This window comes from Uloborus diversus, chromosome 3 (genome assembly GCF_026930045.1).
Source record: "Uloborus diversus isolate 005 chromosome 3, Udiv.v.3.1, whole genome shotgun sequence".
In the NCBI taxonomy this organism is placed as follows: domain Eukaryota; kingdom Metazoa; phylum Arthropoda; class Arachnida; order Araneae; family Uloboridae; genus Uloborus; species Uloborus diversus.
The window spans coordinates 52,408,879-52,480,967 of NC_072733.1; the positions used below are offsets into that span (position 1 = coordinate 52,408,879).

Genomic DNA, 72,089 nt, shown 5'->3' on the forward strand with positions numbered 1-72,089 from the left:
CATCATAGAAGGTAGCAAAAAATGGCTTCTAGGCGTGTTCCCAAAAGTTATATGAACACTGGCAGAAGTACATAGTCTTTCAAGGTGACCTTTTGAAGGTGGATGTGCTTCGGTAATGTAAACTATTCTGGGTAAGGTTTTATACAGCTTGTCCCCGAACTTTTAAATCGTACTACGTACAATCTGCATAGAGTGTAGTTATGCTTCTCCTTTTTTTGACTGCTGTATGATGAAAGAGAAAGAACAACAGCCAAAAAAGAAGAAAAAAGAAAGAAAGAAAGAAAGAAAGGAAGAAAAACAAAGAGACTGTTTAATAACCAATTGATTTTTTTTTTTTTTAATTGAACATTCAACTAAGATTTCAGTAATATTGTAATAATGTATGGATTTAGGTACATTAAACACAGTTAAAAAACGTTAAATTATGTTGTTTAATCATTAAAAAAATAATAAGAAGAATAAAACTATGAAACCGTCAACAAATTATGCAATTAAAGTGGAAAGATTGCACCTAGACAATTTTTAGTCATCAAATTAAACAAAAAAAAAAAAAAAAAATGTTACAGATAAATTACAATATTAAATCAAAATAGGAATATTTTTATACTTATTTAAAATTTATGAATAGAAAAGTTTGCATTTTTCATGAAAGCTATAACAGTGACATAAATTTTGCTGAAAAAAGAAATAGCCATGAAAAGAGCGAGGTTCTTTAAACGCCGCTACAATAAACAAACTCAATAATTACACCAAGTTAATAACTGAATACATATACTACTTGATCTGATGTTTGCACGCGTAATATTGAACAATTTGATTGTTTAATCTTTTATGAAGCTTTTCAAACAAGTTCAAATTAAATTTTTCAATTTAACAATATTCTGAAATTTAAAAAATTGCATAATAGAAAATCCTTGAAACTTTTCTATAAAAAACGAAAATATCTTATTCATTGATTTTATATAAATACATAAAAATAGCTACTTACAACAGAAAAAAATCGATCGCTATTTTAAGGATGCAAAAAAGATGGCGCATTACGAAATATAGGTGAAACAAGTATGAGAAATACGCAAAATGACATTTCTTGACTAAAATAAATAATCGCTAAATATTTAAGAAATGCTTGAAACGACGAGGGAGGGTTAGGGGGGTGTCACCCACTGATTTTGGAGTAACTCACACTTCGGCCTCATTTTTACTTCCTTTTACAAAAAAAAGGAAATATTGTATTCGCGAAAAAAATTTCACTAAAAAATCAGCCTTAATTTCCATTTTGCTCACCCCTAAATGAATGTTGAGTTTTTTTTTTTTTTTTTTTGAACCCGACCACACGCGGATAAGTGCCTAAGAACGTATAGAACCCGAAACATCCATTTTGACAATCCTCGAGTTAATTACAACGAATTTTCTCGTGACGTCCGTATGTATGTATGTATGTATGTATGTGCGTATGTATGTCGCATAACTCAAGAACGGTATGTCCTAGAAAGTTGAAATGTGGTACGTAGACTCCTGGTGGGGTCTAGTTGTGCACCTCCCCTTTTGGTTGCAATCGGGTGTTTTTAGAGGGGGCTTTTGCCCCTTTTTTGGGGGGGGGGGAATCATTGTTAATTTTGATGCAAACTCAAGTGGTGTTATAATTTGGCGGACACTTGACGATAATTTGCCAGTCTTTTGGTCGCCAAGTTTTGTTACCAACTTGGCGACAAATTTGGCGATTTAAAAAATATATTTATTATTTTTTTTAATCTGGTTTCAATTTGGCCACTGTTAGTGATATTTAGAGAGTTAACTATTGAATCACATTAAAATTGCCAATAATGGGGAAATAACATTAAGTTGGGGTGAAAAGAAGTCATGTGATGCACACTTTAGCTCGTTTTAGTACAGAACCGCTACCACCATCGCTTCGGAAGAGTTTCTGAATCTACTTCAGCACTTCCGAAGAAAAAATTCAAGTCCCTTTGATTTCCGAATTATGTCACTATTCAAAACGTCTTTAATCAATTTCTTACATTAATGCTCTAATGTCTTCCTAAACAATAGATAAAGTTTGAAAAAAAAAAATCTCTAACTTTATGAATGGTATTAGTTTTAAAAAACTCAGAAATACAACTAGAGTTTAATTTCAGAAATTGAGGGAGTGGGAGGAGGGGCACGCAAGTGTTCTCGGAAATTAAAAAAATAGTCATAAAAAATAGAGTTCAAAATAATCATAAACATTGAGCAAAAAAACCCTTTCAAAACTTGCATCCGAGTTTGTTTTGACGTGCAGTGGCGGATATAAAATATAGCAAATGTTGCAATTATGCGAAAGGCCTCATAACCGCAGGGACACCGTAGGAGTTACAAAAATGCTTCTGATAAATGTTTTACAACTTCTATGATAGAGAAATCGGGCCCCGAAATGTATTTCAACGGGTCTCAAACTTGTAACTCCGCCGAAGCGATACAGAAAAGACTGCATTACTGTGATTCATATTACAAATATCGAAAAATTAAAAATTACCGTCGGTTCAACGGGAATCTAATAAAATGACACAAAAACCGGTTTCGCCATCTCATATTTGTTTCCATGGTCTCTAAATCGGTAATATATCACCAAATGATCGTCAGTCTGAGACGCTATATTAGTTTTGCATTGAAATAAGTAATTAATAGCCACAAAAAATGAGTAAACAGGCATTTCAGAACACGCGATCGAAAACAAAAAGGGAAGTGCACAACTGGAACGTACGCACACCCCACATGCGAAAATTTATCCTTCTACAGCTTACCATTTTTGAGTTATAACTTATGAGAGATACATACGTACATCCAGCTGTAAGAAACAAAACAATAATTAACTTGTTTGGTACCTAAGAATGCAGTATTAAAAACTCTTTCAGGGGTGACTGATAGGGGTGTCATACAGAAATTTAAGTAAACAATTTTGTATGAAAACTATAACTTCCTTTACTTTGTATTAAAAAGTAAAACAGCAAAGGTCCTTTTTTTTTTTTGAAAAACATCGGGCAATTCCATCGGCTTTTCGATGTTTTTTAAGGCCGATGGGCCGATGTTTCCTGCAAGTTAGCATCGGCCGCCGATGCCGATGCCGATGGCTAAATTGTTGAACCATCGGCACCGATGCATCGGCCATGCCGATGCATCGGTCGAGTCCTACTTGGGAGTATACCCCCCTCCCCAAATATTAGAAAAATCACGAAAAACGATCTTTTTATTCTGCTTTTTTAAAAAAGATGTTTGTAAAAAACATTTCGGTGTAGAATGAGAGTATAAGACTCCCTTCTATGACTCCTATGTCCAAAAAAATTTTCGCGATGCAAAAAAAAATTTAAAAAAAAATGTCTTATGAATGTCGCACGTTGCACACGAGTTGAATCGCAGGTCTTCATTCAAATAGATATTATTCTGGATGATTCTTATATAAAATGACTCCTTGTTTTCAAATACGATTACCTTTCCCCCCATCACGCCCCCTTTTTAGAACCCCCCCCCCCCCTCCCCTGATTCAGAGCCATTTATTGTTTTAAATTTGGAGGGGAAAATGAGCATTACAATAATCGTAAACATTATTCTAAATGACTAGAGATGTGCAAAGTTCTAAATCTTGTGCATATATAGCAAAAAAAAAAAAAAAAAAAAAACTTGCCCCCCCCAAATAAAAAGGGGGATCTACAAAAATCGGTACATGTAGGAGGAAAACGGAGATCATATTTGGATTCAGGGGGTAAATTTGCAGAAGAATCAGGCGGAATAGCCTCAGAAGCATTTGAGAGTAATTTTTGCTGCACAGTGTGTTTGGAGAGGTGCCCCCTGTTTTCCATTTTGCTACATATGCATAAGATTTTGAGCTTTGCACATCTCTAATCATTCAGAATTATGTTTACGGTTATTGTAATGCTCTTTTACCCCTCCAAATAAAAAAATGGCAGGGGAGAGGAGGAGGGGTAGGTTCTAAAAAGGTGGCCTTATAGGGAGAAAGATGGTCGCATTTGGAAACAAGGGGTCATAGGAGTCATTTTACATAGAAATCAGCCAGAGGAATGCCTTTTTGAGTGAAGACCTGCGATTCAACTCGTATGCAACGGGCGACATTCACATGATTTTTTTTTTTTTTTTTTTCAGGTCGCGAAATTTTTTTTGGACATAGGAGTCATAGAAGCGAGCCTTATACTCTCATTCTGCTCCGAATTTTTTTTTTACAAACATCTTTTTTAAAAAATCAGAATAAAAAGATCATTTTTTGTAAATTTTCTTTTATTTTGAGAGGTTATACTCCCCCCCCCCCAAGTCCCCCTTTTTGCGATCGGTGTCCATGATCTTGAACTTTGAACCTCTCTTGCCCACCAAAACAATGTTAGCAGTTAATATAAAGCTCCTTTCACCTCCAAAAAAATAATAATAATTGCTCTAAAACTAAAGAAAATTGAAAAAAACTTGGGGGTCCTTAAAAAAAATTGGTACGTTAGAGGGAAAACGGAAATCATATTCGGATTCAGGGGGAGTCATTCTACATAAGAATCAGCCGACGAAATGTCAGAATCATTTTGAAGGTTTTTTTTTCTTTTTTTTTTTTTTTTTTTTGCCGTGCAGTGTTATTTACAAAATCACTTACGGATTCATTTATTAATTGATTTGCATTGCTTCATTCATTAATTCACTTATTTATTCATGCCTTCACCCATTTTCTTATTCATTCACCATTTTATACGGTCATTTATTTTTCTTCTTGTATTAAGTATTTTATTTATTTAAGTATTCGTTCATTGTTTCATAATCTTTTTATTATGCATTCTACCCTTCTTTTACTTATTCATTTGAACAAATACATTTTTTATGAGTGAATAGAACATTTTTCATTTAGAAAAATATTTTATTTTTCACTCTTTCTATGAAAAAAATAAAGGGAAAAAATTTTCATTTTTTTTTTCTTTTTACAACTTTCTTTCTTTGTAAAGTGTAATTTTCAAAAGAAATTTCCAATTTGTTCATTTAAAAAAAAAACTTAGCCAGCTTAGCAATTTCACATTACCCCACATTCCCCTACTATTTTTTCTACAATAATAATTTTTCCGAAAAAAGCCCCTATACACCTGTCTTCCTCCTTTTCTCTTTACATCATCAAAGATAGCTAAAATGTTTTAGACGCATCAGTTTTCATAATTTTCCGGAGACCAACCCTCCCCTCCCCCCTTCAACCAGAGACAGTTCCTCTAACATCACCAAAGATAACTTTGAACTATATTAAAAAAAAAAAAAATTCAAAATATTGTGGTTAATAATACCCTTATTCCTCAAGTTACCTTACAAAAATGTTTTTAAAACTTTAGCTTCAAAATATTTTCAGCTGAAATGAACCTCGGATCATAAAACCCAAAGTTCCTTAAAAATGCCCTAAAGGTACAGTTTTAAAACTGCATTCTTACATTTTTTCCTAGAGGTATCCTTCCCTCTCTCCATACTTTTCCCCATCTTTACATAATCAAAGATAGCTTAAACATATTTTAGACTAGAGAAATCTCCGAAGGAGATCTCCCTACGCCCTTTCCAGAACTGTAAAAATGGCTTAAACTTGCGTTACTAATATTGAATATGGCATTTTTCTCAGAAAAAGGCCTGATATTTCCTGTTTCCTCAGTCTGTGGTCACCCTTAATCTATCTCTCAATGTGACAGAACATATAACAACTAAATTACAATTGAAATATTTTTTACACTGCAACAGACATCACGTTTAGTTATCCAACAATTTTTACTAAGTCTTTCATGGAACTTTTCATGGTTCAAAAAAAAAAATGTTTTTGTGTTTACGTTAACAGGTTGTACCTGTTTTACAAAGAAGTAAAGGTTTTTTTTTTTTTTTTTTTTTTTTTTTTTCAAAGAAATAAAGGGTGAAATTTTTTAGTCACGCGTTTTTTATCACACGGCAAATTAAAAAGTGGGATTAAAGAAAAAACTATTAAGCATTTTTTTCTGAACTAGCGGTTTTAACTATTTTTGTGTCATGACCCCATTTTTAAAAACACGAGACCCGATACATGTATTGTACGTACTCAAAACACACATTTATATAAGGCACCCTGTTTGCTCTAATTGCTTTAATGATTTCAAAATTTTGACTAAGATACTTAATAAGATTTTTAGCTAATGTTTTGAACTCAGATTATTCATTCGAACAATACTTTGCTTGGCATTTCTGCAAAACATCGATCATGAAACTCAAATTTCATGATTTTTTTAACTGCAAAAGATAATAAAATTAATTATCCAATAAATAAGATGCTAAATGGTACGCAATATTTTGTCCTCAAAATTCAAGATAAAATTAATTGATATAAAACAAAAGACAATATATTTTGTCAAACATCATTACTTAGAAGAATCTTGATCTCTGAACCTAGGTTCGAATCTCATTCATACTATTGTGGTAAATTTTGATCATATTCAAGTTTTACCTAATCTAAGCCGCAGAACCTTCAGCGATTCATTCTTTTTCGGTTTGTTAAACCAAAAAGTTGTGCTCAAGATGATCGATCTTATGGGATGTTTACAAGCAAAAATACTAACGTATCAAAAAATTGCTAACCAGAAAAATAAAATCACCTGAACTATTTGTAAAAACAAAAAGTAGATGACAGAACTCATAAAAAGCATTTAGATGAAAGAGATGCTTTTTTTAAAAACTGGAAATTGAATAGCGTAAGAAATGCCCTTCGAACTTCATTAGAAATGTTTTTGGGTCATAACCTGTAGTTCAGGAGCCCTTGTTTAAACCTCTGATTCCGATGTTCTTAAAAAATTCTAAATCGAAAGATAAGGACAGGAGCCCTAAATCAATCGTCAAGTTTCAAAATTAAAATCGTAACACGTTAGTCTTAACGTATCCACACAGTTTTAAAACACGGGATTTCATTTTATTTCAAAACTTAAGCGGTATGGTAAATTATTAGCTTATTTAAAACAAAAGTATGAAGCTGAGTAAATGTACAAATACAAAAATTATCTGTAAAGAACATAAAAAAGGAAAGTGGTGTACCTTTTGAGCATTCAAAAATATCACGAAAATGATTACGGCCGATCCAGATTGTTTACAAACATGGCGTAGCAAAGAAAGCAGTGATTTCACAAGCACTCTCAAATCTGCGCGCGATGTGTTCTCAAGTGTATTGTCAAGTGTAAGCCCAAACTTCGGCTGATTAGAGATTCCCAGCAAAACACATTCGGTGCACTTTTGGAACGCTTTCTTTACAGCGGAACGGATTAGTAAAACATTTCAGCTTAATTTCTTTGTACATAACACATTCGAAATACATTTTAGCACATACTCAAGCAACTGGAACACTTAAAGGGTTTCAAATGTGTACCGATTATTTGCAGTGTATGTGGTATATTTTATTATGTATCCCTGGGTTTGACCCAAAAGTATTCAAAATAATTGTGTAAATAGCCGGGGCAACTCTATAAATGAGCAGTAATGTAAATGACTGCATTTGTATCTCTCATTGATTAATTTCTATGAATCCTTTATGTAACTATCACAACGCAACTAGCTGACTGCGTGAAGTAATTCTAACATTCACCTTCATATGAATTGAACGCACGTCACGTCGTCACCAAGGAAATAGTCTTGAAAAAAGTTTATTAAACATACTTCACCACACACTCACTGCCCAAGCCAAAGTTCTGCCCTCCACTCCTCCAGTAAATCCATAGCTTAGTTTTATCTCAAAGCATAGTACTCTATTTATTGCAAGAAAGTTTTGGTTTTGTTATTAATCATCCATTACACTTGGGAGTTGTCAAGTTTCAGTGAAAATTAGGGCTTATGCACCGGTAATTGCCTGGATTCCTGGAAACAGGGTGATATGGTCTCTCCCTTCTTTCAAAAGGCTAGATATCTTGGGGACGCAGTTCTAGTGAATCACCAAGAACTGGCTCTGAGATGTATGATTTTCTTGTCAACTCTTGACGGATGGGGACGCATTAAACTTTTTCGGCATGTTACAACTATGTGCATATCGTAGTGCAAGAAAAGATGTTTAATATGTACCCTTTATTGTTCATCATAGCTGTCTAAGAAGTAATAAGGCGTCTCTCTGCTCAAAACCAAAGTGTTTTAATGCTTATGGTCTAATAAATATTCGGCGATTTTGCTAAATTCCAAGGTAACAGACGTATCAATTGCTGCACAAAACTCTTCAACTTCCAAGCAGAAACTTTCAATAGGTTAGATAGTTGTTTCATTGAAAGAACTTTATGAAGAACATGGACACTACTTCTGTTTAATGCAACTAAATTTTGACAATTTTCGGAAACAATAGTTAAATTATATTTTTGGCTTAGTAACGTATATTAAAAGATGCGTCCGCTACTGAACCAAGAAAAAAAGAAATTACATAACTATCGTTTCTGGAAACTTTCAAAATTAATTGTATTATTAATAGTAGAATGCCTGTTTTTCACAGAGTTCATACAATGAAAAAAGGCAGTGGTTCCCAACCTGGGGTGGCACGCCTCCCTAGAGGGGGGTGTGGAGGGTTTTCTTGGGAGGCGAGAATGTTTTTAAAAAACAAAGTAAAATATTGTAGCAAATTACAATTTTCTCAATTTCGTGGCTACACTTGACTAATTTCGATATTATCGACTATTTTAGATCAGTTTTCATCCACATATCTCTGATTTGGATTTTCAACATTAGTATGCAACATTTCATAAGATCCAGCTGGCATTGAAAGTAAATAGAGGTGGCTTTGTCACAAGTACAAGCTAACATTTGAAAACTTGGCTTTAAGATTGTTTCTGAGGTAACGGTGTTATCAACTTGGTTTAGGTAGATTTGTTTTCAATGAATTTTATTTTGGAAAATAGTGGTAGACCCCCTATTATATTGAGAAAGTAATAGGTATTACAAACCAACTTTACGCAGATCCTAAATTACCTCAAATCAATTTGTATTTAGCTCTTTTATCTCTTGATTTCATGTAGTCTAATAGTGTGCTCAAAATAAAGTTATACGTTGTCATACTAAATGTTGCTTACCTTATCTATATTTTATTTAATAACAAGCTTCAGCCATCCCAGCCAGTTTCAGTTTCGAATTCCCACTTTCCAAATGTACTATTGTATTATTTGTGTTGAACTGATATGCTAATGGGGGGGGGGGAGGGGTTGACCTCACATCGAGTTTCAAGGGGGGGGAGAGAATGAAAGATTAAGAACCCCTGGTCTAACATATTGGAGCTTTTATAAGGTATTACTATCAAAACGTCGATTTAAAATGAATTGCCCTAAAGTAAACTTCCTTTTCAAATCCCTACTATGTTCAAATATATTTATTGTACGAAAATTGTCTGTCGTAGTGACTTTCAGAAAACTAAGTTTAAAATTATAGCTTGTTTTTAGAAAGTCCAGTAGCTATGCTTTGGGCATGGACGGGAAACCCTATCTGGGGGGGAAAAAAAGCGGATATATATATATATATATATATATATATATATATATATATAAACTATTAATTACCTACAACACTGTCCTTTGAAAAACGTGGGACCAAACTGAAAAGCTCTGGAAATGATTTCTTTGAATTCCGAAGTAGAAAAGTAGAAAAACCCATCGAATGGGAGGGTAAGCAACATGAAATCTCTTAATGTTACTGTACTTGTAATGCTAGCACAGATTTGGGGTTTGTGTAACATGATACTTTTAAAAGCATATTGATATGTAGGAGCATATGTATGAAGTTAGGGGTTGCAGTGAATGCTTGATCCATAGTAAATAATTACCTTTGCTTTAGTTAGACTTGCTGAAAGAAATCCTAATTAACACAAATAAGAATTCATTTGCAGCGTTTGTTTGATTCAGGATAGCCAACTACAATTCAGAAACGCATTTTATGTTGAACATGCCCTGAATACAAAATATACATCCCCTCTTCCTGCAATATTATCTACCATTTAAGTTGAAAAAAATCCTTTTTCATTGATTATTGTTATTTTTTGTTTATGTTTAATGATTTTTTTCTTATCTGTGAGAAGCTTTCTAATTTTTTAATATCCGATTTGTTATGCGTATCACGTGGTCGAACTTGTCTTTGAAGATTTTTTCTGACTTCTTTTTGTGATAACGTTTTATCTGCATTTTACTTTATATTATGACAATATAAGGTTTAGGATGCGTCGCTTTAAGATTGGTTCCGTTATCAACTTTGTTTAGGTAGTTTTGGTTTCAATGGATTATATTTTGATTTTTTGATTTCTTAGAGAAATTTCAGAATTAATTTGCAGGTAGTATTTGAGTGAATTTTCTTTCTTAAAGATAACGTCTAATCTTAATTTCTCATATTAAATTTGTGTTTTCGTTTTGTGGTATTTGTTGAAATCGTTTTTAAAATGTTAGGAAGACAAAAACTAATTGATAAATATTTCTAGTTTCATATATTTTTTTTAATTAAGTTGTGGTTTTTGTTTTAAAGACGTTATTTTTGAGTCCTATTGTTACTGAAATGTATTGCTTATAATTTTGAATTATTATCAAAAAAAAAAAAATGTTCTTACTTGAGACTATTTTGAACATAGTTTTCCTCTGAATTTCTATATTTTGGCTGTTTGACTTATTACCTGCCGAGAATTATGCTGCCGGTAACGCGCTCTGGGCAATAATATCAAATTTTAGAACTGCATAAATGTAATTGATATTTTCGTCTCCATGGTAGATAATACGAAATATCATCATATTTACAGCTCTTTCAATCTTTTAAATGAAATGTTTGTGGAACTGTTATTGTGCTCAGGGCCTCTCAAATGCTCCCATTATATTTTTGAAAAAAAGAAAGAAAGACGATTTGACTGTAAAATAAATCGTTATTTGTATGATTTTTACTCCAAAAACCCTTAGGAGAGAAAAAATATAATGAAACGAAGTTTGTAAAAAATACAGCGGTTACTTCTTTTTTCTTACTCGTTTTCGAAGTTAAAATGTCGAAGATTATGTGTATAAAATTTTAAAAAAAGAAATTTTATGATAAAATCAACCAGACGTTTAATAGTTGACTTTAAAACCAGTCTGTAGTGATAACTTATAAAACTTAACTAAAATGCTAAACAAAGTTATTCTAGGGGAATGCTGCCGTCAATGAACCGGTTCCATGACTGGACTTCGAAGATATATTCCCCACCAGAGTTTTCTTAGGCACGAAATCAATTTTAGTGTATTCTTTTGTCTCAAAACAGTCCAATGCAGAATCAGCAAGGAGCTTGAATCAATACATCATATTGTAAAACGTCCAAATAGGGTTTATACTGTTCACTTACTAATTATTGACAGTTACATTTTGCTTTTACATGCTTTGAATATTACTGAACAACTAAATGGGAATATTAACTTGAAAGAGTACATTTTCAAGTACAATTTCCATTATTTAAAGTTCCATCATGAATCGTCACAGCAGTGACAACAATGAGAACATTCAAAATGACGCAGTTGCTATCATTGAACCACTAGGTGTTTATATGATTGAATCAGCTAACGAAGTGGTTCATTCTTGGAATCTTATAAATATTATTGAAGACTCCGCTCAATTATCTTTAATAATTGATCATCTTTTGAAATAAATGTGAAAAGGATAATATTTTTGAAATAAGTTTTAGAAACTCCCCTCAGTTATCATGTTTTCAACTTAAAAACGTGCGTATTCGATTAAGTATCTGTTAAAGTAAATTTTAATACCGTTTCAAGTATGTTTGTTGTTCGAGAAAAATACCAAAATAAGTGAAATAAAGACAGTGAATAACTGAGGGCATGCAACGTGCTATAGCAAAATCCTTGTTGTCAAGTAAAATCTTTGTAGATCAAATTTTTTGAACTTGGATGAAACAAGACTCCCATTTGTTCAAAAAATGCCACGTGAAATTTTAGCTAAGAAGAGTAAGTCACATGTTAGAAAACATCAAGTTGTGAGAGAGGTGTGGTGAAAACAGCTGTGTTGTGTGAGTCATGAGGGGGTTTTATGTTTCTCCAGTGATAAAAAACAATTTTAAAAAACCAATTTTCTGTTTTTGAACAATTTACTATTATTTGTAGTGTTTGTTTATTTCCTGTAATAGGTTTTTATATTTTACGGTTAGATTTTCTCATTTGAGAATCTGGTTCCTCAAATGGAAACTCAATGGTCCGCCCATAGCAACTGGTTCCCATGAATGGACCACATGCTAAAATATGTCTTTGTAATTTTTATTCTTTATTGAATAGAGTTAGCATAAAAGCGAATGTTTTTATTAAAGGAGAAATATACTGAGTAGTTATTCCTATCGTCAATATAGATAAAGAATTGAGTCGGAAGTAGTTCTGACTCAAAAGTTTGAGTCAGAACTACTTCCTAAGAAAGATCAAAAGTGTTATGTGGTTTATTGACGGCAACCTTCCCCTATATGTACGGCTCATGACTGCCTAGCACGCTTATTATATAATATTCACTGGTATTCAAAATTAAGGTCACAAGCTCTTATTTCTCAATACACTGACATACCTTTCATTAACATAATAGTAAGAAAACAAGTGAAAAAAAAATAGCGGCTAATACCAATCTTGAAAATCTTTCACTTCCGTAAAGAAAAAAAAAAAAGAGAAACTATTTCAAAACCGTAAAATGTTTCCATTTTAATAGGAGAAGTTATTTAATTAAAAAGTGCAATCATTAATAGCTAGAAATATTCTTGTTTTATGGAATCTACTTATGTTTTTGTACAAGCAACAGTCACCTGCGGCATAATGTACAAACGCTAATCTTCAAAATCATTCAAACACGTAAAATATGAAGAAAAACTTTTCAAGTCGTGAAATATTTCGAATTCCATAGGAAACGTTACATTTAATTGAAAATTACAATCATCCTAGTTTAATTGAATTTATTTATGTTTTTATGTAAGCAACATTCAACCTGATGCATACATGCACAAACGCTTATCTTCAAAAACTCTTAACCACCAAAAAAAAAAATAAAAGAGAAACTGTTTTAAAATCGTAAAATGTTTCCATTTCCATAGGAAACGTTACATTTAATTAAAAAGTACAGTCATTATTAGCAAGAAATATTCATGTTTTATGGAATTTACTTATGTTTTTGCATAAGCAACTTTCAACCTGAGATATACATGCACAAACGCTTTACGCAATCTTTTTTTAAAAATTTGAGATGTTAATAAGAGCATACGGCAAGTGACAGAGATTAGGTAATTACTGAATGATATTTATTCAAGTGGAAACAAACAAACAAAAAAAAAATAGCTGACTGGAGCGACTGTTGCCCACCTGGAAAAACTTTCAAGTTTGACCTTTTTATCACTGGAGAGCTCTACATTTGTCAGAGGCGAGACATGACAGAAACATTTTTGGGGTCGCTTTTTGGGTCACATGGTATCAATTCATTTATTCGGAGGATGCATTCGAAACAGTTCAATTGCCCAACTTTGCTATCAGGTCTTCCAAGAAAAAGAAAAAGAGCACTTTTTTTTTGTACCGAAATCTAAATGTAGAAGTTATGCTCTTCAGTGGAGTGAATCGCAGTTTGACAGAAAAGTATGTTTGGAAATGATAAAATGAAAGTTGCTGCCGGATCAACATTTCGCGGAGTTCAGATGTGTTTGGATTTTTCTGTTATAAAATTCCGAAAAATTGCCAGATCGATATTTACATGGGTAAAATTGTGCAGTATATTCAACAATAAATACAAAGAAACTACGTGAAATTTGTCGCTGAAATTCTAGAAAATAAAGAGTGTTTTACAGTTAGACAAAAATATATTTCAACAAATATCCATTCATTACATTATGTTTCACTATTTATATATTTTTTTCAATTATTTTTAAACAGCAGATTGCTTTTTGCTATACAGGGGTGTGAAAATTATTAGAATGATTGTGATTTTTTCCAGTTTTTCTTGAATAATTTTGTACATACTCGCAATAATTCATAAAGGATAATTTGTTTTGTTAGTCTAATCATATTTTCACTCCTTTAGGGTAGTTTTGGGGACATTACTTTGTTAAATGTTGGCATTTATAAAGTAGAGAAACATTTGATCAAAAAAAAAAAAAAAGAAATTGTTCCCATTGCATAAAGCGTGTGTTTGATTAACAATCGAAATTAAAATAAATTTAAAAACTGTCAGCTTGCTTTGCTGGTATTTTATATTCTTCCCATGGGTTGGCATCAGTATTATTTTATTCTTAATGCAATTTTTTTCGCAGCTTTAATTAGTTTATAATCGGCAGTTTTTTTCGCTTTTTCTAAAGAATTATTGCTTGATCATGAGCAAAAAAAGTGATTTTTTTCTAGAAAACTAGCTGCAATAAAGTGTCTCATCCAAGAAAATCATTATATACTACAAGAAATCGCTAAAAACTGAAAATTTTGGAAGCGTCTGTGTGTAGAATAAAAAAATCTTTGAATTTCAAATGTAAATATATAAATTGAAGAGTAGGGAAACGCAGTAGAAAAGTAAATTTATTGCCAAAACAGAGATGAAATTAATTTATATTGCCAAAACTAACTAAAAAACAACTTATCATGAACTAAAAATATTTCTATAAGTGTATGGAGTAAATTTATGTGATTCTTCTGTTCGTAGAAAACTCGTCTCAGTTGAACTCGGTGCTCGTTATCCTCGCAAAGAGGGCTAAAATCAAATTTGCTATGACAAAGAGATTTGCTTGTGCAAAAATTGTGCATAAGCTATTTACTAGTAGTTGGACCAAGGTGAGAAATATTAATTTTCCTTCAATTGTTCAGTTAAATTCAAGTTCAGTCTTTTTCCTAAAATTAAATTTATTGCATACTGACTAAAAATTCAGAACTGTTTATAAATGTTTCTAAAACTTTTATTATGAGAATATTTTCCAAGAAATTACATGCACTAAGGTACTTTTTACCTTTTAGGTATAGTTTTCTGATAAATTAATGCTTAAAATACCAAAAGATAGCAGTCAGTTTGTCAGGAGAAGTACCAGTAAAGTATTTTTCCAAGTCATACAAACGGATTTAGAGCGAAATTTCCGCTCAGGATGCTGCATGTTTAAGCTTTGTAGAATGCATGAGGACCGAATATCAGCATGAAAAACTGCTTGAACAAAGGTTCTATCGTTAAAAGTTTCGTTTCCTAATGCAGGCTTCATATTCATGCATGATGGAGTTATGTGTCTTGAAGCTTTATTTGTGATCAAAGTTTTGAATGCAAAAAAATGTAAAAACATTTTCGCAGCATGGAAACAGTTCAAATATGAACCCAATAGAGAATATCTGAACTATTGTAAAGAAAAAAATTAAAGAAACCGAACTTCACAAACAAGAATTGTCTCACAGAAGGACTTATCCAAATTTGGCACCATGACGAGGAAATACAAATTAATTGCCAAAAACTTATGAAAAGAATGACAAGACGGATCGAATCTTTATTTAAAAATAAGAGGATACTCCCTCAATATTAAATGTATAAACATTTGTAAAATAAAGTAATATGTCTTTGATATAACAAGGATTTACTATAAATTTCACAGTTATTCTAATAATTTTCACACCTCTGTAAATGTAAAATCTTTGGGTAATAGTAAATAAATTTAATATTTATGCAACAAGAAAATGAAAAGAAATTCATTGTAACATATTTATTTTAATTAAACACATTATTTTAAAGAACACACTTCTTAAAGAAACTGTTTGTACTGTATATTCAGTAAATTAGCGCCCATTAGCCAGGGCTAAAGCAGAAATACGTGAAATACACCGCCAGCTCAGTCATTTCCAGCCGAGGACTGCAGTTTCGTGCTTATTAGCACTCATTAGCCCGGCATAGGAAAGTGACTGAGCTGGAGATGGAAAACCTCTTAAGGAAGCCAAGAGTGCGAAACAAACTGGTATCTAATATAGAATTAGCAGACCAGACGAGTGACCGAAGCAATGGTTCGGTTCAAATCGAAGATTGAACGCGAGGCAAGGTATATTCAGTAAATTAGCGCCCATTAGCCAGGGCTAAAGCAGAAATACGTGAAATACACCGCCAGCTCAGTCATTTCCAGCCGAGGACTGCAGTTTCGTGCTTATTAGCACTCATCAGCCCGGCATAGGAAAGTGACTGAGCTGGAGATGGAAAACCTCTTAAGGAATTGTTGTTTGTACTGTAAACATATTAAAAAATCTGTTAAATCTAGAAATATTTCTCAGAATTCTGCGAAAGAACTGATAGTTTCAATGTTACTTTCCAGTGATAATCAAATCGAAAATATATTTTCTCCTGTGTTAATGTTTTCTTCTTTGCGTGTTATTAAATAGAAAACATCATACCACAGCGACAAAAGTGACACAACTCAATAAATGACAGAACGCATTCGAAAAAATCAAAGTTTTTTACAATGCAGCTTTTGACTGGTATGTTCTCAAATACTGTAATACGCGCAAAGCATGTATGATGCTCTGTTTATTTTTTGATAAAATAATAGTGTATAAGGTAAATACGCCAAATAAAGTCACCCTAAAGTTCATGGCCTAGCATCTCGCTCGTTTATGATTTTGCATATTGATCACATGACTCATAAGAAATAAGAAAATAATAAATTCCAAAAAAAGTTAAGTTTAAATTATGTTTTATGGTGTTAAGTTTAAATTATGTTTTTCAATAAAAAAAGCGATTTGGCCTTATAAGGAGCACGGATCCTCAATAATGCTAACTCTGAAAAAATGTGAAGTATACCATGAAATTTTTGAAAAATAATTCAGAATAATAAAATGAAAAATTGTTTATTGTCAAAATTAGTAACATATTAACTTTAATAAACCCGAAACCAATATCAGAAATTCCATATTTGCTTCAATGGAAAGGAGAAAGATCATTCGTCACAATCGGGACACTGATATGTCGTTACTTTCTGTTGTTTGGTCACTTCTGCGCACGATGCACGTAAGTGCAGCTTACGCAGCACAGAATCATATTCCCCACCCGATCCTTCCGTGTCTTAATAAGGGCACTAGAGTCCTAATAAGGTCACCCATGGCCTTATTGGGTGATAATCTACTTTTCTAGGGTTCTGAATTCTACAACTACATAAATTAGACTTTCTAGAGCGATTAGCTAACAAACTTTTTTTTACTATTAAACTATATTGAATCATGAAGAAACAAAATTTAGTGTAAAATAAGATCAGGCGATTTCAAACAAGACTCTTTTGCAATAGCTGTTGTTACACTTTTTTCTGTTGATAACAAAATGCTTGTTGATAATGCTTTATCATAGTTTAGGATTTCTGATGACGATAAATCACGATCTAGCGAATTTTTGCTACAGTAAATAAAAAATAGGAGTTTGGCCTTATTCGTCTACATGGCCTTATTTGACGTACCCATCTTACTTAAAAGTTAAAATTTTCTTCTAAATTAAAAAAATAATGATGAGTCTCTGTTATATCGTTTATATGTCACTATGCATTAGATATGTAAGCTTACTTTGTGCTAGTTTTGCGGCAAGAAAGAAATTTTAAATTCAGATGTTAAATCAATAACTAATGTATTTTTTTCACAAAACTTTTAAATGTGTTTTTTCTGTTGTCGGGATACGATTTGTTTTAATGTTTTCCATTCCTGATGGCATTGTTTACACATAGCAGAAATTTATTCATAATTAATGTTTTTCCGGTTGAACAAAAAACCACTTTATGCTAAAGTTACTAGATGATCCAGAACTGCAACAACTGCAAAAAGCAAAACTGCTGGATAATAATATTTTGAGAGAATTAACTGATGTCTAATTATACTTTATAGCAACACTTTCTGACATTTTATGCCAAATAGGTAATCACTGCTTTTATTTATTTATTTATTTATTTATTTTTGTCAAATAAAGCCTTTAAGGCTTATTCGGCCGCACAACTTCCTAACTTCTGACACTAATTGCTTACTTACCTGTACGAACTACTACCATGCAGTTTGCTTTAAGCAAGGGGTTCCCAAACTGAGGGCCACAAGAAGAGGCGAGGGGTGCCACAAGAAGAGGAGAAGGGTGCTCGTGGTAACTATTATATGTATACAACAGCACTAAACTCGGGTGCCGTGAGAAAATTCTATTTCTTTAAAGGGTGACATGATTTGGAACAGTTTTGGAACTTCTGCTTCAAACAACTCGTAATTAGGTTTGATGTTAATTAATATTATTTTTCTACGTGCATAAATTCTAGTAGTGTAAAAAAAGTTTCTAAACGATTACTCCTTAGTTAGAACAATTGCAATTATTTAAAAAGAATACGAATATAATATGAAAACTCTACGCCCTTCAGCAAGAACTCTGTATATTATATCAAGGGGATATTTTTTTGAAAGAAGAAAAATAAAACATTGCTAAACTAAATCGCAAATCTGGGTGTTTATTCCACTCATTGTGTTGCCCATTATGCCTAGTTTATATTCTCTCGACATCCGCAATTCGCGAAAATTTTAAGCAGCAAAAGCCTTAGCCAATTAATCCTTTTGGCTACCAGAGAAGCGTAGTAAATTTTAAACTTAGTTAGTTAAGAGCATTGCTCACTTGCTCCGGTTTCTGATTTTTGAAAAGAATGTAACTATGCCTTACCTCCTTGTTTATTCATACTGTTAAAATTTTAAAACTTTCATATTATGGATTTATTACATAGTAATTCTATTGTTTTAATTTTAAAAGAAGAATCCTCAAAAAAAAAGTGCTTTTGGAGTTCCCATTAATGTTATTTTCGTCTCTCTCTCTTTTGTTTCCCTTTTGCGAAGATCGCTTGTATAACATTAAAATCACTGACTTCATAATAATGAAGTATCAGCAAATTGATCAATATCTGTACTAGTCCAGAAAATTTTCGTTATTGAAGGGTAAAATTTCCTTGTTTTCTTTTTCGCAACAGTGTCGAAAATTTAGTTGTAAAAATTCTTACGAACTCCACAGTATGATTACGTCTGAAACAAAACTATATTCAATCTGATAGATTTGTAACATTCAGTGTATGTCTTTCAACTGTTTGTACCATCAATTATCTAAACTCAAACCTACGAAACATAAAACAGGAACCCTAAATGAAATTGCTGTGGCTTCTGTGTTAATAAGATTTCCTATTAAGGCAATTTTTGCCACTCTTTTATTTTCACTTTAGCGAGGTTCGCTTGCATCATTAACATACTGACGTCTTAGCAATACAGTTTCAAAAACCGCACAGAAATCTGTAAGGAAAAAGTGGGGCAAAGTGAAATAGTGGGGAAACGTGAAACGGTGAGATATTTATTTACTATGTTTTCAGCGCTATCTATCTGGTAAGATTTTAACTATGTATTTAAACAATATTAACACATGTAGTCTATTCCAGTCAGGAAGAAGTCCCGAAAGATCAAAGCATGTGATGATACAGAAAATTTTCAAAAATGGCTGCTCATTCTGTAATGTTTTGTTGTAAGTCAGAAATTATTTTTGTTATTATAGTCTTTGTTCTTTATGTTCCGTAATTTTCAAAACTAATTTCCGAATTTTTACATTTTGAAAAAAAGAATTTATCTAAGCTACTTCACTTTTCCCCACATTCCCCTACTTGTCTTGAAAAATATTTATTATACAAGAATAAAGATTCATTGTTTTCCTTTTCGTGACGTACTAAAAATTTAGTTATAAGAATTCCTACGAACTTCACAACATAATTACGTCTAAAGCAAAACTTTTCAATCTGCATTTGTAACACTCAGCCTATCTATGTCTTCCAACTGTTTGTACCACCAACTATCTGAAATCAAACATGCGCATCATAATACAGAAACTGCATCGAATCAGTAAGCCAAAGGATGAAATCTGCATTTTTTTTTCACGATCCTCTTCACGCACTGTGAACACGAAATAACAATGTATTGTTTACGATTTTTGCGTTAATGCTTTTCAATTGCATTATTATTATTTTTACCTTCTTACTGCAAAAGAAATGAAAGAAATTGTTTTGAAACCTTTGAGGAAATGTTTTATATTTATAATGGTGTTTCGTTGCATTTTTGAGTCTCGAAATAGATACGTATGAATCAAACGAGCGTTTAGTAAAATTTATTTAAATTAATGTGTATATAATATTTAAATTTGATTTGCGTTATACATTTGCAGGAAGATTAAGAATGGCAGTTAGTTTTCTTTTCAAAGAGTGCTTCTATCTTGTTTTCTTTTAGTGCTATTTATTTTATTTTATTTTATTTTTTATTTTTTGCTTTCTTTTAGATGGTATGAATTTTTTTCTTTTTCTTTCATTAAAACTTTATCCTTTATTTTAAAAACAACACATTTTTTTTTCATTTGTGAACAAATGATTTGAATTGGTAAAGCGATATTTTTTGTCAAGAATAAAAGCTATGTGGGGCAAAACAAAATTTTAAAAAATAGAAAGAAGTTAAATTTAGTAAATAATTGGAGGTTTAACTCTAATGTAATATTTATTATTGTTATTTTTCATTTACAGGAGTAAGTGATTATTATTCTTGTTATATTTACAAGTTTCGTCTCTGTCAGACTGTAACTGTGTCATATTTAACATATTCAAAATCCTTTGTTATTTTATTTTCACCTGTGACCATATTACTCCAGGAGGTACGATATTTCGATTTAGAATTGATGCACTACTCCACGTAAGTTCATATTTTGTTCTTCATTTCTATTGCTATTTCTGTACTATTAAAAAGGTATTCTTTACTTATATTGTTATTTTTTTAGCATTGAAAATGTTTTTGAGGGCGGCAATCTTTTTTTTTTCCTTGATTACTAATTTTTCTAATTTTCTGACGATACGTCAATTTTGTTTATTTAATTTTCGTTTTATGAAATGGAATTTATTTACTACGACTATCTACGACTTTTGGAATTTAAAAACAAATATCTTATCACTTGGTCACCGAGATATAGGGGAAGGTGGCCCAAAGCGGGTAGATCGCCCAAAGTGGGTAGGCCTTCGTATGCACCCCCCCCCCCCCCCATGGTGTATAAGTGGCGATGCATTCGTATGTTGTGTGAACATGAACACCCCCAAGTTTTTATCAGTCCCAGCGAAGCAGCAATGAAGCGGCAAGGCGCAACCAGGCTTAAAATTTAAAAACTTATATATTTCTAAAAACAAGGAAGTTTTGTGACTTGTGATTAGTCGAAGACCAGCTTATTATTTTGATTGTCAGTAATATTACTTTATTTTAACACCATCCACCTACAAACTACGATAGTAATTTCGTTTGTTTCTTTTGTAAATTTAAGGTTATAATTATTGAAATACGCAAAACGTGTCTTCGGGCCAAACGGGTCGGCAAAGCGGGTATAGGATTTAATGATAGATTTATTTATAATTTTTTGACTCGTGTGCTGACTTAGATTTTCTATTTCAGTAGGATAAGTATAACTCCACTTTTACTTTTCGGGACAGCAATCAATTAGTCTATTAATTTAATCAGATATTTCTTTATGTTTTATAAACAAATGTGCTGACTTTAAATTAGATGAGTGGATGAGTACAACTGTTATATATATATATATATATATATATATATATATATATATATATATATATATATATATATATATATATATATATATATATATATATATATATATATATATATATATATATGGGTTATTCTCACAAAAAGGTGACTTTTACAGTCCCTTAGTAATAAACAATAAAAACTTCAGTATATTCCTTAATATTTTTTTCATGTGTTTTAGTTAAGTTTTGAACTAATTAATTTTATACATGACAATTAAATAAATTTAATATTTCAGTTTTATTTTTTAATAAATGTTGCTTTAAAATCCCCTCCGTGGACGTCCCTAAGTCTGTGAGACAAAGCAATTTGTAATTGGTCTCAAACTGTTTAAATTGATTTCAAATACCTTTGATTGTATTAACTAGCTAAGAGTTCTAAGATGATTTAAAAATAAAATTTTTAAAAAAATAAATTGTATTTATAAAGAAAATGGCTCATAAACTTTGTCCCTAAGATTGAAGTCTCCCTCCGTGGACACCTAAAATAACTTAATAAATACATAATAGAGGGCAGCAAAAGTCAAGTCCATATAAGGTAAATGGTAGGATACTTAGCCATTTTGTTTTCTAGTGATCAACTTTAGTTCTCTTGTACACGTGTTGGAATGTTGTGTCTAAATCTGGTTTGACAAAGTTCCTAGTGTATTCTCCGTGGTCATCATACAAAAGGTAAAATAAAACTGTTTTGTATTTGAAACATCATTTTTAGATAGCAAAAGTAGTATATTTGATAAAAAGAAGCATTCCATTTTTTTAACTTTAAAATCAAAACTCTGAAAAATTCTAAAGCTTACTTTTGTCTCCTCTGTGGACTTCCCCTCCGTGGACGTGGCATGTCCACGGAGGAGATGACGTGGTCCACGGAAGAGACAAAGCGTTAGAAAAAATCATAATAAATTTCAGTTTGCTAAACAAAATATAGGGCAATTTTGTTTTGTATTTTTTATAGAAAAGAAATGAAATTCGACTCTTAAAGAAGTTCATTTTTTGAGTTTTTCTGTTAAATGATTTCTGTAATGTTTTATATATACTATATATATATATTCTTTTAATAGTAGAAAAAAATGACAAAACCAAAAAGTAAAAAGAAGTCAGACGTTCAAATTCAAAAGAGGAGGGAACAAAAGAAACTTAGCATGAGACGTGCTAGACAGAAATTTAAAAAAAAATCCTCTTATGTTTGAAAAAAGTAAGAAAAAAGAGAGAGAACGTTACTACCAACGAAAGGCTAGTGGAAAAATTAAATGTGTTCAAGAAATGAATGAACGTGAAAAAAGAAAAATAAGAAAACTTTTGAAAGAAAAAGCAAGGAAATATCGTAAACAAAGAAAGTTGGAAGGAACTGAAGAATTAATTATAGATACACCTCCAAGCACCTCTTCTCAATTGGATAATAGTAACAGTGCCAAGGAAAACAAGAATTCTGGAATTTTAAGAGGAAAAAAAACAATAAGAAAAAACCGTTATAAACTAAAGAAGAAGATAGAGGAATTAGAAGAGAAAAACCAAAAATAAAATACTTGACTTGAAAAATATTCAGCAGATCTCAGAAAAGTGAAGAAAAGAAAAATGAATCACCACGAGAAAAAGTTCGAAGATAATTGAATAGTAAAGGTAGAAAAGGCAAATTCAATGTGTTTAGAAAATTATTGTTTGCTGAAACTATTGGCAGACAAATACAAACTAACTTTAAAAGCCAAAAATCTCACAAAGTGAAAAAGACAATGCTACAAGTTTTGTCTGGTAAAATTATGAAAAAGTATCGACTACTCAATAAGGTAAAAAAAATAACCTCAATCAAAATGCTTAGCAATTATCTTAATAAAACTTACAAAACTGTGTGAAGAAGAGATTTCACAGAAGAAACACAGCTAAATGTTCAGAAATTTCTAGAATCTGACAAAGCAAGTCGCTTGTGCCCAGGGAAAAAAGAAACAATTACAAGAAGAAAAGAAAAAAAAAGCGTTATTTAAATGATACTATGTATAATTTGCATAAAATGTTTATAAAAGAATGCCCACAACATCAAACTCTTAGTAATCAAACTTTTTGTCGTCTCCAACCTTTTTGGATCTTATTTCCGAAAGTTTCCGATCGGGAGACATGTTTATGCAAAGTACACGAAAACATAAAGCTTTTAATAGTAAAACTACATAGTCTTGTTATTATAAATGAAAAAAATATATCTCAAGTTCTTAAAGCAATATGTTGTGATCCTCAGAGAGAACTTTGCCTAAATCGTAAATGTGATGCATGCAACTTTAAAGAAATTAAAATAAATGACTTTCAAGATTAACCTATGCTACTTCCAAAATGGGTTAACAAAAAAGTTACTATGAAGATTAAAGGTAAAACAAAAATTTGCCATAGAACCATGAAAGTGGATATTGAGAGTACAAAAAAAGAATTAGTGAAATTATTTTTTTCTGATATCATCAAATTTTTTAGTCATGCATCTAACATTGTACACCAATATCAAATGATTTCAGATATAAAAACAAATTTGAAAAGGAATGAAATCCTAATGCATATTGATTTTCCCGAAAATTACATATGTAAGTTTCACAGAGAAATTCAATCAGCCCACTTTGGTGGTTCAAAGCCACAGGTAACTATACATACTTGTGTTGTATATTGTCATAAAGATATTAAAGAAAGTCCTATTTCATATGGAACAATCAGTGCATGTAATAGGCTTGATGCATCAGCTGTTACTGCTCATTTGCTTTCACTCAAAGATAATTTAAAGTCTCTTATACCTGATTTAAAAAAAAAATTCATTTTCTCAGTGATGGTCCCAGTGCTCAGTACAAAAACAAAACAATGTTTCAGTTAATAGGTGGATATTTATCCTCTCAGTTTATTGTGGAGGAAATTCACTGGCACTATAGTGAAAGCTCTCATGGAAAATGTGCTCCAGATGGAGTTGAAGCAGCAATAAAAAGAACAGCTGACAATTTAGTTGCCCAAAAAACAGATATCCCAGACTGTGAATCTTTAGTTTTCGGTACTTCAAAAAAAACTGAAAGAATGTAATAATAAAAAATGTTGAAGAAAGTTTTTTAAGTGATGTGGATAAACAAATTCCAAAGCATATTTCACCGTTTAAAGGAACAATGAAAATTTATGAACTTGTATTTAAAAAAGACCAAATAAATATGAAAGCAAGATACCTCACCTGTCTAAGTTGTGGTGATCAATGTAAACATTACCATTTGGGATTAATTCATCGAGAAAGGATAAGAAGCAAACCAAAAATTCAATGATTATGTTGTTGTCCAGCAAGGATGCACAACCTATAACCTGCGGGCCAGAAGCGGCCCGCAAAGCTTGTTAAATCGGCTTTTGGCAAGTTCTTCAAAAAAAAAAATGATTTTTTTTATTTTGAATTAAAAAAAAATATCTATTGATTTATTAGGTTTTTTTTTTTTTTACTCATCAATGAAACTAAGAACATACTTTCGATATTTTCTTTTCCAACTAAATTAGGTTGCACTTTATTGATTTTGTTATAAATGCTAGAACGTTGATTTTTTTTCAATAAAATAGGATATTCATAAAGAACGGGATCCTGAGTCTTTATTTCAAAAGCCTTCACATTTTTATTTTTTAATGTTAAGTAAAAGTCACATAATAGTTCATATAGCTTTAAAACGCATGTTTACTTTCATAACAACCTTTATTGACACTTTCTTACGTAAAAAATATCCTCCGTTGAACTATTGTATCCCCTCCGTGGACGAGGTGGGATTTAAAATATTTGAAATCTTTTTTAAAATAAAATAGAAAAACTTAACCACTACTATAGGGACATAATTTATAAACAAACAAAAACATTTATGCAATTTTTATTATTTTTTTACTTAGTTTTGTTAAAAGATTTTTTTTGGTCTATTTGTACCTTTTCTCTGAGAATGACCCATATATATAATATATATATATATATATATATATATATATATATATATATATATATAATATATATATATAATATATATATATATATATATATATATATAATATATATATATATATATATATATATATATATATATATATATATATATATATATATATATATTTCAATGGCAGGTGGCTAGTCAACTATTTCAATCATTTATAACTTCATATTTGATTGGCAAATGTACCAAATCACAATTAGTTAAGCTTTCCCTCTTTGGGCTCCCTGGTGGGGCAAAGCGTGTTTTTCAAATGTTTGTAAAGTTTGATAATAAATAAATTGGGTTTGAAGGTTTGAAATACTACAAAAATCACTTTTTATTTTAAAGTTCCAAGAACCCTGCTAGAAAATAAAACCGAAATTGTTGCGGTAAAATCCAAAAACTTAAATTTTCGAGCGTTCTTCAAAAAACCTACCCACTTTGGGCCACCCTCCAGTACCTAAGAAAATGAACTATGATTGCTCGATACATCTAAACTTAATGTGAAAAATGTTTTGATTAACTGATTTTTTTTTTTTTTCATTTTTACCGACAGATTTTCATACAGATAATTAATTTTACCTGATTTTCTTTATGACCGAATGAAACATTTTTAACTTATGGTAGTAACTCTCGCAGAGATATCCCTCGCAACTTTTTGAAATAAACGAAGTTGTTCAAACGAACGAGTCCATTGAACGGGTAAAAAAATGAACAATGCTCTGATGAACGGATTATTAAAAAAAACGACATCCCCCATCTCTAATTTGAGTTAGTGCTCACGTTTGCAAGGTACTATTCAGTCGTAATTGTTTTAACAGATGCTCGCCGATTAATTAACAGAAATGAGACTCAGTACTGTCTGTAGCAGATAATCGTACTAATCCGAAGGTGAAAACATTCCTTGTAAAAGAACTTAGGAAACTCGAAGGAGTTAAAAACAACAGTAACTAATTTCATTAAAATGAATAAAAATTATTTAATTTCTTTATCATTATTTTTTATTATAGATAATAAGCCGTAATTTTGAGTTAGTGTTCAAAGTTTTCAGGATACAGTTCTGTTGTAATCGTTATTCAGGGGCGTAGCTAAGGGGGGGGTTTTGGGGACAAAACCCCCCCCGAAAAGTTAGTCTGAAAAAAAAGAGAAAAAGAAAAGAGAAGAGAAAGAAAAAAAAAGAAGAAAAGGAAAAAATTCCCAGCGATTATACATATATATATATATATATATATATATATATATATATATATATATATATATATATATATATATATATATATATATATATATATATATATATTATACATATACATATACATATATATATATATATATATATATATATAAAAGAAGTAACCCCCCCCCCCCCCGAAAGTCGGGTCTAGCTACGCCACTGTCGTTATTACAGTTACTTTTCTATTGTTAACATTTTTAAATTTAGAATAAACAAATGCAAAAAAATAAACATACTAATCTTACGAAGAAAATACCTATGAATTCTATCAAAATGGGCATAGAATGCTAGAAGAAACACAGAAAAAGAGATGGGCAATGTCATTGACTACAAAGGGACGTATTTAACTCTCCTGACAGTCGAAACAACCAGTTTCATACATAATAAGCATATATTATAACTAAATCACTAAAATGACTGCATAAAATACTTTCTAAACTGTTTTTTTGTTTTTAAAACCAACTTTTTTAATTTTCTAGAAAATGCAAATATTCACAAAGAGTCTTTCTTAAATATAATAATTCTTTTTTATTTACATTCTTCAGTAACTTCAGGATATATATTTATTTTAAATGCTTAACGATTTATACAATCAAAAAGTCTTTTTTTTTTTTTAATTTTTTACATACCTCGGCACCAGCTCTGACTCTTTTTGTGGTAAAATTTCAAATGCACAAAAGAAAGAAAATAGGAATCAAATCCTTCTTCACGATTGAAGAAATTTTGTTGTCTTCTAGTTATTTTCGAAGAGCAGTTTTATTTAAATATTTATATTTTAACTGATATTATTCTCTCAATATCATTTCTTTCTTCTTTAGGTCCGAAAAAGCTCGCTTTTAATACCTATAATCTCAATCGCAAACCAACTTAATGTAAACAAACGACTGTTGAATGACTTCTGTGCTGTCAATGATTATTTTGTAAGGTGTTATTTTCGGGTTATTTTCACACACTCACACACACAAACTAATGCGCTTGAGTTTTCTCAAGTGTTATTTAATCTTGAGATTGAACTGCGATTTTTTCTACTAAATGTCGATGTCCGTGGTTAGCAACCTTTTTATGGCTATTGCCCCAAAAGTGGGCAATATATTAATAATTTCCTCCTCAACACCTCATCCCCCCCAAAAAAAAAAAATCAGTCTAAAAACAAATTAGATGTTGCATTTTCTTTTCTTCAAACACAAAAAATAAAAATATATATTTCAATCAGTTTTAACCATTCATACAAAAAAAGCACCTAGTTTTTAGTTATTATTTATCAAATCAAGAAGTAGTCAATGAGACACTTGATACTGTTTAGTTATAACAATTTGTTTAATAATTTTTGTTTCAGTCAACTCACATTGTAAATCGAGCTTCCCCCAAGTTGAAATCATTTTTTTTTAATTTTTATAAATCACCAATGATTACGAATTAGGTAGCTAGATTTTATGCTTGTGTTTATATTGTGACCGATTCTCAATTTTTGTACTAATTTTTACCCCTCGGAAAATCCAATTTTACCCATTTGGGGTAATTACCCCCCCCCCTCCCCGTTGCGAACCACTGGTCTGTGTAATACAGATGATTGAAATGATTTTTTTTTGAAAATCAATTCCTTATTTTTATACAAAAAAGCCGAATTTAATATCTGTGTAATACAAGTGATTTTAATGGTTTTGATTTTTCTAAACAATCGACTAATTATTCTTGTATACAAAAAAGTCGAATTTAAAGTTTTAAAATGATTTAGTGAGAAGCAAAAGTTTTATCGGACATTTTAGTTTTGAGTCTAGTCTAGAATTAAACACTAAACTAGAATTAAATACTAACGTCGGAAAATTCTTATCTTGAAATATGCGAAAGAATCATTTTGTCTAAAATCTCAATAATAATAATAATAATAATAATAATAATAACAGTAATAATAATAATAATAATAATAATAATAGTAATAATAATAATAATAGCAAGAATAATAATAAAAAAATCTATATAATAAAAAAATGTTAATGTAAAAATTTATATAATATAACAATATAAAAATCTTTTTTCAGGTTAGAATGCTTCGAAATATATAAGATGTACTAAATATGGACATTAGTAACACGTTGTTCAGAAGAAAGTAAGAAAAAGTTGACGGTTGAAAAATCTGAATTCGTACAAGTGTAAATATCACTTTTTTTTAATACACCACTTTACTTGGAAAATTGAAGCCAAAAAAAAAAAAAAAAGAGTGGAAATACGTTAGATTAAAAAGTATATTCGTAGTAACTCCCGTTCCGAAGAACTAGTCTCCAAAAAAGTATTTTCCAAATAGGAAATAATAATGAGGATTTTTTTTTAAAGTTAAAAAATTTTATTTTCCAATCATAAAGCTGTACTGAAGTAGGCAGGTAAAGGGCAGTAACTGCAAATTTTTCATTCTTTTTCCTTTTTTGATCGTAAGCTTTATTGTACAAGCTTGTATATTTGATTTCCACAGGAAAATAAGCGCGTAAAATGTCTAATTCCAACATTTTCCACTGTTAGTACTGACTGCAAAACGCGTTTCTTCAAATACCTCAAAAACTCATTTTTGCGTATACTGCCATTTACCTTCCCACGGCAGTGTACTACTTGTATTACGATAATTTATTTTACAGCAAATAGGGCACATAGAAAGCATTTCGCGCAAAGTTACTCAAAGAAAGACTGGAGAACTTTGAACTGGGATAAAAATCAATTTTTAATGGTTTAACAACTATTATTTCCTAACTTTGGATAGCTATGCAAAACTTAGAGTTTTTCTTCAGTTTTAGATGCAATAACACTATTTAAATCTGAGTGAAGCAGTTTAAAGTAGAGAAATTACGGATTAAAGTTACCAGGGATGTCCCCCCCCCCCAAGATCAAAGACGCAGTCCCCAGATATCAAGACAACCCCCCCCCCCCAAACTTACAACTGCAAATGCTAACCTTGGGAAGCGTAACCATGCATTACTATCCAGGTACCTATTATTGAAGTATTTGGCCAGACTGCCACCCACGTTTTCCAACCGCTCTGTCCTGAATTCATACAAACACGCAAAAAATTTATAAACATTCCAAGCAGTCTCATTCTGGAACTTTCCAAGGGAATCGCGTGTCACGAATTTCTAAATTACCCGTTACTTTTTGTTAGTGATTTAGAAGTGAAAACGAAACACAGAGAGAGAAACTAAACATCCTGTGTTTGTGTATACTGTCGTGTGTAGGTAAAGGGCAGTAACTACAAATTTTTCATTTTTCATTTTTTTTTACATTTTTGTCATCTACTGTACGATATCTTTATTGTACAAGCTCGCTTATTTGGTTTCCGCGGAAAAAAAGGCGCGAAAAAGACGTCTAATTCCAACATTTCCCTATTTTTTGCATTGAATCCGAAACGCGTTTCTTCAAATATCTCGAAAACTCATTTCTGCAGATACTGCCGTTTACTTGCACACGGCAGTATACCTGAATTACTTGAATCGTAAAAGAAGAGTTGCAGAATGGGAGCGTTTCCTTACGGGAACTTAAATTGGAATAAAAAAAATAGCGGAAATCAAAGTTGAGAGATATATTTTTTCGGAAAGGAATTTTTAAAAACAATTATTTGAGCTAGCAATAGATCTGGAAAAAAAAAAAAAAAGCAAATAGAAAACCTCGATCAAAATGGCTGGTACTGTTTACACTAGAGGGACAAACATGGAAAACCTAATTATACGTTCTTCTTGAAGAGCTGCTTCATTTTTATTTTCTTCCCTCTCTCTTTTTCACTATGTAAGGGTGTTTCATTTTGCGGTTTTAAGCTTCATGTTATGTTCATGAATGAAATAAAAGATATGTTTTTTTTTTTTTTTTTGCTTGCATCCTGTTTTTTTGGATCTTGAAAAGAGAGCATTGAAAGTTGTTTTTTTTCTCAAAATTTTCTTTTGTGATTGAACTATAAATTGTTTTGTTAGTTGGGTTTCTTTCCTTACTTTTGCAAATCTCATGTTTTACTGTGGTGAGCACGACGAGACTAATGCAAAAATATTTTTTCGCATTTTAAAGCATAATTCTACACCACAAAGTCAAACTTGGGAGAGTCCAAAATTTGCGATTTTCCTTTACTAGTGCATTGTATGTACTAGAATCGTATTCCGCATCGAGGCATGTGAAAGTAATTCTAAAAAAAAAATCCTTTGTAATTTTTAACAGTGTTAAAAGAGCGCGCGTCCCATCATTTGCATGCGCCAGACAAACGTTTTCCATCTCTCCTGTAAAGTAGCGATTATGTGACGTAGAGTAAGTCCGGCGATCTTGTCCCACCTAAGCAGAAACTTAAAAAAAAAAAAAAATATGTTAACGAAAATAAAAAGATAATACCTCCCGCCTCTCTTAATGTAGATCCAGATACTGTGTAAAATTTATCGTGACCAAAAACTGCGAATAAAAGTTTTTATTGCAAAAAAAAAAAAAAAAAAAAAAAAAAAACTGCAGCTTTGGGGCATAATACCTTGACAGTCAGACAATTCGCCCCACTACACCAGGTAAAATGCCCCACTTGACCAGCATTGCAAAACTTGCTGCTATTAGTAAGAAAGTGTATTGTTTGACTAAATTAGTTGAAATAAATACAAATTATAATGTGGGCAACTAAATGAAAAATCAAAATCAATATAATTCTAAACAGCAAATATAGGTTAAAATATTTTACGTAATAAGCACATTACTTGTGGTTTTTAATAATTTTTGCTTTTCAATCTTGCCACAACCATTACATCTCTGATTATACATTGTGCACATTTCATGCAACCATCCTAATCAGTCTATACATTTTATCCGATCTACAGTCGACGTCATTCAGGTCTTCATTCAGGTGGGGCATATTACCTTTTTGGCAAGGTTAATTGCCCCACCACCTCTTGTTCAAACAGCTAGCCAATATGGCTGCAATTAATAGTAACAGTCTTTTTTATGATATTTTTTTACTGTATAAACCGATAATTGAACATAATATTTGAACGCTAGTTAATTAAACAAAAGTTCTTAAAAGTAAAAAACGTTAGTTTAAACGTTAAGTTTAAACGTTAAGTTTAAACGTTAAAAATGTCACTCTTACCTTTCACTTTGCTCTGAAGCTGTAATGACCTTTGAAAAATCGCTGAAAATGGCTTTAGTATATGCGTGTAGCTTCTTTATACACAAATCCCCTTGAAAAAGTTGACACAGACGCACTCTGTTGTTACAATCGTGAAATACAGTTACTGGGGCAATTTATCAGACGGGGCAAGATCGCCGGACTTACTCTACGTTGCTCTGGCTCTGAATTATACTGTTTAAATTTTATTCGTTATGGGAGCGCAGCTAAATCTCATCAAATTTTAGCTCTTCATTTTCATAAATAATTTTTCTTACTATACATGCAAAAATGCAAGTGCATGTATAGTAAGTAGTGTGTAGCATGTATAGTACATGCACAAATGCAAGCATGCATTTGCCATTGCATGCTTGCATTGATCACCAATTTTGACACTGTAGCTGAACTCAATTTAGATTTTCGACCGATATTTGATAATACAAAGGAGAAATTACTGAAAAGAAAAGACAAAGAACATGGTCTTTTTCAAAACTTTAATTAATAGTAAGGGATATTTCTAACCATTCAACACCACAGGATACATAATCTAGAGCCTTAAAATAGATAAATAAATAAATAAACCAGTTTGTATTGTAAATTAAAGTTGTTACTTTCGGATAATTTAAAAGTAATTTAGCTTAAATGCATTTTTATTTTCCTACGTGTTCTTTGAACCCGGATTTTGATGGTTCAAAATTTTTTGTTTGAGGACCCATAAGAATGATCTTTAAAAGAAAAAAAATGCTTTAAAAGAAAAAAGTCCTTACAATTAAACAAAGGTTTTAATCATTATTTTCTTCTTTTACATACAATTTTGCCGAGTTACATATTCTTATAACTATGACCCAATCTTTCTATCAATAATGAAACACAAACTTAAAATGTGCATGTGCGGGGTAAACTTGGAAGCCTCTGGACCAATTACGTTGAAATTTTCAGTTTGTTTTGAATAGCACTGGGAAAGTTTAGAGACCGTTTTGGAAAAAAAAAGATAAATAGTTTTTTTTTTTGAACTCAAAAATTAATTTTAGGACCCAAAAATGAATTTTTCTAAGCTAAAAATTTTTCCTATCTTTGCGATTTCAGTTTCAATGAAAAGCGTAGAAAAAAAAAAAAACCCTAATAACATTTCTTCCTATGGTAAAAAAGAACAGAGGGTCTCAATTAACGAGACAAAAAATTAAAACTTTAAAGGAAAAATGAATTTTAAATTTGACATTTGAATCGTTGTCACTTTTTCTCAAATATGGGACAAATAAAATTCTTCAACTGTTTTCATGCTTCTCAGATAACGGGGAGACTTAAAAATATTCCCTTTTGCTCATTTTTTCATTATTTAACGTCTATTTATTTTTTTTCGAAGCCTAGAGACGTTGGATAAAACTTTTGTGTTAAATTAACAATTAAAATGTACTTTTTAAACATCATATAAGAATAGTTCCTTTCTCCGTCATGGAACGGAGCAACAACTGAGGAATTGGGGCTTTTAAAGGAAGCGCAGATTTTATTTTAGAAATGTTGTCCTATATTTTTAGGGATTAATATTGTTATTCGACGGGCAATTTTCAGGGACTGATGTCCTTACTGCAAAAATGATTTTCAAGAACTGTGGTCATTATTGTACAGGGAAATTTTATCTTAAATTTTTCCTCTCTTCATTCACGTTTGAGGATTGGACATGTGTCATTTAGTTTCGCTTTTATTTTCGAGGCAGACCGAGCAACACCGGGCAACGGCACACATAGTAGTTTGTAAAATCATTCCAATAAAATCAGTGAAAAAAATATATGTTTGTAAAAGTTGCCATTTTCGTGGAACTTCCCATCGCCGAAACTGAAGTCTCAGTGATTATATATATATATATATATATATATATATATATATATATATATATATATATATATATATATATATATATATATATATATATATATATATATATATATATGATACGGTAAATGTGATCAATTATTCAATATTTATCACATTTACCCATTTATTTATACAATCTCCGACTCGTGATGGGGACTGTAATGAATTTGAATAATCCTGTAGAATAACAAGGGTTTAATTCCAAAAAAAATAATATTTTCAACACTAAAAATTACTTTTACAATTTAAACAAGGTTTGATATCTATCCCCCCAAAGCATAAAAAAATATTTCTGTCAAAAGAAAAAGAAGGAATAAAACTAGTTTTGCTTTGCTTTACTTTAATTAAATATCTTAGAACAAACAAATTAGATATCATAAATACTTTAATCGGAAGCGTCACTACGGAAGGGGAAGGAGGGAGCGCTCCACTCCAGATTACGCCTTTCTGGGGAGGGGGGGAATGAAACTCAAAATAGTCAGAGTTAATTTTAAAAAAAAAGATACAAATATTGCAATTCTGATACATTTCCTCAAAAACATTTTAAATTGCTTAATTTATCGAATTTTAGAGAAACACGGGGACAATTTTATGAAATGCGTTCATAATTTTACATATCTTTTAATGTACATTTTCAATTTACCACAAAAATTGAAATTTATATCTGGCAATGTATTATTTTAATTGTTCGCATAAACAATTGTTTTTGAGGGTTCAGGTGGGGGGACAGGGTGTACTACAAATATCCGCCCTGGATGACATAATCACCATTAAACTAAGTAAAAATGCTCAAACTTACTGTTTTTACCTCCTTTTACAAAAAAGGAAGTATTGTATTCGCAAAAAAAATTTCACTCAAAAATTGACCTTAATTTCCATTTTGCTCACCCCCCCCCCCCCCCCCGAATGAATGTTGAGTATTTTTTCGACCCGACCACACGTACCTAAGAACATATAGACGCCCGAAATATCCATTTTGACGATTCCCGAGTTAATTACAACGAGTTTTCTCGTGACGTCTGTATATACGTATGTATGTGCGTAGGTACGTATGTGCGTGTGTGTGTATGTGCGTATGTATGTCCCATAAGTCAAGAAAGGTATGTCCTAGAAAGTTGAAATTTGGTACGTAGACTCCTAGTGGGGTCTAGTTGTGCACCTCCTCTTTTGGTTGCATTCGGGTGTTTCTAAAGGGGTCTTTTGCACCTTTGTGGGGGGAAATCACTTTTAATTTCGATGCAAACTCAAGTGGTGTTATAATTTGGTGAACACTTGGCGATATATTAGTTGCCAAGTTTTAGTCTTTTGGTCACCAAGCTTTGTCAGAAACTTGGCAACAAATTTGACGTTTTTTATTTTGTTCTAAATCTTGTTTCAATTTGGCCATTGTTGGTGATATTTAGAGAGTTAACAATTGAATCACATTAAAATTGTCAATAATAGGGAAATAACATTTAATGTGTGTAAAAGGAAGTCATGCGATGCACACATCAGCTCGTTTTTTTGTGCTACAATTGCCGACTCGTAATGGGGAATGTAATATATTTGGATAATTTTTTTGAATAAGATCTTAGTTTCAGAGAAGGGAAATTTTTTTTTCAACTTTTCTGGGAACGCGTAGTTACTTAGAAAAACGTCGTGAAGGCTGTTAAAACATACGATAATATTTCAAACTAAATAAATGAGTAAAATTGACACTCTTTTTATTTTATTTTCATTAGATATTTTATAAAACCAACATTTTTGCGCACAATATGTATTGTAAAGTATGTTGAAAATACTTATGAACCTATTCTTAAGGGGTCGTTTAATATTCTGTTTCTGCCAGCATGGCCTACTGATAAATTTGCTTCATGAATTACGGTAAACATTTATTCAAAATGCGTCAACAAAGATCTGTGCACTTTTTTTTTTTCTTTTTTTGAGTTCATGACAGTTATTAAAACTTGAAGTTGGAAAGCTGAAGCATATCGGCCATTATTAGAAACTCTATAAAAGCGAGAAACCAAACATCCCGAGGAAAAGGTCTTGCCAGCACATCAGAAATACAGTACATCCTCATTAATCTGTACAAATGGGGGATCCAGGTTGTACGAATTAACAAAAATACGGTTTAAACAAAATAACCGAAAAATTGAGCCAAGGTACATAAACAAACTACTGTACGCAGTAAAAATTGTGAGATGAATTCAAGAGAGTAAAACATAAAACTGAAGAGAAAATTTTAAAAATGCATTACAAAAAAACAAAATATGATCTATAAAGATTCATTATTATCCTAAATTGCATTTTATTTAAATAGTGTACATTAAAATAGCTATCTGAATTAATCAAAATCCAGTGTAATAGGGTTTGGATTAGTGAGGGGTTAAAGTATTGAATTGAAATTAAAATCCTACTAACATGATCAATAAATGCAGGGACGCAGACAAGTGCATCCGACAAAAAACCCTTGTCGCGTAGAGATACTATAAGTCATTTAAAAAAAAACCAAGTAGCTAAGCAAAGGAAAAAAAATTTGACTAAGTATCGACTTTTATTACATTTCCTATTACGAGTCGGGGATTATATAAATTAACCGGTAAATGTGATAAATATGGCTAATTTTTCAATGATTTAATATATATATATATATATATATATATATATATATATATATATATATATATATATATGTGTGTGTGTGTGTGTGTGTGTGTGTGTGTGTGTATTTTAGTGAAAATATTTCTTTGGAGGGTATGTAGGGGGTGTCGCAACACTTATGTTACGACTTGTTGCGTGTTTTCTTACAAGTCCAATAACTTCAACCAATTTCATTTTTTCCATTTTATTCACAATCACAACACTACTATTATATACCACAACAACAATACTACTAACATATATATACAACTATTTACAAATGTTGGGTTTAGTTTCCATAATTCCACTCGGATCCTTATTTGATCCGAGCCAACACATACGCGTCTTAACTACACGCAGTGTCCGTTTCATCTGATTGGAATTCCCCTTCGGATAATGAAGATGCCCTTCGAATCCCCTGCGTAGGGATTATCCCTTTTCCTGTGGCTTAAGTTGCTTCATCCTCCCGCCCCGAAATGAGGAATCCAGCCATTAAACAATACATGACGTATTTAAAATTTCAAAACCTTGAACATAAATTTCACAAATTAAATCACTTAATATATATTACCATTTTGAAAATACAACACTAACTATTTAACATTAAACTATCATTTACTAAACAACAACAATATTAAATTTAACACAACCACACAACCATTTACTCACAATGTATTCATTCATTGGCTTCGATTTCCAAATTATACAACAATTGAATTGGGCGTCTGATTATCCCAGAAGATGTTTTTAAAGTCACTGATCTTACCTTCTTGTCACGCCCCTTGTGAACTTCAATGACTCTTCCAAGCTTCCATAACTGCCTGGGTGTTTTCTCTTCCCCTATTAACACTACATCATCAATATTAAATTCAGTTTTAACATTTATTGGTTTAAAAACATTTGCACCCCTTAACTGAAGAAGATATTCCCTTTGAAATATTTTCCAAAAGTTATTTAGTATTTTTTCTCTATATAGAAATCTTTTGATTAGCTCTTTTTTACCTTTAACTAATTCAAATTTTGCATTGCCGGACCAATCTGGCAATGCAGTCAATCTTCTTCCAGTTAAGAAGTTAGCAGGAGTGAGAGGGAATGGTTCATGAGGTTCGTTATAAACATATGTTAATGGTCTCGAATTAATTATAGATTCGATTTCTGCTAAAATAGTTTGCAATTCCTCGAATAAAACCAACGCTCTTCCCAAAATTTTTCTCAACGTGATCTTAGTGATACGAACCATTCTCTCCCAGTATCCTCCCCACCATGCAGCCCGTTCAACTATATATTGCCATGCGATTCCCTTTTTTCCAAAATAATTTTGCACCAGAGGATCAGTAATGTTCGAATACAGTTTTTTCAGTTCTATTTCTGCACTCTTGAAAGTTAGTGCATTGTCCGAGTTCACAATTCTACATACACCTCTTCGGGATATGAACCGTCTGAATGCGAGTAGAAAATGTTCCGTGCTTAAGCTAGACACTACTTCTAGGTGTATTGCTCGCGTAACAGCGCACGTGAATAAGGCAATGTAATTTTTATCATGGTCCTTTGTATACAGTGGTCCCGCGAAATCTATTCCCACGATTTCGAAGGCATTTGAGGCAATTGTTCGATTAAGTGGCAATGGAGCTGTTACCTGGTTACCTGGTTTGACTTTAAACCGTTTACACTTCATGCATTTATTCAAGGTTGATTTCACAGCTTGCCTTCCACGTAAAATCCAGAATCGCTCTCTTATCTGTGTGAGCGTATCTGAAACACCAGAGTGAAACAAGTTTTTGTGCTCATTAAATATCAAAAGTTCCGTAAATTTGGTTTTTTTGGGAATAATTATGGGATGTCTTGACTGAAAATCAATGTCCGAGTTCTGAAGCCTACCTCTGACAGCGATTAAATCATCTGACGTCAAAATCGGATTAAAACTATATAGCTTGGAACTAGGACTAATCGGTTCTTTATTCTTCAGCTGAGAATATTCTTTCTCAAATACACTTTGCTGAACAGTTCGAATCCAATACCTTTCTGTGTCCGTCATTTCGTTGGCCGTAATACTTCCCGTTTTCATTTCGTTAGTAGCTCTACAGTTTTTGATGAATCTCATGACGTAACTTGTTATTCTTAATACTTTATTTAAGTCACTGTAATTTTCCAGATTCAGCAAAGGTTGAGAGGATTCAATGCTCGTTTGTAAGGTTACAACGCTTCGCTTCCTCTCTTCAGCACAATGAACATCAATGTCAACATTAGCACTTTCCATGTTACATGACATGTCTAGCTCACTGAGCCAAGCCGGTCCATAGAACCACACTTTATCATTGACTAAGGCTTGAACTCTGATTCCTCTCGTAAGTTTGTCAGATGGATTATCTTTTCCGTTGCAAAAAAACCAATTCGATGGATTTGTTTTCGTTTGAATCTCCTTTACACGGTCCTAACAAACTGCTTCCACTCATCAGCATTTCCCTTGATCCAATGGAGACATATCTGCGAATCAGTCCAATAGAAAATCTTCTGTTTCTCTAGCTTGTGGAACGTATCTTGCAAGTAAGATCCCAACCTTGAAGAAATTAATGCACCCATTAATTCCGATCGTGGGAGAGTCAACCCTTTTAATGGGGCTACTCGAGATTTCGCTATCATAAATTTTGTTAAATATCCATTACCGTGTTTCATTCGAAAGTAAGCCACGCATCCATAGCACTTTGGGCTTGCGTCTGAAAATATATGAACTTCTGATGCTCCCCACTCAAAATCAGTGAAATATAACCTGGGAATTTTTATGTTTTCTATTTCGTCTATTTCACTTAGCCATTCCATAAACGTACACTTTATTTCAAAAGGAACGCTTTCATCCCATGATATACCACTTTCCCATATCGCTTGCAATAACAGCTTTATTCGTACTGTAAACGGATTCAACATGCCTATAGGATCAAAAAGCATACCACATGCTGCTAAAATGACTCGTTTTGTTATCCGTTTAGTGTCTTTAAATTTCTCAAATTGATGAATGTCTAATTTCAAATTATCTTCTATGTTGTCCCATATTAGACCCAGAATTTTAAGAGGTACTCCTCGTTCTTCGGAAGTATTTCGAAAGTCTATGTGGTCGTTTTTCCACGCTTCATTGAGAATTGACGAATTGGAAACCCATCTTCGTAAGTTCATGCTAGCTTGGCTTAGTATAAATATCATATCTTTACTTAATTTCAAAGCATCCTCTGGGTCTGAAGATCCGTTGATGAGATCGTCTACGTAAAGATTGCGGAGCATCTCACACGCGCGTGGGTACTCTTCTTCATATTTACGCAAGTGCAGCCGCAAAATTCCTGCCAACAAAAATGAACTGCACTTTACGCCAAAGGTTACTCTTGCATATTTCAGAACCTCGATATTACTAGGGCTGAGATCGAGGACAGGACCATTTTTCTTTACCCATAAAAACTTTAAGAACTCCCTATCTTCCTCAGCTAATCCTATCTCTAAAAATGCGCGCTGAATGTCCGCACAAAATGCTATCTTGTGTAATCTAAATCTTAATATAATACTAAGCAAATCGGGATTTAAATCCGGCCCGCTTTCTAGACAATCATTCAACGATAATTCTCCCTTGCGTTTAGACGAAGCGTCAAATACTATCCTAACCTTCGAAGTATCCTTCTGTTCGCGTACTACTGCGTGATGCGGAAGAAAATATCCTGTGCTTGTACTTTGATCTAAGTTCTTTTCTACGCGTTCAACGATACCGTCCCTTATGTGTTCTTCAATAATTTCATTGTACCTGGAACACAGTTCCTTATTTTTTCTTAATGTGTTTCCTAAACTAAACAAACGACGTTTAGCAATTTCAAAATTACTGCTTAATTGTGTACAGTTCCCTTTCCATAACAGCCGAGTTTCATATCTTTTGTTTGTATAAGTCGTGTTTCGCTCAAATGATTCTAAAACGTCTTTATCCGACAGACTTGCCTCCTTTTCCATATTTATCCCAATTGCTTCCATTGACCATAATTTTTCAATTCTATCAATATCCAACTCCTCATTTTTCGCGAATAAATGATTCACCATTGATATCTGACGATTTGATTCCTCATCTTTTCCCTGAAGCAAAAATCCAAAAATGCTATCAACCGCAATCAACCTCCTACTAATTCTTATGTTCCTTTCCCCCAAAATTTCAGCGATGTAATCCGAACCGATCAAAACATGAATTTTGTCATTTGGATAACTACTAATATCCGCTAACTCAATGCCTTTTGTCAAAGCGGCGTTCTTTGCCCATTGAGAAGGAATTTTAATATGTGCTAATGTAATGCAATCAATCACTACTGCTCTGATTTTTATTTTCCGATTATTATCCTTCGCGTTTCTCAAAGTTACTTCCACAATATCATAACTGCGCGTTTTCGAGTTTTCATTTCCAAATGTGTGAATGCTTAACGATTCTTTATTTACCGCCTTTAAACCCAATGCCCTCGTAACTTCACTCAAGATGAAGGACATATTAGCACCCGAGTCCGCCATACATCGTAATAAATGACTATTAGTTCCTGGTTCTGTTTTAACCATAGCCGAAAAGGTCTGCAACAAGATCGAATTGCTAGTCTTTTTTATTTCGTTTTTACTAGACGAGAATGATACCATTGAGGCAATGTGGTTTTCCCCCTGTCCCTCTTGATGCGGCGGTACTTCTCCCGTTGACTGGGGTGATCTATCTATTATTCCGTTCTGCTTCTCGCAGATGAGAGTTATGGTAAAAGGAATTACAGTGCTTACACTTCAGAAATTTACGATCGCAGAATCTTCTCAAGTGATTTTGAAAACAGATAAAACATAGACCCAGGGGCGTAGCTAAGGGGGGGGGGTTGGGGACAACCCCCCCCCCCCGAAATGTTTGTCTCAAAAAAAAAGGAGAGAGAGAGTAAGAAAAGAGAAGAGAAAGAAAAGAGAAGAGAAAAAAAGATAAGAAAAAAGAGAGAAGAGAAAAGAAAAAGAGCTGAAAAAAATAAAAAATAAAAACGACTTTTTTTCTGAATAAAAATGGTCAAAAATTCACTTGCCCCCCCCCCCCCCCCCCCCCAGTGCCATTGAAAATCAGCTCCATGAGTGACCCTCAAGCGTAAAGACGCCTCACTCCTCACTCTGCTGCGACATTTTTTTGATAATTGAGTGAAATTTCACACTTCGCTGTAGAAATGAGATTGATTTGTTAAATCCACGTATATGTAGCCTTTTTTTTTTTTGTCATAGATTCTGCAAATTGCTAAATATGTTTAATTTTATGAGCGGCGCAGTGGGAATATTACATACAGTTGAATCTATATTTCGAATTTCACAGGAAGGGAAAAAATCGAGATAAAGAGGTTTTAAGATACGGGGCTTTAAGAAACTTTATAGAAATTTGGAATATGATGGTGAAAATTTGAAATCGATACTAAAGACAATATGGGCTCTTGATCAAAATTCCTCTGTATTAGTTTTGTTAGGTCTTTATTCTGTTATTACATTATTAAGTGCTTTATTGCGAGTTTAAGGAATCATTTTGACAGTAAAAGAAACTTTAAGCATATCTTTTTCAAGAATAAGTCTTTTATTGCTTTTTGGTGCCCGATTTTTTTTGATTAATTATTTATCCTCTTGAGGTTAGCAATTGCTGCAAATATAACCTGGCCAATATTCTAGTATTTTCCCCTTTTCTTTACTTGAAAAAATCTTAAACTTTCTTTTCACTCCTATCATCTCAATTTTCTATAAGAAATCATAATTTTAAGAAAGAGAGAGACCAAAGAACAGTACTAAGCCAGATAACAGAGCAAAATGGCTTTTAACTTGAATGACCTTTAACCATGAACTTGAAATACTCATCCATAATGCAACTAATACTCAACCTGTGAATTTTACCCCTTTACTCTTCTTCCAACAAAGTGCTCGAAACGACTGTCATTTTGTTAATCTTCCTAGAAAACCTATTTGGGAACGCATTTCTCCCTTTTTTGCCCCCTCAGCCCTTTCTGTTTCGAGTTGAAGAAAATGCTTTTGCTTGCTGCTTTAAAGATCATTGGGCTTCGAATCCGAAAATGATAGCACAGCCGGAATTCGAGACATAAGGTTTTTGTTGGCGTTGTGCTGTCATAGTCCAAACGATCTTTGCTAACCAGAGTATCCACCGCAATCTCATTGATTTGTCGAAAATGTCAGCCAGTAATTACTGCGTATTCTTTTAAAAACGTGCGGTCTGAACTATCTAGAATAGTATGATCTAAGTGAACGTTGTTGTATAATGAAGCGAGCAAAACCGATAACAAGCTTTTTAAAATCCAAAGAAAAAAATGTAAATAACGAAAATGGTTGCTCTAAAAAGAGAAAGTTAACGTCGTCTGAAGAAAACGAAGTACAGTCTACTGAAGCAGCATTAATCTCATCGAACCCTTCTGAAGGAAATTTTATTTTAATTTAAAAGAAAAACTGCATAGCATTACAGGAATAAAATGTTCAAAAACGAAATGAATCTAGACTGTTCTGTACTATTTCTGTTAACTTGGTTCGCATTAAAAAGTAGAAAATAAAGAAGACTTCTGTTTATAACACTAGAAAATTGCTGTTGCTTTCTCAAATAGATATTTATGTAAATTCTAAAGTAGCTAATAAAATTTAAAATAAAAACTTGAGAGGAGAACAGATGGTATGCAGCTTTGTGCAAATAACTTTTTACCGCCTATATTTCTTCCCTTTTTTTTAACTTCAAATTTTATTAACTGCTTTAAAATTAGCATAAATGTAAATACATATAAAAAGCAACATATATATATATATATATATATATATATATATATATATATATATATATATATATATTAGGGTGTCCCAAAAAAATGAAAGTCGTTTTTTTAAAACGCATACCCTCTCATTTTTTTCCTTTTATATCAAAACCGTTGGAAAAAAAGTTTCATGCAATTTGAAGCACGGTAACCCGTGCCGACTTGCGCCTAAAGGCCTAAACGTGTAAATAGCACGTGTATTCATGTAAGCAAGCTAATGCTGGCGACGCGATATTTTCAAAGCTCAAAACAGCTGTAAATAGTGCACAGAAAACAAATGAAAACAGAAAAACATATGTTGGGGGGAGGGGGGCTTATCCGTAGTAATTTGCAAACCGTCAAACATGTCAGTACGAATACATTCCGGTCAGCGAGCGCAGTATAGTCAGTCCTTCCATAGGGAACGAAACATGGCAGTGGAATTGCAAAGTTTGAAAAAAGGGATATTTTTAATAGGAGTCGTAAAACAACAAACTACGGGCTTGAAACTTCTCTCTAACGGACAAGTTCTGTCGGTTTTGTTTTATAACATTCGAGAAGTAAATTTAACCATCAGTGAAAGTGCAAATATCGCTATTCGGGAATGCATCATCTTTTGGGAAAAGGCACGCGTTCCCACCAAAAAATAAATTGCTAAATTGTGTGAATAAACTTAAAAACCTGTATCAAATCTAGAGAGACTTACAAAAAAATGCAGAGAAACTGCAAGAAGTATTCAGGCAGCGCCAACAAGAATTTTCAAGTAATTTAAACAATTGATTCAATATTGCACATGCTGATGCACTTCGGTTAATCAAAATAGAGGAAGATGGGACTGTTGCCTGCTTTGAGTGCTCAAAAATCAAAAGAAGATCGCTTATCTATAGTTATTTTATATGGATGTGACGGAACAACTCATTGCTGAGTCTAAACTGGATAATTCCACAGGAAAAGAACAAACAAAGGCTGTTTGAAAGGCAGTTTTAGATTGGAATCTCGAAGACAAAGTTAAGTTGTGATGTTACAGCTTCCAGAACAGGTCCTTTAAGTGGTTCTTGCGCTATTCTTGAGCAAAAATTTGATAGAGAAATGCTTTCCTTTGCTTGCCGCCATCACATATATGAACTGATCTATCTCACTTAAATACAGTGCTATGAGGAGCTGCGGAGTTGTTCCGAACTGTACCCTAACTTGGAAAATTTACTTGACTTTTACCGTGCTGAACTTACTAATATTACGCTGAGGGATGACTATCAAGAGTTGACAGAACTGCCTATCATATTTTTAGGTGGATATACCAGAAAATGAATTTAAAATAAGACCACCGGGAGTCATGCACAAAGCTCGATGGATGGCTCGAGCGATTTACTCCCTAAAACTAGTATATTTAGTTCACAACTAAAATTAGATACGAAGGAAAATGAAGCATTGTTTGATGTCTGCTTTTTTGTAGTGACAGTATACGTGAAACCATGGCTTCAATGCATTTTGACAGTCAAAGCTCCCAAAAAAGATTTGCGCTTTTTGATAAAAGTGTACGAAAATGTGGACCTAATTATCTCAAAAGCTGCTCTACAAAAATTCATCCAGCTTTTATGGTATGGTCAATAATATTTCATTCCTTTATGTGAAAAAGACTGTCTCAAAGCTTAGTGCAGTAAACGATGCAGCTGAAAGAGCGGTAAAAATGATGCAGAAATTTCATCGTTTACTAACAGCTGATGAGGAACAAAAACAATCTGTTACGTTGTGTTCAAGATCAGAGGACGTTCTATTCTGACTGCAAAAAGCAAACATTGAATTAAAAATATGTACAGTAATGTTTCTTTTAGTCTAATATTGTTGTAAATATATGCTTTAAATAAATTGATGTCGCGTGTAGTAATGAATTATGCAGTTAGCAATTTTTCCACTGTAGTCGCCTTACAGGATTTTAGGTCCAACTTTGACCTCAAGTCGGCACGGGTTCCCGTTATTTAATTGCAATGGAACTTTTTTCTCATGTTTCTGAGGTGAAATGGAAAAAATTTGGAGGGTATGCGTATTCGATTTCACAAATTTTTTTTTCGCCATTATATCTTGGGACACCCTAATATATATATATATATATATATATATATATATATATATATATATATATATATATATATATATATATATATATATATATATATATATATATATATATATATATATATATATATATATATATATATATATATATATATATATATATAACGATATGAAAAGCCTTTCCTTTTTTTGTAGGTTATAATCAAGAAATCTTTTTTTATTTTATTTCATGCTTTTAGTGCGAACCAAGTTAGTAAAAATAGTCTGACCACCGATGAGATTGAAAGTCAAACATCCATTTTACAGGCGGAAAAGGATGCATCTATTAGCTGTCAGGGATGCCAGCTTTTGTAGATGTGTGTTAGCCTCTAAATTAATCAGTCACACTGAAATGAACGGAACACGCTCATCAGATATTTGATTTTCCCCCTGATTTGGATAGACTGGTTTTGACTAGACCCGTTGCTAGAAAGCTTCACTTTAAATTAAATGGAGGAAAAAGAAAAAAAAGTTAAATTTTTCAAAACATTAAAATAAATAAATAAATAAATAAATAAAAAATCTTTGCTTTTGTTTTGTTTGACACAAGTATCGAACTTGGGGCACCCCATTCCAAAGTATGTAAGATTCACCTCCCTCTTATTATTTTTTTAATACTAAAAAAAGTTTACACACACACACACACACACACACACACACACACACACACACACATATATATATATATATATATATATATATATATATATAAAATAAAAGAAGTAACCCTCCCCGAAACTCAAGTCTAGCTACGCCTCTGGACCCTTAGTCATTAATGCCTTTTTCTTCTCACTAACACCCAATGCGCAATCATGATTCATATGATTTGGAAGGCAGAATATACATTTCTGACTACACAAGTACCCATTAAACGATGATGAATTAAAGTTCCGTCTCTGATTGAAACTACCCCTGGTATCATGTTCGAATTTCCGAGGCCAAGGCTGATTGTCATTAACATGAGTAGCTAAAACTTCAGCAGTAGATTTATGGGTAGAATATTCATTTCGTTTTGAATTCGAATAAAATGTCTTATTCGGAGAGTCTGTGTCGTTAATTTTGTTCTGTGATGGATATTCCTTCATATTGGCATTTTTTGGATTAGCTAATATTAGCGCAGTTTCCCTACATTCTACTTCCATTCTTATAAATTCCACTAAATCCGTAATGTCAAATAATTCGTTTGTTTTGCGATTCCTATTGTAACTTAAATTTAATTCTTCTGGCAATTTCTGCAGAATTACTGGACATAATAAATTCCCGTACGTTCCTGTAGCAACGCCTAACGATTTTAGTGATCTTATTTGCACTTCTATTGCGTCATACATTTTTCGCAACCGTATTACATTAGCACATGATTTAACTGAATCTACAAGCAAAAGCTTATGCATATGAGATGACATTATTATGTCTGAGCGCCCAAACCGTTCCTTTAACAAGTTTATTGATTCATCGTAGTTTTGATCTGTCAGAGAAAAACCTGATACCGCACTACGCGCAACACCTCCCAAATACGATTTAAGATACGTAAATTTTTCCACCTTTGACAATGCGTCGTTATTATGAACCGCGACTTCAAAAGAATTCCAAAAATCTAGGAAATAACTACAATCTCCATAAAATGTTCGGATATTTAATTTCAGAAGTTTAACTACGTTTCTGGTTTCACTTCTGAACGACACATTATTAAGTGCCGCAGCCGCCGTTTGAACATTTTCCTCCGCATCAACAGTTACCTGTTCAATCCTCCTATTCATCTGAATTCCCACTCCCGCTCGTGGTCTATCACATAAAATGTCCAAGTGCCTTTCACTTTTAGATTTCCTTTCGTTTACTTTATCTTTATATTCTTCACTCGTCTCTATATCTGCTAGCATATCCTCAATTTCAATTTTTGATTGTATTTCTTCATCATGAGTAATTACAGCTTTTAATTTTTCTAAGAGCTGAGATTTTAGGCTCAAAAGCTCATCAATCTTATCTTCCTTCGAATAATCATCCGAAGTGATTTCTATTTCTAATGTGGTCTCTATTTTTGTCAAATGTTTTGTTAAGGAAATTCTTAGCCCTTTACGGAGCTCTTTTAATCTAGCAAGATCCATGATAAATTTAAACAATATTAGCAATTTAAATTGGGAAAAAATGGGCCTACCTCAATCTCAGCGTATTCGTGTATCCAACTCGAATTTGTGGGAATTCAATGCTAAGTTTTGTCCTTTTATGTCCAAAATTACTTATATAATCACGTCCGGGTCACCATATTTTTGTCGCAACACTTATGTTGCGTGTTTTCTTACAAGTCCAATAGCTTCAACCAATTTCATTTTTTCCATTTTATTCACAATCACAACACTACTATTATATACCACAACAACAATACTACTAACATATATATATACAACTATTTACAAATGTTGGGTTTAGTTTCCATAATTCCACTCGGATCCTTATTTGATCCGAGCCAACACACGCAGTGTCCGTTTCATCTGATTGGAATTCCCCTTCGGATAGGGAAGATGCCCTTCAAATCCCCTGCGTAGGGATTATCCCTTTTCCTGTGGCTTAAGTTGCCACAGGGGGCCCTTTACTGTAGCTAGACAACATATTTCAATACAATTCTTTTTCCGTAAGGGCATTGATTTTTATTTTGTTGTAATTGCACAAAGTATTTTAATTAAATTATTTATTCTTTGGGTAGGGTTATTTTCTTTTAATTCTGATCCTTCGCTGCATGACCAGTGAAATTCATTTACTCGAATTATATATTATCGTCAACTTGTTTTCCTTGTATAAAAATAGTAGTTTTTATTTTATTTTAATTTTTTGAAATTTTGTTGCTATTTCTATTTTTATTTATTTATTATTTTCACTTATTAATATTTTTAGACGATAAATCTAAACGTAGTGATATTTTTCATTTCTTTGCTGTTTTTATTGGCAGTTTCTTTCGCATTGGATAGTTGCAAGTTATTATGTTATTATTTAACTTTAAACTCTTAGCTATAGGGTTTTGAATGATTTAAAGTACTTAAATTAGATGATTTCTCCTTGAAATAGGGAGATTGGACGGGCATTTGACGTCAATTTAACAGATTTTTTTTTATTACTTCGTATAATACGCTTGGAGCTTAAGTAAAATTATGTACATACATTTTAATTTTTTTTTCTATTTTGCACTGGGAAGGGAAATTTACATGTCCTTAAAGAGCTTTTTTTTAACCTTATAGCACGAGCACAGCCGTGAGGATACAACAGCTCGTACCAAATAAATTCCAAAATGTAAAAGAAGAAAAATAAATTGTTAAGGAGTTTAGCTCTTGTGAACTACCATGCAAATGAAGCACTGTTATAAATGACTCGTCAGTGCAATTAATATTTCCTTATCTGTCATCTTACGGATTTTAAAACTCATATTGGAATAATAATGCGTTGTGGAAATAATTTTCTTTTTTCTGAAGGGAAAATCTTGAAATGTCATCGGGAAGCCTTGGTACCAATAAGTCAAGAAGCGGCATCTTTAAAAAACCGAGACCTCAGCAGGTATTTCATTTGAAAAGTGAGAAAAAAGAAAGGCCGACACCATGCCTTTCTCCACACCTGACTCATCAGAGACTACGAAGAGCTGGGAGTTGAGAGCCGGAAAGCTTTTTTCCGAAAAGTGCGGGGAAGCAAACTTTTTCTGACCAATGAGAATCGGAACAGGCGTTTCCCCTAGACGGCGCTCCCCGAAAACTTGCCCAAGAGATATATGTGCCCCAAGCCGAAGCGAGGACAGCAGAAGCCAAGGAGTTGTAAGTGTGAACAAGTCGTAGCCGGCGTCCGAGCCATTGCCAACCGGATTTCTCAGATTGAGGATTGGATTTTATATATGCGAAGCGCCCGAAAATTTTTGGAGGACCCCGATGTGAAGGCGAATCGCTCCGAGACCCTCCGCTCAACCCCTGCTTTGTTCTCGGAGGTTTTTCATTCAAATTTCATTTCTTTTGGTGGAACGAGAGCGCTGCATTCCTGTCGCTGATAGTACGTAGGCCACAACAGCCTAAAGGCAGACTGGCTAGTAGCTGCTACGGGTTCGACGTTAGGCTTACCAGACAGGTTTTCTTACCTGGACCGTTTGGAAGGGCCTGAGCATCAGCCGGCGGTACTGCGGGATTTACAAAGAGTGCATTTAGGAATGTCTTAAGTCTAGAATGGTAAGCGAATATTTTTTATTTTTTTCTTTCCATCTCAGAGTCACTCATTGCTGTGTTTCGGCAAGCTTGATTGAATTCCTTTTTCATTACTGATATATAATGTGTGGTATTGTTTTTATGTCCAAGTGAGTTTGTTTATATTTGTCTCAAAATCTTAAAAGATTTTACTTTTTATTAGTTTTAGTGTTTTCTTTAATGTATAAGAATATTTTAATAGAGTCCATTATTTTCTAAATTATGTTAGAGTTTTTAACTGACAGTTATATATTTTTATTAAAAGTGATGTAGACTGCATATTTACACTTCTGTTTTCATTAAATGGCTTGTTTTAATTTAAAGAACGCATTCAAAAAGCAGAGTTTTCGCATCTTAAAATCAACAGGTGATTTTAAATCCGCTGATTGATCGGTAAACGATGAATGTCTAACAAATTCGTTAAAATTTATAATTACAATTCTAAATGAAGCGGCCTTTTCAAGCACCAGTATTCATGTTTCTCGCTTATATATATTGGCAGTGTAACAAATATTAACACACCTGTTTGTTTTGTTTGGAATTTTTACTTAAGATTTTTGAAAACTTATTTTACTTCTCATATTACAAGAAAGTTTTTTTCCTTTGAAAATCGCATTTAAGGAAGCAAAAACCACCTGTTTGCACATTCGTGATAAATAATATAATTTAGGTATAAACTGCTTTCGTATGAAGGGGAACGTCATCTTATAAAATATTTTCAGAGCAGGTAAAAAATGAAAGAGCAGTGTTTTAAAGTTTTGAAACTTAACTGAAAGATAATAAAACTTTCTAGAAACATTGATTTTATGTCTGCAGTATTTATAATCATACAAATTTAGTCGTAAATCAACGAAACTTATGTTTAAATTTTACCAAATCGGATGCCACCTGTTGCGCTTAGATTTTTGTCTTTCATTACTTTATTTATTTTCTCTAAAATATGAAAAATAACTTTGGAAAATTCGGTTTCCGTATATATCAATCAGATAAATTGCTTTAAAATGTATTAACTTACAAAAAAAAAAAAAAAACTTGTGTTTAAATTTTAACAAATTGGAAGCCACCTGTTGTGCGCAGATTTTTTTTCTTTCATTACTTTATTTATTTCCTCTAAAATACAAAAAAAAAAAAAAAAAAAAAAAAACTATGGAAGTTTCGGTTTTCGTATACATCTATCAGATATATGAATTTAAAATGTTTTAAGAACCAAAAATTAACGAAACTTATTTTTAAATTTTAGCAAATCAGAAGCCACATGTTGCGCTTATATATTTTTCTTTCATTACTTTATTTATTTTCTCTAAAATGCGAAAAATAACTTTGAAAGTGTCAGTTTTCCTATATATTTATCATACATATTGCTTTAAAATGTTTTAAGTACTAAAATTATTTTAGAAATACAGTAAAACCTGTGAAGTTGACCACCCTTGTAAGTTGTTCACCTGTCTAAGTTGTCTGCTTTTTTCAGGCACGGAATTAGCCCTTCTCATATAAATCAACCTCTGTAATTTGGCCACCTGTTTAAGTTGACCACTAAAGTATTGCACCGCAAGTGATCTACTTACACAGGTTTCACTGTAATTACATTTTTCATTTATATTTTTTTGTAATTGAGGTTTTACATTCAATGTTATTAATCTTTTTGCATTTATGAGTAACAAATGTTGGCATTTAATAAGAAACGGGTTATCCCACTTTGGTACCTTAAATAGGGAAAAAAACATCTAAATGTCAATACATTTTAAATATAATGTTGGCCGTTGCAAAATGAAAACTATAAAAATGATAGAAACTTAAGATTTTGAAAAATGACAATCAAATGAGAAACTTTTTTCGGTGCAACAAATAACATTAGACAAATCGAATTTACCTATCTGTATTTTAAGGTAATTAAAATATCTATATTATCTTAAGAAAAATCTTTAAAATGCCAATATTTAAAAAATAATTAAATAATCATTTGAATTTTATTAAGGTGTAAAGGTATATGCAATTTATTACATACTTACGTATTTAGAACAAAGCTATAAATTTATCCAGAAGATTCAATTTTTTTAACTAAATATGACAAAGATTGTAATTTCCTTCATATTTGCTACACTTTAAGTTTTGCACATTTGAATTTGCGTCTGACACAAATGTGTTTTGCATTGAAAAATATTAATATGTTTAGAATTTCCTTACCGAAACATTAGAGAAAATTTGACATTTACGAAAGATACCCTCTGAAGCGCATATTTTAATAAAAAAATTAATTTCTATTGATTTTTTTTTAAAATTTCAACAGAACATTTTTAAATTATTAACTATACATTATAAAAAGAGAATTTGAGAGAATGCAAAAAATTAATCTTCTAAAGAAAACCATAAACATGCCATTATTTCTTAAAAATTAACAACTAAATAATAGGATTACTGTAAACATATATGTTATTTATTAAATCATTACTCATTTAGGACACAACATTAAATTTATATAGAAAATCCGATATTTTCACTGAATATGACGAAGTTTTTTTTTTTTACTTGTACTAAAGCATTGTGCATTTAAGTTTGTGTCTGAAAAGATGTATTTATGTTGAATAAGATTTACAGCATTAGTCATGTTAATAAATTTTCCTTACCGAAACATTAGCGACAGTTTGACAAGTATGAAAGATCTGCTTTGCAGTACGCATTTCAATAGAAAAATTAAGTATTAAGTCTGATAACGATGTGCGGGAAGTTAAATATACAGTTGTATATAGTTTCATTAATACTATCAACTTTACTAAAACATTAAGGAAAGTATGACAAGCACGAAAGTTTTGCTTTAAAATATAAATTTTAAATGTAAAATTAAGTCCGATAATGATATTTTGCCTGTTAAAAAATGTTTATCTTCATTAATATTACTTTCCTTTTTACTAAAATATTAAAGAAATTACTACAAGTATTAAAGTTCTCCTTTGAGGAAAATTTAAATAAAATAATAATGAATTTTGAGTCCGATGATGATGCGCTCCCGTAAGGTTAAAACATTTATTTATGGATTAATACCAATAGTTTTCCTTACCAAAACATTGCATTAAGTATCACAAATATGAAAAAGCTCCCTCAAAATATGCACACTTTAATATAAAAATTAATTATTGTCCGATAACGATGTTTTGCATAGTTAAAACTTTTTGACTTATATATTAATATCATTAATGTCCCTTACCAAAACATTACATTAAATATGACAAATGTGTAAAGACGTCTTTAAAATTGGCACACTTTAATAAAAAAAATTATTATTAAGTCCGATGACGATGTTTTGCATGGTTAAAACATTTACTTATTTTTAGATGTATCTCAATAATTTTCCTTACCAAAACATTACTTAAAACATGACAAATATGAAAAGACTCCTTTAAAATAAAAACATCGGAGAAAATATGACAAGTACGGAATGTATGCTTTGAAAAATAATTTAAAGAAAAACAAATTGTTAAGTCCAGTAATGCAATAATGATGTGTTGAATATTAAAAAGTTTATTCATTTAGTAATATCACTTTTTTTCCTTACTAAAACAACACACTAAGTATGTCGAGTATGGAAAGTGGTCTTGAATATTTGATCTTTAAAAGAAAAAACAAATTATTAGGTCCGGTAATAATGTAATGATGTAGCACATAATGCATATTAAAAATATTTGACACTTTTTTAATATTATATATGTTACTTATCAAAACATCAGAGAAAATTTGACAGGTAGGAAAAGAATTCTTTCAAAGTGAATTTAAATGTCAAAGTTGACATTTTTAATTCGCAATAATAAAAAAGTTCAAACATCCTGAAAAATCGTTAACATTGTTTATATTTATTGTTAAAAGAATCAGTTGTTTCAAATATTTAATCAAAACAAAAATAAATGAATTGTTATTAAATATAGACGCTTAGACATAACAGTAAGATAAATAATAAATAACCTATATATGTATATAAAAAATTGTGTAAAAACAATAGACTGAATCTCTTGCGCAATATTTGACATTTTTCAACAATTGCGTAAAACATTTCTCTGTAGCTCGTAAAAATGTTAATTTTGTTTATAGGCAACAGATAAAAATATCAGGTAAGAAATTTCACATTTCTCAACTACTACGTAAAGCATCTACGTGTTTCATAGATAATAAATAACGCATTCATAAATTTTAAACTAAATGTATAGGCAATAAATATCTTTCATAAATTTCCATTTCCTCTTTGCAACCAGATAAAAATAAAAAAAATACCTACATTATTCACAAATAATCAAAAACTTATGCATAACATGTTGTGTATAAACATTTCATAAACCCTCTTGTTGATCAGTTTCTATAACTATTCAAAAGCCTAAATAAGTAAAACATACCCACTTTCTTTTTGCGTCATAGTTTCTTTGAATTTTAAATTGCTATTATGAAAGACAGCTAAGTTGTTTGTGATAAAATGCTTTATAAAATTTTAAATTGCTTGAGCACAATAAATGAGCGTGACTATTCCTCTGGAGCCGTGTAGCGAAAGACAAGAATACTGAGAAGATTTTTCAGAGAAATGGGATAACAAAGGATTATGTTGCGAATGATGATAAAAAGCTGCAAAATGGAGAAATTGGATAATTAACATCAACTGTCGCGCTCGAACTGCTTCACACCTGAGAACGCGATGGGGTTCTTCGAGTAAAACCGAATTCTTCCTAAAAGGCTCTAAAACCTTCATTCTTAGCAAACTCCTCATTTTCATTATTGTGAAATCCCAACGGTTGTTGTTAACTATTTATTTAATGTTCATTACTGAACTTTACATGTGTTTAATTTTTCTATATATTTTTTGCTCTATACACATAGATTTTTCTGTTTATGCGCTAAAGCATTTTGATTCCTTTACGCTTTGAAAATCGGAATTATGACTCAAAAATTTCGTCAAGCCTCTTTTCATGCTTTGTATTTCAAATAAAAATTTAATATCATGCAGAATGGGACCGGGGGAAGAACAATTGCATTTTTAAAAAAATATTATAAATTAACGTTTTCAATTTTCTGCATTCAAAATGTCAAATATTCTAAATGCGCAAAGTCATATCTCATCTTTACTGGACATTTTTCCTTTCATCCTCATGAAGCTATTCCTTTTTTATTAATGTAATTGATAAGATTACTATTATGGTCTTCTCTGTTTTTATATATTTCCCTCTTCTGGAATGGATTTCATGCTTTTAAAAAGTATCAAGGAGTACTTTCACGCCTTGAAAGAAAAAAAAAAACAGTGGTAGCGATATTTCTGTATATGCATATACATTAGTAAATAAATAAATAAATAAATGTTATTCTTAAAAAACTGAGCTTAATATGCACGAGAGCTCCTGCACTTATTTGTAATTTTAAACGATTTTTCGCATTTTGGACGGCATCCAGACTAGTTACTTATTGGGATAAGTCCTAGACTCTACAAACTATTGGGCCCTTACGCTTCTATCATTATAAATTAAGCCCTGCTACAAGAAGGGCCAATGAGAGGCCATGTCAGCCTAGTAGGAAACTAGGGGCGTGGCCCTTGCCTAGGTTCAACTCGGAATCAGAGTAGTATAAGTTTTATATGTTTATGAAGGGAGGGGTACATACAGACTAAACTGACAAGAGGTCCACCTCAGCTGTCGGCAGGATAGGCTAAAAGATAGGACCAATGCTGGAAAGGAGAAAAATCTATGAATAATTTTAATAAATGAACTTGATTTACAATGCTTAAAGAATAATTTTGAATTAAACAAGACTTAAGGTCGTTAAAAACTAACATTATCTTTAAATTCAACTTCGATTTTAGGTTCAATAGTTTTTGGTGAGAGCAAACAATCGATAAAATCAAACTTCAGGAAAATGCTATGCAAGAGATCTAATTATTCTTTGGCTAATAAGTATCGTGGTGGGTTATCCTTAGGTGGCCTGTGTGTTAATGTGGCTCAATTGATCTTACGACGGTAATACTTCTTTTCACGCAGAGTTGAAGAAGTATGAACCGCACCAGCAAGCATTCTGGTTTTAAAGGTCTGCTATCCCTTGTCTTGCAAAACTTATAGTTAGGCAAGGAGAGCCGATTCGCAAAAGATATTTGTATGCATTACACTCTCGCCAAAAATTCTTTTTTTTTTTTTTCTTAATTAGATAAAATGTCATTCTCCAAGATCAGGGAGTGGATGACCTAGTCTCAATGTGCTTATAGAATTTGTATTGTTTTGGTTTTACAAAAGTTCCCAAATGAAAAAGTTATTTTTTGTATGTCAATTAATGTAATTTTCTTCGGCTTATCAGACGTTTTATTTATTAAATAATTATTATATTTATAGCACAAATCCAGTGTAAATATCTTGGTACAAAATAAGTGTTAATATGTTCTTCTAGGTGTAAAATCACATGCACTATTTTTCATTTATGTATTTTCATACATAAAATCAAGTGCTGTTGTTATGTTGTTAATTTTTTTTTCTTACAATTCTGTGGTCTAAACTGTGCATTTTCAATTAAAAAAAAAAACAACAGTTTCAGCAATAAGATATGAAGGTAATAGAAGAAGAAGCGTCGCACTGATTATTATACTGTTCTACGATGCATTGTTGTCTAATATTTGATACAGTACATTTTTTGGTTTATTTTGATACTTTAAAAGCTATTAAAGACTCTAAAAGCTCATTTGCATATATATTTTTGCCCATCAAGGAAAAACTAATTACAATAATAACAACCATTGTGAATTAAATTTTAATTTAACAAACTTAAATAATGAACTATGCCTAAGGGCAATCGAAATTGCTTGTTTTTATAAAAATCCATTCTGTAATATTTTAGAATTGCTCCGTTGATCTCTATTTTTCATTTAAAAATAATAATATGAAATCTTTGGAACCGCGATTTCAATAAAGTGATATTGCATGCTTTACTAATGAGAAAAAAATCCCGAGACGCTTATTTTTTTATTTTCGTTGTACGCAATTGATGCACGTGGAGTTAATCTCATCTAAAAGTAGTTTGGGGACGCAGAAGCAATGAATCTCATGCTTATTTTTTATACTATAAAACGAATATAAGTAAAGCGAATTTAATACGAGGAATGTTGACTACAAAATGGCAAAACGGTAATCTAATTCTAACAGAAAATCTAGTTCCGTATTTCTTCCCAAGTTTAGCAAATAGTATGGAACATGCAGTTCGCTGCATACCAATTATGTTTTCGTGTGTGATTCTCCAAAAAATGTATAAGTCTTTAGTGTTGAGATGGGGGAGAAAAGCAGTCTAGCGTGTTAGATTATTTTTCTTATTATTTACTTCCTTTCGCTGCCATTATTTTCTTTTAAATTTTAAGTAGATCCACATCAGAATAACCTACATTTTTCACATATCTTCAATTTTGGGTTTTTCGGTCAAGTATTCAATATTTGAGTCCCGTTATCTGTTGGTCGTATGGAATCTTATTTCAGAACAAGGTTCCCCCAACTACTAAAATTTGATAACGGTGTAACCACTCTCTTTCATGTATTTTGCAAACATTTTTCACAGTGCGTTTAACAATGGCGAAAAATTTACGGAGCAAATTTTCTTCATATAAATATTATTGCTTCTTAAACTCATAGTTCTACAAAAAAGTGCAAATTTTTTGATAAACATAATGAATAAGCTTCTAAGTTCACCCATCAAAATTCAGCTACTTTATGAAATTTTATTAATTAGGAATACGACAAAGAGGAGAACTATTGTTAAATTTTGTCAGTTGGGTGTTTTTTCGCTAAACATAATGAATAAGTTTTTAAGTTCCCTCATCTAAATTTACTTGATGAAATTTAATAAATAAGTAAGCGACGTAGTGGAAAACTATTGTTAAATTTTGTTAATTGCGTGTTTTTTTTTCTGCAAACATAATGAATAAGATTCTAAGTTCCCCCATCAAAATTTAGCTTTATGATGAAATTTTATAAATAAGTAAACGACGTAGAGGAGAAGAATTGTAAAAATTTGTCAGTTGGGTGTTTTTTTGCTAAACATAACAAATAAGCTTCTAAGTTCGCACATTAAAATTCAGTGATTTGAAGAAATTTAATTAATTAGGAAAATTACGTATAGGTGAACTATTCTGCCGTGTGCAGGTAAACGGCAGTATCTACGGTAATGAGTTTTCGAGATATTTGAAGAAATGTGTGGTGGATTCAATACTAATAATAGGAAAATATTAGACTTTTTTTTTTTCAGCGGAAACCAAATAAGCGAGCATGTACAATAAAGATAACGTACAGAAGATGACAAAAATGCCAAAAAAAAAAAAAAAAAAAGAAATTTTGCAGCACACGGCAGTATTGTTAAATTTTGTCAGTTGGGTGTTTTTTTTTGCTAAACATAATGAATAATCTTATTAGTTCCCACATTAAAATTCAGCTACTTTATGAAATTTAATTAATTAAGAAAATGATGTAGTTGAGAGAAATGTTGTTAAATTTTGTCAGTTGGATGCTTTGATGATGAATTTTGCCAGGTTTAACAACGACGCGAGTTTAATTTTTAACAGACACTTGTGAAGGTAATTTATTTATTAGTTAGGTCAACCATCGTACACACCGGTTGTTTGCAAAAAACTGCATTATCATACATAAAGGAAAAAAACCTGCTACTAATTACAGAACATAAAAGAAAAGTGCAATTTTTTTGCCACTTTCTTACTGTTGTCTTTGATGGATTACTTCGATGACAAGTCTCAATTTCTGTATTCACAAAACAACATTATATTGTATGAAATGCTTATTATAAGCCTATTTAAGCTATATTGAGGGTAAATTTTGCTGCTTAAAATACAGCATTTAGGGGAAAGAATCAGATTTTGTATTAATATTCCTTCCTCATTGAAAGTCAGGTGTGTTTTTGCCTTGTCCCTGGTTAATGTTATTCGAAAAGAGAGGCGTTTATAGGTCACTCTGCTCTTTTACTTTCCACTTTTACTATACTTCATAATGAGTCTTCTTCGCTTGAAGAAGAATATATTTTTTCTAGTCATGCCGTGACTTTATTTATTAGCAGTTTTTATATTCATTCACATGGTGAATGATTTATTTAGTTACTTCAACTAACTGGGATTTGGTTTGTCAGTCAAAATTTGCCAACAGTAGTTACGTGATTAGCATTAATTGAATCTATCTCTTTTTTGTGTAGTAAAAGACCGTAATAAGCTATATTAATTAAAAAGACGCCTTTACAGTTAGAGTCGGACATAGCAGATTTTAAACGTGGGACAGTAAAGCAGTCCCATGTATATGCATTTTAACACCCGGTTTATTTTTAATCATAATCAATTTTAACTTTTAACCTATTTTTCATTAATAAAATTAATTTCCATCCGTATTGACATGGAGAACATTATAATACAATGTAGAAAAAACCATATAGCAAACTTTTAAAGAAATTTTTAGCAATTAATTTTACTTTTTTTTTTTTTGCCCTAAAAACAAGTTACATTTAACGGACAACATTTACCTCCCCACTGCGCTGATTCCGTTTTCTAACTCTTTAAATGGTCATTTTCCATTGAATAGACAAGAATCGCAATATCCTCATCAACATAGAGAGAATTACACCATATACCTAATGCTTCCATAAGTAACCCTTACCTTGTTGTGAAATTGTTTCAAAGAGATATGGAGCGCATGAAATCATAGCAAGCGATTTTGTTTACTTTATCAGAACGTAAAAAACGTCAAAAATTTAAATAATAATAATAAGAAAAAAAATAACAGAAATTTATTCTTGACAATATTTTGTACAAATATCGTTGAAATCAGTATCATCCTCATATATATATATATATATATATATATATATATATATATATATATATATATATATATATATATATATATATATATATATATATATATATATATATATATATATATATATATATATATATATATATATATAATAGCAAAAATCACTGATTGCGTAACGCTCTGACGTCACCAACAATGAAACTCGTGATAAAATGGAGGTACTTATGTCCGTCAACCCCTTAGTACTAAACCATAAGTTATAATTGACTAGCGTGATGGCGTCTGTTTCCGCCTGTAAACCGGATGTTTGCCTTTCCGTCTCATCGGTGGTCAGACTATAAATAGATTCCTATTCCTCACTAAGCCATGAAAACATAATTTTGTAAAATAAAAAAAACTTTATATTTACTGACTAGTTTTATGCTGGACCAGTTTATTATGTTACACCAATTTATGTATGTGCAAGTCCCAACCTTCATGTGCAGAAAAACAAATGTTTTACTCTCTAATGAAAAGCAGGAAAATATGGCTTAGGTTAGTCTGGATTTAAAGTACACATATTTATTGGAACACGTCATTTCTAGTTTGAAATAAAAGTTTTAGAAATGCTTGTTAAACAGAAAATTTTTCAATGAAAGGTGGCTAAATCCAGGCTCTGATGTAGATATATATGTCTGCAAAGATAAAGATATAATGCAGCCCATTAAAGCAAGATGAGTCATGTGTTATACGTTCGGTATCAATGGATCACTTTCATAAGCACTAAACCACTAAACCGAAACATTTCCCCATAATTTCTCAGATTGTTTACCCAACCATAAGAGAGGTCATTTTGTTCAACAAGACAGGAGAAGAACATTGGAGTCATAATGTTTCTTTTCAGCAGTGCCGTATAAACACTTTTCGTTTCTTGCAGATAAGATCTTATCTATCATTGCATGAGAGAAGTAAAAAGATTCGTGCTTATTTAAAAAGTCACAAAAAGTATACAAATCTCACGCGTGAGTGGAAAAACGGTCGTGTAATTTGTTCAGCTATTTGTTCAACAATGGGTTTATCGCTGGAAGAAACCAAAATTGTTTTATATTTGAAAGATGCAATGTAGACTATTTTCGTGTTTAACTTTTTCGCAAAGATGGAAAATGTTCCTGAAAAACTTCTAGCTATGCGTAGATTTTATTGTTTAGTTTGTCCTGATTTTAAAGGAAAGGGAGTGAACGGAGTAGGATAAAAAAGTCAATTATTTATTTAATAATTATATAAAATTAAAAACAAGTTAATTGAGGTAAATCATTAAATGTATGAAGTTTTAGTTATTTTTATGATTTTCGAGCAAGATTGAATGATTAATCGAATTGTAGGATTGCTTTTAATCAGTAAAATTCCTGACAATCAGTGCTAAGTGAAAATGTGTAAAGTTTTATAGTTGTAAAACTTACTCAACAAATAATTTAATTCAAGAGGTATTTTTATTTTTGTCATAATTATTAAAATTATTTTATTAGAATGGAATGATAAACAAATCAATCAAAGTAAATTAATAAATATATGTAGAGTAAAAATATTGTTTAGTATTTCAGAGCTAGAATGAATGATTCAACGAATTACAAAATGGTTTCATAATTAGAAATATAACTACTGATAATCGGTGCGACGTGAAATTACGATTAGGTGCTAGGTAATTTTTTTTTACGATTATGACTTTCTCAACACAAAATTATATTACTAAGTAAACTTTCAAATTTTTTATAATTGTTACAAGATTATTTTATTAGAACAAGTTATTTATTTGATTTCAAGACGTTTTTAACTACTACTGCCAAACTGAGTGATGCATAAACATACTGTATTTTTACAGCTTTAAAATTAGTAAAAAATAGTTCGGTTAAATTAGTAACTAGAGCATGAAAGTTTTAAAGTTTTTTAATTAGAAATATTTTACAAGACTTGCATAAGTAACTCAGTTGTGTTTTATTACTTTTTATTTTAGGATATTAAAAATAGGAATGTCCCGAAACAACGGTGAATTTTTGGAATTAAAAAAAAAGTTAGGTGCAATAAATATTGCATCCAGATATTTGCAATACTTATACTGCCGTGCTAAGCACAAAAGTTTTGTCTGCGCTTTTTATTAAAATTGAGTTACGGTCAACAGGTGGTTTTTTGTGACATATTTGACCTAAATACAACGTTTTATGGGGGGGGGGGGGGCAGATATTTCTTAATAGTTTATCTAACTTCAATAATAAAACATAATTTTAAAGATTTCGAAAAATAAGGAGGTTACATTTTTTGCCATTCGAAAAAGCCCCTTAAAAAACCGGATTTTTGAATATTACAAATTATTTGTTTTATTTTTATTGCTATTGAGGAGAAGGTGGTACGTAATTCGAAATGTGTGGATAATAAGTCATATAATTTTTTCTTTTTACTATGTTTGTTGCGGGTGATAAAATATATATGCTTTACTATAGCTACAGATTAAAAAAGAAACTTTTCGTTATAAGATTATATTATTACTGTTTTCTTCATTTATATGTATGAATACAGATTTTTCACCGCTGTGTTAATTTTCCTTCTTCAAAGTTACAAAGTTTAAAGTTGTAATATGTGATATGTTTCCAACTTCAATTTGAAATTATTAATTCAATAATTGTCCGTTAAACATTTAATTTTCATTTACCGTTTTGAAGTCAGTAGTAAAAATATAGCTATTTTAAGAATTAAATTGAGACAGTGCAAAATCACTTTTCAGTAGTTCTAATATTGATTTACTCCCATTAATCATCCAACACAATGTCAATGCGTTAACCAGCAGCTATTTTTTTTTTGTTGTTGTTGTTATTATTTTTCAATGATCATAATTTAGTATTAATAAATGATCCTTCGATGTGATATGCGGTTCGACGCTCCCTTACTTTTACATCAACACTTGGTCTACGCAAGACCACTGTTTAAAAAAAATTCTATGTTGTATGAAACTGTTAGTTTTACAACAGATTATAACTGCTAGTGTAGTTTCATTTTTCATTTGCGGTAACCATGTCTGGGATCAAGTAAGTGAAAGAGAGAAAGTTTCATCAGAAGGATTATGTTAAAATGAGACTTTCAGCGAACTTTTAACCGGGCGATCAGTTGCTGAAATGTTTCTCATTCTTTCAACACAAACAAAAAGTTGTACAAAGAATAAGACAAGAACGGATATTTTCCCCAGGATGAGATTTCGAAATCTTGTTGAAATAGCAACGCACTACAATTACAACGCCAACAAATAGGTTTGTGGTCATTAATCTGATACTGTTTCTGGAATGAAAGATTTCGAAGCCAGGTTATTATTGTGTTTCGGTTTGACGGGAGGCGTTTATCTGTGGTACAAGCATGAGACTTGCTTTCCAGAGCCTTATAATAATACTTTAGAAGAAAAGATATTTACTTTGCTTTCGACTGCTGGGTTGATATTTTTAATCCTAACTCATACCGGCCAATTCTATTGGATTTCCCGAGAGACTCCCGGATTTTTAACATTTCTCCCGGTCTTCCGATTTTTATTGAAAATCTCCCGGTTTTTATTAATCTCTAAAAAAAAAATCCCTCCATTTAGGGATTTTTTTTGAAAATGAAAAATATAAACCCCTTTAAAATACATTTTTATATCGTTTTAGCGCTTTTACTCCATGGTTTGAAAGTTTCCTACTTAATTTCAAACTATAGCACATTGGAATCTGGCAACATCAGTTCTTGTTTACGTTTGCGATCTCGCTTCGCGCACTCATCGCTAAGCCTATATTGCTTAATTACAACATTTCTTGTTGTACACAAAACGACCGCTATTATAGGGCACTTTGCCGAAAAAAATAGAAATCTTGTTGAAGACCTGAAAAAACCTGTCTATGATTGTATTTTTACTGATAATTGAAATTCTTTTTTTTCCTAAATAACTTTTCATTAAAAAAGTATTATTTTAACTTTTATTCTTCCATTTAATCTTTTCATTAATTAATCTCTGTTTATATGACTCAAGGAACTTACATATGATTGTACTTTAAGAGATAATAAAAAAATCTCTATCTTCCCCTCAATAGCATGGAAAAAAGCGATATTGCACCACATTGAAAAAATCTACTGGATTGTTTTCTTTGAATGTTGGCAGGTATGCTAACTTTTCTCATTTTTATCAAGGGTAATAGAAATGATGAAATACAAGAAAATACTCATAGGTGCTACCATATTAATCGAAAAAACATTGTGTGACAAACGCATTTTTTTTTTTCAAAGGTTAAGGAGGGGGTTAAAGGTTTCAAGATTTTTTTTTTTTCAAGTGTTTAGGGTGGTTAAGGTTAAGAGTTTAACGGTTTCTTTTTCACCACTCAGATAATAGCAATAATTAAATGCAAGAAAATACTCAAAGGTGCTACCATATTAATCAAGAAAACATTGCGTTACAAACACATTTTTTTTCCTTTTTCTTTTTTTCTGACAAGAATTTTGATTACTCATCCAATTTAATTTCACGATTCTTCAAGTCATGGATTTCAAGCATTATTTTTCAAGCTATACTTTAAGAAAAATCTAGATCGACTTTTTATTTTTTAAGTATTGCTTTTTTTCTCAGTGTTGTTCTTATTTTTTCTCTGAATCTGGTTTTGAATTAAAAAAATAAAAAATAAATAAATAAATAAATAAATAAATTAAAACATATTTTTGTTCGTTAATTAAAAAAAAATAGATTTAGATGCTTCTCTATGCGGGTTTTAAGGCTCAGAGGGGCCTTTTTCCAACTCTTATAAAACTTTTAATGTGAAAAAAATAATTATAACAATTTTGATATAGAATTTGCGACTTAAAAAATATTCTACTGTAGAAACTGGTTGCTCTGCAAGAGCCTCTTTTTTTTTCTTCTTTTTTTTGTGGCACCAAGACTCTTCCGTGCCATTTTTTGTCTTTTTCCATCTTTGATAAATAGTACGTAAAAATTACTACCTTTGGTCTAGTTGTGCCTTTGATCCTGACTAAAGACGTCGTATAGTCATATCATCATAGCTACGATTTTCGCTCTTTGTAAGGACTTTTTTTTATTTGAAGAGGTTATACCTTTTTAAGCCAACTTTCATTACGAGTATGATTTAAATATAGTATTAATGTGGTTTTGGAAATGCGTTTTATAATACCAAAGACCAAATGTGTAAAAATTTAAAACCTAAAGCATAGGAATCAGTTTTTCTGGGGTGTTTAAATGAACTAAAGCTAAAATCTAGCTATGTGTAAAATAGATTTTTCGATGAAAAAAAAGTTAATCGACGCTTGCGCAGTATACCTAAGGTAACCATATCAAAGACCTTATAAGCTTAGCTAGTATTCTGATACATATAAGCTTAGCTAGTACTCTGATACCTTTGACCTGTTCCCTGTTCCGTTTGCAGGTAGCCTAATCGTTGTCCTCGCACATAACTGCGGGGACGCTGAAATGTCCCGTTTTCCAAAGTGACGGAAGGAAGCACTAGGGAGTGCTTTAGCCTAAGTCGTTGAATGGAATTGCTTATGCGTTTTCATAACAAATATTTCGCTCATTCACATATTTCTTGAATGTATTTTATGTGTGCCCGGCCTGATGTGCCAGTAAAAGAGTATTTTGGTTCATATATAATTTATTGTCTAACGAAAAAGCGCAGTTGCAAATCGTAGTTCTTACAACAATTGAAAAAGTAAATTGTATAAAATTCTGCCAATAAATTCAGTCTTATTTTAAATTAGCAAGCAAATTTGTGAATTAAAAATATAAAAGAGTACATCAATTCATCTTTTTTTAAGGACTGCATTTCTGTTCTATTATTCGAAAAATCTGCAAAAAAAAAGTGCTGCACTTCTTATAATACCCTCGCATTTGCCTAAAATTGTCAAATGTCCCATTTTGAAGAAAAAAATTAATGGCCACCTTATGTATACCATAAACTTGACTGGAGAATTCAGCATGCAGTGTTCGAAAACGTTTGCACTGGGGGATGTCCCCGAAACGTTCCTTTCCGCCACCGATCTCCCCCCAGCTATGCTTCCCTCCTTCGAAGGGGGTCGCATGACCCCCTTTTACGGGTCACCACACCTCCATAATCCCTCTGGGGATTACTAAAGCCTTGAGGGTTTTAGGGATTACCACCGGCAATTTGAAACCCTGTGTGATAAAGTAGTCAAACAGTATTCACGGCACGTGATGATCTGTATTTGGAGACCTCTCTTCCATTACGTGACAGAAATGGTGACAGAAGAAAATCTAGTTACAGGGATATACTATGTAAAACTTATAAATTATGCTTCATTTTTAAGCTGAAAAAATAAACTTAAAATGAATTTATATACAAACAAATACTATATGAGTAACTTTTCAAATTCGTTTTTCATTTTTAATAAGGTTAAGTCACAAGATTCAATGCACGTAATGATGCAATTATTAACTCAAAGTGCATTTCTATGTGTTCCATGGAGTCAACCTAAGTCTTCTACATTGGTTTCTTGATTATTTTTACTTTAAATATCCTTTTGAAGATCATAGCTTAACATTGGCAATTCTTAATTTATCTTCCTGCAAGAACTACATTATAATTTACACTGTCGTCAAGTCCTGAGAACAAAATGTGTTGTGAGTAAATTTTTTTGATTCCGAACTGATCAAACTTTCCTTCTGCGAGAAATATATAAATACCTTTGTGCAGAAAGGTGAATTGCAATCAACAACGTTTTAACGCACAAAAATAACAGATTATGCATACGCGTATTTGGGAGTTATAGGGAACTCCTTTTTCAATGCAACGTATTGAGCTTTTGGATGTAAATGCATCCGGTAAAAACTTTTACCGGATGCCTTTACATCGAACAGCTCACTACCTTGCATTGATAAGGAGTGCTCCCTATAACTCCGAAACACAAGTATGCAGTAATGATTAGTATTTATTTCCTTCCATGCTTTACAAACTGGAAAAATCTTGCGTACTTGTTAAAATTGTATCGCTTCAACCTCCAATTCAAAATATAAGAGCTACTGGTGTTGTGGTCAAGTTTATTCCACTACTACATTTATGTAAACATATAAAAGTTTAGACAATTTTTTTAAATACTTATGCTATATTTATTTACACAATAGTTTTAAGAGAACTCCATCGGAGACAAATGTGTCCAGAAATAACATATAAGATTGTCCCAAAAGTTCGTAAACAAATAAATCGCTAAAAAGCGAATTTTTAGCAATTTGAACACTTCTTGTTTTTTTTTTCTTTTTTGGCAAGTAAAATTTCAAGTTTTGGCAAGTGTTTGCGAACTTTTAGGACGCCTCTAGTATTTTGCGAAATACATAAATGGATTGAAATCACGGCGCTATATATTATCGGTTATTAAAAGTTGTTAGTGAAAATTCGCTCAAAAAGGAGGATAAAATAAACGCGGAAAATTTAAAAATTTTAAAAAACATCACTTTGAGACCTTATATTGCTAGCTTCTCCGATAACCTATGCATTTATTTATTTCTTTGTTTGTAGTCTTTTTTCTAAATTCATTTCAATTGCATAACTTGATCACAGTCGATAGGCTGTACAGTACATAAAATGTCTGAGTTTACGCGTGTTTTGAATGAATTCTGTTTCCCACAAAATCTTTTATCGTGCAGGACATTCTAACAATCTCACAAGAAAAATCATCGTTTCTTTAGAATGCTCAGAAAAGACTTGTTCAATAGCGCGTCAAGATGATCCTTTTTAATATCAGAAAAGACAGCATCGCTTGTTAGATAGAAATGATAATATCATTCATTGGGGAGTTTTTATTTTATTTTATTTATTTCTTTATTTATTTTTTTACGCAGTTGGTGATGAATTTCTCGCGTGATATTTGCGAGAACTCCAATAGTAATCCCCAGATTGTAAGATTTAATTATTTTGACTATCAAAAATTTTTTAAGCGTCTAGAAGTTCATTCTGCGCGCTACGTTTTATCAAAATGATCAATCTTTTTACAACCTTTAACAGGACTGTTCATTGCGCAAGCTACCGAAAAACTCCTACACTCCCTAATTTTTGCGGGGAACAGATAATTGATTTGCCGCAATTTCAAAGCTCAGAGAGGTTTGAAAAGAAACGAATCAGAAAATAAACTTACTATGACCTGGAAGTGCGAAAATTTTCAGCTCATAGATCTTCTTTAAAGATTGTTTTAAAAGCACTTTGGCCTCACACCATAGGGCAAAATGACACTTTGAATAATTTTCTAACGAAATATTTTCTATGTGTTTAATTAAAGTATTCTTTAAAAACTATTTTTAAAAATCGGGTGAAAACGCGACTAAATGATTTAGTTAGTGAAATTAATTAATGGATGAATACAAAATAAACGAATTGATGAATGGTTGAATACATTAAGGAATAATGAATAAATAAGTGATTGAATAAATATAAATGACAAACTACAATGGCCTCAAAAAGTAAAGGTACAACATGTTTTTTGAAACTCATCATTAAAAAAATGGCAGTAACAATAAAATGCATAGTTTGCATGAATGATAATAACGAAATTTAAAATCATTTACGAAAAAACGATAGGCTCCACTTTTATTTTATAGAAAAGAACAGATTTTTATGAGTGAGGGAAAAAAATGCAAATATCAAGCTTTCTTACTTTTGTGTGTAAGTTGCGTTGATTTTCAACTGTTTTTGGCAGTTTCGGTGACAATAGTCAATAGAGTTTGAAAAATGTCTCAGAGACGTCGTTTACCTGATTCGTTAAGGTGGCGGGCAGTTGGATGAATGGAAATAGGATTTTCGCAGGCTGATGCTGCTAGATGCCTCAATGTGTGTCTAGTTATTCAGTGACTTTGGGATCAATACCAATCCGAATATTCTGTGTCCAGAAGATCTGTTCTAGGCCGACCACGAGCTACAGCACCTGCAAAAGACTGTTTTCTAGTTCTTTTGGCCCGAAGGAGAAGAACCACTACTGTGCCACAGCTCGTTGCAGACCACTTTGTAGCATCAGGAAGAAGAATCTCTGGTGCTACGGTGCCCGGTGCGAAATCATCTTCACAATGCAGGTCTCTATGCAAGACAACCGATTGTGTACGTTCCCATCAACAGACCACAGCGAAGGATTCGCTTATGTTGGGCAAGAGAACATGTTTCCTGGACCCAGCAGCAATGGGCTTCTGTGCTGCTCACTGACAAGTCCAGATTTACATTGAAGAGTAATTCAGGGCGTCTACTAATCTGGAAGGAACAACACACTAGATACCATCAATCCAACGCTGTTAAAAGACACAGTTGTAGAGGTGGTGGAATCATGGTTTGGGCAGAGATCTCGCTCGGTGTTCACACTGACCTACATTTGTTCCATGGAGGAACTCTGACTGGTCTGAGATATCGGGATGAGATCCTTGATCCATATGGCCGCTCAGTACTGGTGCTATTGGTAATGACTTCATTCTGGTGGACGATAATGACGACCTCATCGATCTCGGATTGTTGAGGAGTATCTTGAAAATCACGGTTTGGAGCGAATGGAATGGCCAGCTCGATCTCCAGACCTGAAACAGATAGAACATCTTTGGGACTATCTTGGCAGACAGGTTGCTGCTTTAAATCCTCCTCCAAGGTCGTAATAAACAGCATGGAAAATCGATGCCGCCAATGTGTTCATTATAGGGGGGACACATTCCTTTTTAGAACCCATTTTTGTATTGTTTCTGTGACATTTTACTACCTAACACTGTGATGTTCTGTTTTCTTCAAGAATGGAGTTTTCCACAAAGATCGCTTTTGGTGTTATAAATCGTTTTTGTAATGCACTAATATAAATTTCTATTACGCATCCATTAAAAAACTGTTTAATGCACATATCCTCCAAATTTTTCGTTTCTACATTCATTCATTTGCAAATTAGACGCAAAAAAACGGTTGTACCTTAACTTTTAGAGGCCACTGATTTTCACTTTTCCCCGTTGATTCGCAATGAAGGAATATATTTAATGAAAGAATTATCATTAGAAAATTTGTATCATAAATTATTTTTAAATCTTTTCGAAATGTCGATATAAGTTTTTCTAGTTATAAGAGCTAGCTCCTCAAAATGTATTTGTTTTTCTTGTAAATGTTACACTCACAATAAAATAAAATAAAATAAAATAAATAAATCAACAAATAATATTAAAAAACTTAAAGTGTAAAAAAATGTAAGTAATAAAATAAAAAAAATTAAAAAAAAAACTTTATGCATATAAATGTTTTAAAATAATAAAATATAATAAAAAATTAAAAATTAAATTCTAAAAAAAAGATTCTGTACTTTTTATGGGTTTGCAGAAACAGTTTGAAATCCGCAATTGATGTTCGCTTACAGCTATATGCGGTTTCTTTTGAATCTTCGACACTGGGTTCACACTTCGAAAGCCGTGCTTTTGCTTTAAATATATCCTTTAACTTGGGAAATTTTTCATTCTACCAAACACAGATTCGAGCATACGAAAAAAACAACTTTCCTCCCCTCCCCTCCTTTTCCATGAAAGGAAGCTCGTAAAAAAGTTTAGTAAAATGTCGTTTCAGATTTATAGCACAGTAAAACTTGTAAAATTGACCACCCTTGTAAGTTGACCACCTGTCTAAGTGGACCTTTATTTTCAGGCACAGAATTAGATCTTATCATATAATCTGACCTCTATAAATTGATCACCTGTTTAAGTTGACCACTAAAGTAGTGCACTGCAAGGTGCACGGTCAACTAAACAGGTCAACCACGGTCAACTTAAACAGGTGGTTAACTAATAAAGGTTGGATTATATGATAAAATCAAATTCTGTGCCTGAAAATAGAGGTTAACTTATACAGGTGGTCAACTTTACAGGTTTTACTGTACATATAACGTGAATAATTAATTTTTGGTTCGTTTACTACTAAATATATTTCAATGGGAAGACTTCTTTATTTATTTTAAAATTATTGAAAATGAAACTTATTAAGTTTTTGCTTCAAACATTTTCTTAAATTAATTATACAGAAGATATTCAAGCTGTTTTATTTTTTGAATTTCTGTGAATGTTTCGAAATCAAATGAAAGAAATCGCAAAGAATTCCACTGCAATGCTAACATTAAGAATGTTGTAAATACAAGTTTTTGTTTAATGATGATATCCGTAACTTAAAAAGATTCGTTCAAAGTCAAAAGCATTATTCTTTGAATGTTTATGTATCAACTGAGTAAATATTGAGTATTAATCTCCCAATCCTTTCATTCATATTATAAGTACCTGAAATTGGCTAAATTGACTAAAAAATTTAATGTTAAAAAAGCAAAGCATATAAAAGTTATCGTATCAAGACATATAACGTTGTTGAAAAAAACAACAACGTCAAAAAGCGCAAAATTTAAGGTTAATTCATTTACTACACAAGCGTCATTTTGTTTGTTAAATCGAGAAAGTTGTTTTGATGACTGCGTAACCGAAGAAAGTAATTGTTAAGACAATGATTAAAGGCTCGATCAAATTTTGTTTTACATTCTACCTGAGACTCTAGGTAATAAAGGCTCTCATATTCAAAGCAAAGTTTAAGAACAGAAGTGCTACTGACAGACGGACTGAAATTTATGGTAACATTATCTCCTGCTTCCTCTGGAGTAGTCACGTTACACCGTAGGCACCCATTAATAATCTGTCAAAATTTACCTATACCTTAACGCACACTCGCCCCCTTAATTGCTCGTAATTGCTTACTAAGCACAGATAATAAGTTGTTCATCTTGAAGAGCCCGTTGCTTTCTATTCATTGTTACGCCTGCGAGGCAGAAGACTTTAGTTGCGAATTCCTTCAATAAATTGCCTCGAGTAATTTAGGTCTTTTCAAGTAGATTGTCAACGCCCTGTGGTTCTTGTAGCAACAGCAGCAAATTTAGTGCCGAAGCTACTTTTCTGCTACTAGTATAAAATCAACTTAAATTGAGGCACTGAGAAGCAAAGGGATATAAGTGAACTTTTTAAAGTTTCGAGTAAAACGCGAGTGAAGTTCAAGTCATATGTCTCGCTAAAAAGTTTCTCTAAATCAAGGATTACATCAGCACCTGTCATCCTGTCCAGTATAATACTACCATATCTAGCCCTAAAACAGATGAAATCTTCTCCTACTATTTGTACTTGTTATTTCTAAACACTTACACCAGTTTGCTTCAAAGTGCTATAATTGTACAGTTTATGAACTGAAAACATGAAGCTTGAAAACCCTTGGAAATGCACTGACATATTTTCTTTAAATCAAACGGTAAATGGAGCCTCAATGATATGTATTGGTTAATTTTATGTTCAAAAAAAATTAATTTAAAACAAAAAATATAATTTTAAGCTGTTTGTTGTATATTGTGTACTTCTTCTTTTTCAACGTTATGTCAAATAGCAGTTGTAACTAAAAGTATTTCGCGTTCGATGCTCGATAGTATGGTAATTTCGATCCGATTAAAAAATATTAGTTATTTCGGATTTCGAAGTTTTAACTTGCATATTTTCTTTAAAGCGACAATTTTCAATTGCTTCATAGCACTAAAGTTTATTTACAACGACAAATTATACAAACGGAAGTATAGAGTAAATTGCCCTTAGAGTAAATTGGGACTTAAATTATTTTCAGATATTTTTTTACTGACGGTGGTAAAATTAATCGAAGTGGAACTGAAATGGCAATAGTAAATAAAAGTATTTAGCGTTCGATGCTCGACGAAATGGTAATATTAATCTATTTGAAAAATATTAGTTATTTCGGATTTCAAAATTTTAAATTGCGTATTTTCTTCAAAGCGACATTTTTTAGTTGCTTC

At 31.8% G+C, this 72,089-nt stretch overlaps 2 protein-coding genes across 2 annotated transcripts; both read right to left on the reverse strand.

The window, feature by feature from the left end:
- Positions 1-38,759: 38,759 nt before the first annotated feature.
- On the reverse strand, positions 38,760-40,907 carry LOC129218740 (uncharacterized). The gene has a single exon (XM_054853064.1). It carries the CDS (start codon positions 40,905-40,907, stop codon positions 38,760-38,762), a length of 2,148 nt encoding a protein of 715 aa, XP_054709039.1.
- Positions 40,908-45,996: 5,089 nt separating this feature from the next.
- On the reverse strand, positions 45,997-47,349 carry LOC129218742 (uncharacterized). Its single transcript, XM_054853065.1, has one exon. The coding sequence runs from the start codon at positions 47,347-47,349 to the stop codon at positions 45,997-45,999; it is 1,353 nt and encodes a 450-aa protein (XP_054709040.1).
- Positions 47,350-72,089: the final 24,740 nt, after the last annotated feature.

Excerpts from the sequence above, each read along its gene's own strand:
- LOC129218740 (XM_054853064.1), bottom strand. The coding sequence starts at position 40,907 with ATGGTTAAAACAGAACCAGGAACTAATAGTCATTTATTACGATGTATG.
- LOC129218742 (XM_054853065.1), bottom strand. The coding sequence starts at position 47,349 with ATGGATCTTGCTAGATTAAAAGAGCTCCGTAAAGGGCTAAGAATTTCC.